The sequence below is a fragment of the Sapajus apella genome, unplaced genomic scaffold, assembly GCF_009761245.1.
Source record: "Sapajus apella isolate SASKATOON/1434 unplaced genomic scaffold, GSC_monkey_1.0 scaffold30, whole genome shotgun sequence".
NCBI lineage: Eukaryota > Metazoa > Chordata > Mammalia > Primates > Cebidae > Sapajus > Sapajus apella.
This window is the reverse complement of record NW_022436970.1, coordinates 9,551,297-9,623,385: the sequence shown is the minus strand read 5'-3', so window position 1 is coordinate 9,623,385 and position 72,089 is coordinate 9,551,297. Positions and strand designations below refer to the sequence as shown.

The window sequence follows — 72,089 nt, the reverse complement described above, 5'->3', positions numbered from 1 at the left end:
GAGAAAGCGGAACATATAAGAGGGAGTAGAAGAGAGGAGGTTAAAAGGGCCTGAATTTTGGAAAGTGTTTTGGAATGCTGACGTGGAGCAGGATGGCTTTTGGTAGCTAAGAATGTACAGGAGGGGATGAAGGTGGGGACTCCCAATTTTCCATGAGCCAGGTTGGCCTCAATGAGTGTGTCTCCTCCTTCCAGTCTCAGCTATCCCTTCTTCCACTGCTCCTCAGAAGAGAGCTATGGACACTCTTATCTTTTACACCCTTTTTGAAGAGGAAATTTTCTAGGAGACTTTAGGTGAGAGTGGACATTCCCTTGTGTCGACAGAGTCCAGCATCTATAAAACCTCCAAACCATGGCAATATTTGAAATTGTAACCTGATTGTCTTGTCTAGACAAGACTGAAGATGTGTTGTGACGCACCTTCTCCATGTGAGATGCACCGTTGCCTCTGGCTCCAAATAGCCCCACAGCCAGAAGAGACAGGAGAGTCAAGGGACAAAAGAAGAGATTCTCAGTTGTGTGGCCATAGCTCATTTCTTTAAAGGCATCAAAACGGAATTGTTCATTTGCTGCACAGAAAGAACCTCTTCCTCTACCTGCATCTGGAATACAAAGGCAAACATTAACAATACAACAAAAATATAAATTGAAACACCACTGTTTCACAGCTTATTTCAAATTAGGGCAAGAATTACTTTTATCTTGACAACATAAGTGCTCAAAGGGGGGCTTTTGGAAAGCAAGCCAAACAATGCAGAATTTATAACCAAATGCATTTCTAACTCTGCCATTTTCTAATTTTATAGCCACTTACCTAAGATCTCCTGGCCTCTATTTCTTTTTCTGGAAAAGTGCTTCAATAACAGCTTTCTTATAGGATTAGTGCAATGACTAAATCACGTGATGTTTACGGTGTTTTCAGGACGGTGCCTGCAAATGATGGTCAAGTATGGTCATTTTGTTATAATTGCTGTTGTTATTGTCAGCTTAGTTTAGTTCCCTTTGTCAGGGTAATAACAAAAAGGCAATGTTATGATCCCAACAGACACATGACCTCACTGCATCTTGCAGAAGTACTCAAAGGAGCTGAGGGAGAGAGTAAGCATGCACCAGCCAAAGCTCTGTTTCCCATTGGAAAAACATCTCAAAGTGCACATCCTTTCCCAGTGGGTTGACAGTGCCATCAACATAAATAAAGGATTATACTCTTTTATCCATATTTTTAAGGTGGGGAAAAGTATAACTAAGCATATTATCATCCTATAGAATAATCATTCTATTTTCCTCTTTGGAGTTATCTTCAAATGTTTACTGAGAGACAGAGCTTCCTGTTCCAAGATTTTCGGAACTGGCAGACCTCGCCTGGGCTTCACGCCTTTCTCAAGTGGTTGCTCATGGCCACACCAGGGTTTTGGAACTCAGTCTCTTTAAAGGAGCTAATACAAAGCCATGTAAGAGAATCCCAGAAAGAACATTCCTTCATTCCTGCCTTGCTTCCTCCAGTCACTAAATCCTCCCTTGCATTGGGCACTGTCTGGAGGAATAAGGCTAGAGAATAACTTGAGGTCAGCATTACTCCTGCTGCCTGGTGCTTGTACTGAAGTCAGTTGCTGTTGGAATTAGGTAATGGGAGCCCGTGTACTGTGTCTGCATCTCTGTTCCTTGCTTCTGTGTCAAAGAACCACGGTGGGGTCAATGGCCTCTTGGGATTAGTGTTGGGACTAAGATGAGGGGAGACCCTAGGGTGCACCTGCTCTACTGTGTGGACTCTGTCCTTGCAGGACCCTGAGACACTACAAGTGAGTGTCTTTTTAAGAAGGAGCCACATTTTGTATAACATTTAAGGAGGCACTAACACTCAAGGTCAAATGAGTACAGGGCTGGCACCTGAGAATCAGTGTCTCCTTAAGTTTTGCACCTTAGCAGCTACCTTTGCCTTACCCTATCCTGGCCCTGCTTGAGACACCTGGTCAGGGCTTTGGATACAGCAGATAGCACGTCTTTTGGTGGCTGTATTGTTGTCTCATATCATGCCACAGGTGCTTCAGAAGGCTCCTGAAGTATCAGAATTAAAGTGATTCTGCCCTCTGCTGTTGATGCAAATGGAGCACTTCAGTTAAGCAAAATAGTCTGAGGAAAATGTATTGTTTATCCTGCAGCTTTCATAATGAGAAGACACTCATTATGAAAATATTCCTTTAAAAAATGGGAAAAGGAAAACTTGTGGTTATTGGGTTTGGGTGAGAATATTAATGGGAAAGTCATAATCCTTCCTTCTGAAAGATTTAATGTATGTTGTGTCTTGGCCAGCATCCGGAGGCCCCACAGCAATTCTCTCAGCCTAGGGATGTGGTTCCAATAAAGCTGCCTTAAGAATTCCTACACAGACAAGAGTCAGCTTAAATAATTCGATTGGATGGCAGGTTGACATTTCACAGAGACCAGAAATTTAACCCTTGTTTGGAAAGCTCACAGTGTCCTCACATCAACACAGAAATAAAAGCCTCTAAGACACCATGAGTCTCTGTTGCCTAGTTGTCCCAGGACTAGAATGTCATACAACTGGGGAGAAATGGGAGGGGGAAAAAGTGGGGGCCAGATGTGGTTCAAGCCACAAGAAAATAGAAATAAAGGTAAAGGCATGGCCCTGTTTCTAAGAGCTTGTGAGATACTGACTTACTGGTTTTTCCCCCTCACACAACCGTTTGAGAAACCTGTCCCCTGGTAACTCATATGGATCATTCAAATCAGATCCACAGAATCCAAGGAGCATTTTTTCTCCTGCTGAAGGGACAATCAGTTGAAATGCCCAATCATGGGTCCTTATAATGGAAAGCTTAAATCAGACAAACTTGAGCTCTAATATAAAACTTGTCTTTTGCTATGCATGCAGTAACTTACTTAACTTTTGTGCCCCTGTATGCATAAACTAGGGATAACAGAAGATGGCTTCCATTTTTGCAGTGCTTATTAAATGTGACTATGAATAGAAAGTCTCTAAAGAGAAAAGTCACTCAATAAAGTAATCTTCTTTGCCCTTCTAAGAAATATAGACTTAATTCAAAGAGGATTCATGGATTTGAAAAGAAAAGTATCATCCCCAAAAGTCTACAAATGGATAAACTGAAGGAAGTTTAGGAGGGCTACCTGATTTACGCAAGTCCACACATCTAGAAAACATCAAATTCAGAATTAAGAGTCAATTTTCCTCTAATTTTCCAGCACCGTTTCCTCTAATTTGACAGATAGGGGCATAACCTAGGAAAAGAGAATCTAGGAGGGAGGGGAAAATGGCCAAGTAAACTCAGCCAGGAAGCATTGCTCCCACTAAGAGAGAACAAAATATTCAGTAAACCAACATACTTTGAGGAGATCTCTGAAGTGACAATATCAAAAGTTGATAGAGAAAAGATGCAGACACCAAGCCTGAAGAGGGAGGAAACCGGCAACCCTGTGTGACGTTGCTGAATTCTAGGGCTAATTTCTAGCCCTTAGCGGCTTCTCGGGAAAGGGTGAGTATAGGGATGGAGGGGCATCCCACTCTTGCCACGGACCTCGGGAAATTAGCTACAAGAGATCTCATGCTCCTCATAAATATTTGATCTAGCATAAGGATCTCCCTGGAGAGTAGGCAGAGACCCAGCTCCAGCCTGGGCAGAATCCAGGGACTTTTGCGCGTGTTGCATCTGTAGCAGCATGCTGTCAGAGGTGCCTATCCCCCAGGGCGCCCCATCTCCCTCTGAGTAGCTCTAGCCCCAGCTGACTGCAGGGCCAAGAAAGAGTGGGGCTGGTTTCTCAACAGGACTGGGGTACTTCTGTCCTGCAGGCTCTCATGACTGATAGGCTCTCCCAGGGACACTGCCTGGCCACTCCCACAGACGCATGTGTACAACACAGCCGCCATGCTCAGTATGAGTGCTTTACCAGCGGCTCCACCTGAGTGGAGAGCTGCCATGTGCAGTTCAGGAGTGCCAAACAGAGATCTATGACTAGCACTCAATTGGAGGAGGACACCTCCACTTTCAGAACACTGAGATGGGTGAGACTCAGGGGTTTGCAGGCTGGTGTGGGAACAAGTCCTTCACAACCTATGAAAAGATTTAGACAGCCACTGACTGGAAAATAATAATTCTGGGAAATTTCAACACACTGACTCTGTTAGACCAATGATTGACATAGAAAACTAACAAAGAAATTCTGGACTTGAACTCGATGCTCAATCAATTGGACCTGACAGACATGCACAGAATACTCCACCAATCAACCACAGACTACACATTCTTCTCATATGCACACAGAACATATCCTAAGATTCACAACATGTTTGGTCATAAAGCAAGTCTCAATAAATTTAAAAAACCTGAAATTATACCAAGCACGATCTCAGACCACAGTACATTAAAAACAGAAATCAACATCAAGAAGATCTTTCAAATGTACATATATACATGAAAATTAACTTGCTTCTGAATAACTCTTTTAAGACATAAATCAATCAAAAAATTGTTTGAAATTAATGAAAATAGAGACACAACTTACCAATACCTTTGGAATGCAGCTAAAGCAGGTTTAATAGGAAGGGTTATAGCGCTAAAATGCATACATCAAGAATTTAGAAAGATCTCAAATTAACAAACTAAATTTGCACCTATAGGACATAGAGAAAAAACAAAACAAAACCCAAAGCTAGCCAAAGAAATAACTAAAAATATAGAGAAACTGAATGAAATCTAGATGCAAAAATCCATACAGAAGACCAATAAAACCAATAATTGGTTTTTTGAAAGAATACATAAGATTGATAGACAATTAGCTAGATTAACACAATGAAGTTGAAAAAGTACAACCAGAAATGACAAAGATGACATTATAACTGATCTTACAGAAATACAAAAGATCCTCAGGGGCTATCGCAAATGACTCTATGCACACAAAATAGAAAATCTAGAGGCAATCAATAAATTCCTGGAAACACACAATTTCTCAAGATTGAGTTAAGAAGAAAGTGAAAACTTCAACAGACCAATAACAAATTCTGAAATTGAATCAGTAGTAAAAAACTACCAAATAAAAATCGCCCTGGAACAGATAGATTCACAACCAAATTCTATCATATGTACAAAGAAGAGCTGGTACCAATTTTACTGAAACTATTCCCCAAAATTAATGAGGAGGTGTTCCTCCATAATTCATTCTATGAAGAGAGCATCGCCATGATAGCAAAACCTGGCAGAGATACAATGAAAAAGAAAATATGCCATCATCTCTGATGAACATAGACATGAAAATCTTCAATGAAATATTAGCAACCCAAATCCAGCAACACATCAAGAAGTTAATACAACACAATCAAATAGACTTTATTCCTGGAATGCAACGCTGGTTGAGCATACACAAATCAATAAATATGATTCACTACATAATCAGAATTACAGCAAAAACAAATAAATCTATTAAAAATGGGCAAAAGACAGTTTGCAAAAGAAGACAGTTCACAAAAGAAGACAAATGGCCAACAAACATGAAAAAAATGTTAATCATCACAAATCATCAGAGAAATGTAAACCAAAACCACAATGAGATACCATCTCACACCAGTCAGACTGGCTACTAATAAAAAGTCAAAAAATAACAGATGCTGGTGAGGCTGCAGAGAAAAGGAAACTCTTATACACTGTTTGTGGGAATGTAAATTAGTCCAGCCACTGTAGAAAGCATGTTCAAGATTTTTCAAAGAGCTTAAAACAGAGCGACAATTACCCAGCCATCCCATGACTGGATATATAGTCAAAGGAAAAGAAATTATACTACCAAAAAGACACATGCACTCAAATATTTGTCGCAGTGTTATTCACAAAAGCAAAAACATGGAATCAACAAAGATGACCAGCAAGAGAGGGTTGGATAAAGAAAACATGGTACATACACACCATAGAATCCTACACAGCCATAGAAAAAAACAAAATCATGTCCTTTGCAGCAACACGGATTCAGTTGGAGGCCATTATTCTAAGTAAATTAACCCAGAAACAGAAAACCAAGTATCATATGTTCTAACTTATAAGTGGGCACTAAACATTGAGTACACATGGACATGAATGGGAACAACAGACATTGGGGATTTCTGGGGGTGGTGGGGAGAAGGGGGGAAGGAGTTGAAAAATGACCTGTTGAGTACTGTGCTCACCACCTAAGTGATGGGATCCATACCTCCAACCTCAGCATCATGCACTATATCCATGTGACATATCTGTACACGTACCCTCTAAATATAAAAGTTGAAGAGAAAAAAGAGAGAATCTAAATTTTGGTACTGCATGGTACAATTTCTCCTTTAGGTGTTTGTAAGCATTTACAAAATTACTCCTTCAGTCTTAGTTTTATCATTCTTTAAATCTTCACCTTAACCTGAAAATGAAGATTGGCAGCAGGAAGAGCTCTCTGCAATATTGGAAACCATGACATCAACAAGCTCATTCAGTAGCTGGAAAGGGAACAGTATTCTCATAAATTTGCCTCCTCTCCACACTTACAGCCCCCCACACCATGGTGCTTCCTATTGCCCTTTTCCTTTGGTTACAACTAAATATTTTATCCTATATGAAATCATCACCAGTTACAAAAATCACCTCAAAGAAAATACGGTTTAGTGTTCACATTTTTAACTCATCTTCAGCTTGGCCCGAGTTCTGCTTGGTGAGCTCAGAGTTCATCTGAAATACACAGTCACATCAGCACTCAACTGGCTCCTCCCTTGTCTTCTTAGAACTTGGTTCCCCAAGTCTTTTTTCCTTGCATTATGAAGTGATTGTAAGTATTTATACAGTAGGGTAAAGGACGAACCAGCTGATGCATACATTGTGAGACACACAGTTTCCCTGGATTAACACAGTGGCCCAAAAGATGTAGAAGAATATTAATGAAACATCTAATGTCATGCATTTTACACAATAAATCATATGTTATTTTATAATTATAAAATACATTAGGTGTTAAAAAGTTAAAAATTAAGTGTGATACGCACACACACAGTAGGTTATGTACACCTCTGACTATGACAATAAATTACTGGTGTTTAAAAACCAGAGAGGAAGCACTTTGTCTGCTCTGGCTGGTGATGTTACAGTTGTTTAAAGATTGCTAAGTTGAATCTTGACGACCCTTTTACTCCACATTCATTCAGTCATTCATAAAGTCCCGATCAGTCAGGCCGCCTCCCAAATCTGTCACCTTCATTCACTGTGTGCAAATCCCAAGACCCACCTTCTGGATTAGGCCACCATCACTTTGCACCTGGGCCACTGGCCAGTTCTCCCTGTCAAGTCTCATAACACTCTAGCCCCATGCCCACAAATCAGCAAACACAGCCCTTCAGAAACTCAAACCAGAGAGGGTCACTCTCCTCCTTAGAGCCCTTCAATGTCTTTGCAGTCATCTTAGAACCACAGCAAACTCTTCATCCTAGTGTCCAAGGCCCTCTGTGGTCTGCTTGCTGCCCCTCCCAGCCCACCTTTCACTGCTCTTCTGCCCTCTACAACCTGTACTTGCAGGAGTCTGAGGAGCCTGTGGTCTCTCACTATGGGTCCTGGATCACGCTGCTGCATCTACTGGAAACCTCCCTCCTTCTCCCATTCCTCCTATTCCTACTCATTGCTCCACATCTAAGCCACAGCATCCCTTCCTCCAGGAAGTCTTCCCAAACTTCAGGACTGGTGTAGAAGCCTCTGCTTCACACGTCCATAGCTCCTCTGTCCTCACTCACCACACTTATCTCGCTGCTATATCTGTGGAAATTATGACAGCTCTTCTAGCCTAAGACTAAGACTCTTAGTCACACTGAATGGTATTGTCTGAAGAGGCACAACTGTGGCGTGGGGGGTGTTATAATCTAAAATAGATTGTTTTAAAAAATATCTGGAAAGAATTTCTGTTCCCTCCACACTTCCCCTTCCATTCTGATCACTTTTTCTTTCTTTTCAATGAACTGATAACATTGCATTATGTTATTTTGCTTTGTTTAAATTATACATCATTCATTAAGAGTCAAACTATTTGTAAATGTTTAGTCACTTTAGTTTCACTAAAGCATTCTTATATTTCAAGGACAATAGTATTCTTGTTTGGGCTCACAATGCTATAGGCAAGAAACAAAGAGTATCAAGGAATATCCAGCCATGCAGTTAAGTTTTGTTAACTAGGCTGTTACCTATTTTATTAGGTGAGACGTCTGTGGCTTTCTCTTTTGAAGGTACTACTGATATCTAAGAGGAGGTATAGGTTTATGAATACTTTTCTAACCATGGGTCTTCACACATTCTAGGGTTGTCTGTGGGAATAGAAATAAAACATTAGTGTCAAGAAATGTTCGAATGATTAAAGATAACTTATACTGCCTCTCCCTGGATAGGTAGCATCAACCAGTCAGTGAAGTGGTCTATAACGTGCTACAGATTACAAAGGGAGCAGAAGCTGTCTCTTTTCTCAGTGAGTTTATGCTTAAGAGTTTATTATTTAGAAAGTTTACAATATTATTCTTGCTATATAAATGCTCAGAAAGATTATTATAAATAATATCAAACCAAGGGAAATTACCTCAATGTCTAAATGACCCAAACATGAGAACGCATAGCCATTATGGACTTGTCCAAGTTTGTAAGAGGTGTGGTGTTCCAGGAAAATCTGAGGTCATCAGCAATGCTTGATCAGTCAGTAGGAATGCCAGGGAAGAAGTGAGCCATCTGACATTCTAGGTCTTAAGATGAAAGGACTCTGAGCACAGCTGAGGTGCAAGTAAGATTTGTAATGAAGTCCACAACAGCATGTTAGAATGGAAAGAGCACACACGACCCTGGGAAATTGCCTCGCCTCTCTGAACACTATCTTTCTTATGAAATGGGAATAACAATAATAATCATAGTAACTCCCACCTCACAAATTGTACTGACAGTTGAGATGAAGCCTGGGAAAGTGTTTTATAAGTGATGAAGCAGGAATGGCAATGAAGAAAATGGTGGTAAAGATGACGACAGTAATGCTCCACCTGGGCATTGAGAGGTCAGTGAAACATACTTCTTCCAATCCTTATAGTAACAGAAGATCCAGTAGTGCTTCTTCCCCCACCTTAGAGACCAAGATTGTGCCTTCATATGGGCTTTGGCATGTAACTAGCAGAACATAGAAAGTTCCCAGGAGCCCCTCATGGAGGTGGGAATTTGGGCTGGACTGCACCTGTACTCTGACTTTGTTCCTTTCTTAGGACTCTAAGGGAAATTTTTTCATTCATAATGAGAAAAGGATATCTACTATATGCCATTTTCTGTCCTTAAAGAGTTTATAATCTAGCAAAACACAACACACACACACACACACATGCATATAGACATGCACACACACAAAAAACACATGGCAAGAAATCTGAACACAGATCTCATGCAAGGATTCACGGTGTGTTCTTGGAGTGCAGCTCAGTGGAAATCTATACAGAGAACACGAACATGGCCAGGTTTTAAATGAGTCTTATCAAACAAAGATAGAGACAGTTTCCCAGGCAGATGCGACAAGCTGAGCAACATGAAAATAGTGGATTTGGTTTCCAAATAGTACAGGGTACCTTCAGGTTTGAGTCTTTGGGAGGGGGTGTCAAAACAAATAGAAAAAGGAAGATAAGGTAACATTGTGGGAAGGCTTTGAATGTTGTACTAGAAAGTTTAGACTCTATCCTGAGGGGGTGAAGAGCTGTCAGAGTTTTATAAGAATATGAACTTGATCTGATCTGTGTTTTAGGTAGAAAACTGGCATTTATAGATGAAAACATAGAATATCTCCACAACTTTACGTTTAAAAGTGAGAAAGAAGAGTCACAAAAGACAGGTAGACCAGATACGAGACCAATCCAGAGAAGAAATGCAGCCTAAACAAGGTCACTGTCGATGAAAAAGAAGAAGAGAGGATATATTCAAGAGTCATTTTCATGGTAACACCAATAAACAATTCCAATCTGAAAAAGAAGAAAGATACAAGGATCGTCTTGATGTTTCATGCTTGAGTTTTAGACAATGGACCAAAATGAGCACCAAAGACTGTGTAAAAAACTCAAGGAAATGGGCATGTGTTTCCTCTTAGATGTGCTTAGTTTCAGTCTAGGACATTCAGGTGGATTTATCAGGAGGCAATTGTGAATCAAGATGAAGTTAAGCGTATAGATAGTTGTCACCAGCAAGTATTGAAGCCATGCGACTGGATGGAATTATATATAGAAGAAAGAATTTTTGAAAAGAGAAGAACCCTGCAAATACCTGTGGTTGATAAACAGACCCTGAAAGATGAAAAATCATCTTTGTATAAAAAGGAATCCATTATAAGATCAGCAACAGGGCCTTATACTAAAGTAGTCCCTATGCTCTTCTTTCCAACTCAAATCAAGTTCTTGAAACTAATGACTTTATTTAATCTAAAGATATACTGAGTGCCTACCATACATCAAGTATTGCTCTGGGATTGTGAGGATACAAAAAACAAATCAGACATGAATCCTGTCCTAGAAAGCATGAATTTTAATGGTAAGAGAGGAGCTGAACAGATGTTACCTTTGCTACTGTCGAACCTGATGTTTGACAACATTCAACAGAAAAGATCGACGATTCCACAAGTACCACAGTTGCAGAAGCTGTTTCAAGCTTGTGAAAATTCCCCTAAACTAAAGCCTAGATCATGACTACACAATATAGCCATTCCCTGAAGAAGCTGGGATCCTTAAACATGAGGTGGACATTTGGGCAGGACCAACCAACCAAACTTGCAGTGAAAGTTTGTATTTAGTTTTTCTATAATGCTATGGTGTGAATCTTTGTGGTCTTCCCAAGTCCATATGTCGATACCTAACCCCAACACAATATGGCCACCATCCAAATGCATGTTCCCTTCGCCTATCTCCTGAGGTCATGTTTTGAATGGTAGTAGACAGGAATGGTAATCAGAGAAATCAATTCCTCCCTTGAAACATTCCACTGCATACCAGTTAAATTCACTCTCCATAAATGTTCCTGAAAGGCATAATAGTTCAGTTGCTGCCGGTTAGTCATTAAATTATTTTGGTCAAGAGATTTTCCACATATTTCAAGTCATGTCGAATTTACTCATTGATATCATACCCTTAGATTCCACAATATTTGTTGAAAATGAGGTATCTACCAGGTCTGGTACTGAGCACTGCAGAACCATGCAATAGGCTGACATTGATTTATATAGTTCCTATTCAGGTAAAGTCTTTTGTGATGAAAATATGACTCAATGAACTCATTGTTTACAAACTCATAAGTAAGTTCAGCATGGTCTACGATCCTCAATTTATTTTTATTCTGTTTATAAAATTACAGATGGCTTATAAATATTCATATATGCAAAACATTTTCCTTCATGAATTTAATCCTAGTATTTAAAACTAGTCCTTCAGCCTACGTATCTGTATAAGCAATTTTATGTGTAATAAATGAGCCACATTGAATCAAATCAAACATATTAAAAAAGAATTTTTACTTGCATTCTTGCTTGTGCGCTTGCTTCTCCTAAAAAACAAAAATAGTCCTAGTTGTCCTATAATTGGTCAGAAGAAAACAATCACACTGTACGGGTATTTGTATTTTTTTATTCTGATAGAGAAAAAACTTATAAACTACACAGCGTATGAAATATGATACTGTAAATAACGGCCAACAGTTAAAAGATCTTTAATATTTGAAAAAAAAAACTATGTACATATTAAGTCTTAACAAAGAAAGGCCAAAATATATCAGTTGAAAGCATTAATGAAATATTTTAGTTGGTACACAATCTCAATTCCATATTTTTTACCGTCTAGATTATACATTGATTTAAAATCAAACGTATGAAGGTAAACTAATATCTTCATAGGTCAACAATGAAAATTTATCCTTCACACTTATTTCTAGGAAGCAGCTGGGCTTATTTCCTGGATTGTTTACAATGAAGCTAGAATATCTGCCATAACTGTAGAATTTCAAAAAGGATCCCTAGGCCTACTTGTACATTCTCCTTACTAGTTGGGCACTCTCCATAATTTCCAGATGGGCCATGGGGAAGAATGGTAGAAATGAGTGCGGGAAGAAAGACAATGAAATTAGAAATGAGTGAAGCACATGGTGGTAGAATGCTAAGAGCAGGGATCAGGATAGTCAACCAGGTATCTAGGAAGGGTCAAGTCAGCAGTGTCATCTGCTGACCAATGTTAGGAAGAAATCAGCTCAAAGGAAATACCACATTTTTCCAATTAAACTCAAATCTATTGACTTGTGGTGGTTCTTTGATGTTACGGGGACTGCTGTAATAGAAACCAAATGGATTTTCAAGGGCAAGAGACTTTGCCACTGAATAAGATGATGTCGTCCTTCCTGATGACAAATAGGAATGGGTGGTCAGCTCTAAACAGCGTGGACTCAGGGAGTTGTTTTTCTACAATGTTACTTCCTGTGGCAGCAGCAGCCTCAGTGCCCTCCTCAGTGACCTCTATGTAAGATTTGTGCATCATTCTCGATATATACAGACGACCCCCTGAAGCAATCCCAGATAAATCTGCTCTGGATTCATCAAAGATATCCTTCAGCCCTAGGGCCCTCAGATGCTGTTTGATTTCATAATTCTTCTCTATCTTGAACTGAGGAAAAAATACCTCAACATACTTAGAGGCCATTCTCCTTGGATTGGTCCATTCCATTAGACTCTGGAAGGTCAGTTTGTTTTCAATCTATAAAAATAATTCAAAGATAATTCAGAATCATATGGTTAAGTGACAGATGAAACAATAGCTACAAAGATACAGAGTTTTCTATAATTATTCCTTCCTGGATATTTGTGTTCAAGTACATGAATGGGTCTTGGGAAGTCTTGAAACAGAACATGATAAAAATGAATAGTTCAAGTACTCTTTAAAAAATCCCATATTTAATTTGCTCTGCCATGAGAAGGCATGATTTATTTGCACCTCAAGGCAATTCCACTCTCTGCTCACCCATGAGCAGATACAGCCAAAGTGTAGCAATAGACAAGTGAAAGAACCTGGGAATTTGAAACCATCAGAAGGAGAAAGAAGCCCAGTGGTCATTTAAATCAGTGTTTCCTAGCTGTCTCCTCATCAGGAAAGACAGATAAAATAATGTGTGCACAGCTTACTGAAGTAAACCAATGGAACCCCATGTGGCCTGAGACAAGAAGCCCAAAGCTCCAGCCTTGTAGATTTGGGTGATTAATATCTCCCAGTACAGTTACCCATACTGTCTGGGAAGCTTGTGTTAATATCAATTTCTTGCTCTCAACAGAGGAGACATCCAAAGCACAGGAGAATGTAGTTGGATATGCCCAGATGCGAAGCAAGCAACCCTAGTTACACAGCTACAAGTGTCCATATCTCTCTCTCCAGCAACATTGCTGCCCACAAACGATTCATAAAGCCAATTCACCAGCTCTTGAATACTGAGAATTGATCATAAATTCTAGATTTAGAATGAAAGTATTTTTTGTAAACATGGTTTAGAAATCTTATATAAAGACATTTCCTCTCAAATTCAGGCTCAAGTTCAATCCTAAATTTAAAATATTAAATTTAACTTGTATTCTTATCAAGGACCTATATTTATAAAATCAAATTTAGTCTAATTTGAATTTTCTGTGTTAATTATCCAGTTTTGTGTTTAATCTGTAATAAATTTTGACTCAGTTGGAAATATTTCTCATTTTGTGCACTAAGTTCCAACCATCTTATTATTATCTGGTTATGAAAGATTATGCAGGTATTTAAGATTGTATTGTGTGTTGGTTTATAATGGTCATCTTCAAACATTATTAGGTAAATCTATTACAGAAAAGGAAAATTCAGACAATAAGTACAAGAACAAAACTATATTGTTAGCTTGCTTTATCTGGGTTACTTTTTCTACTGCAGATTATTTCAAGTTAAAATAATTGCTGTATGCTAAAATCTGATTGTTATGAAGGTTATCAAGTGAATTATAGATTTAATATGAGTACCAATATTTTATATGATCATACTTTAGATTTAATAGTACAATTTTTGCTTCTCATGTCAAAAAATAGATGAAAACGTAATGAATGAAAGCTATTGCTAAAATTCAGTAGTCTTTGTCTATGTAGATAGTGCCATTCCAAAGCTTTAAAGTCATGTCTTTTAATCATAATAATGCCCCTGGGATGGTAGACATGTCTATTTCTTTATATTTGTTCTACTGTCGCATTATTCCACAGCAAACGTTTATTATTTTCCAAGTCAAAACAAAACAAATGCTTGTAAATGTAGTTGTAACTTTTCAGTGTAGCTGACATACATATATGTATGTGCACATAGATACACACTAATACACATATCTGTACATATGTATCTACCAGAAAAATTGACTAAATTCCAACAGCCTCCCTTCACCACCTCATGTGTTTGCTGTAAACATCAAACAAGGTAATATAAATGAAGCTCAGAGCACATGGCCTGGGATGTAGTAGGTGCTCAATAAATTGTGCCTATTTTTCCTTTTTATTGAGAGAACAGAGAAGGAAGATGAGTCCAGGACTCTCAGATTGCAGATCAAACTCAAAGAGCCAAGTTCAGGAGGAGAAAAAGCAGAAAAGGGCCTGAAAAAAGGTCAAGCTCTGAGATACAGTGGTGGTGTCTGGTTTGCATGGCCCCTGCCATCTTCCCATTGCACTGTGTTGGTCCATTTCTCCTGCCACATCCGTCACAAGGCAGTCCCTTAACACCGCTTTTCATGTAAGACACAACAGCACGGAGTGATGAAACTGCCTTTGCAAAATTGTAACAGTAAGAAATCTGACACAGTTGATTCCATCTTGCTGCTATCTTCCAAGCTGTCCTTTGCCATTCTTTGGCATAGGCCAAGCTAACTTTGGAAAAAATTTATAGTTTAAACTTAGAGCAAGGATCATGATAACCCTTCCCAAAACTAAACCACCTTTGTAAAACTAATGAAAGACCACATGGTCATGATTGTGAGAGAAGCCTGAATTCTGCCAAGATGTAGTTATAGTAAATGATAACTAATCATTGTCATGGAGGCCATAAAATTTGTAACTCCCTCAATGACTCTTGTAGATAATATCACTATTGTAGAACCTAAGACTAGCCTTTCGAGATGTCTTTTCAGACTTCTACATTTCTGAAACTAACTCCACTTGGAATCATGACTCGTGACTCAGCTGGTCCTGTGGCCCCCACAGAGTCCAGAGGTGGACTCAATGCATGAGGACAGTTTTACATATCCCTGTGATTGCATCCACATCCAATCAACAGCACTTATTTCCTGGACTCCTGCCCACCAAACTATCCTTGAAAACTCCTAACCTCTGAACCATCGAGGAGATTGATTTGAGTAGTAGTAACCTTGTCTCCCATGTGGTATGGTCAGCCTTGCATCAATTAAACTCTCTTCACTACAATGCTATGCCCTCAGTGAACTGATTTTGTCTGTGCAGCAGGCAGGGAGACCCTCTTGTGCAATTACAGAGAGAACATACATTTTAATTCTCAAAGGCTCAGGACTCTGTCATGTCACACCTTCCTAAAGATGTTCAGTCTAGCAAAATTTCAATAACACATTAAAGACTGTATTCATGGCCAAACACCAAAAAGACCTAAACTCATGTCTTTTTAATTCCATAGCTTACATTTGAGAGGGTTCCAACTTGACCACTATTCAACTAAAATTATGCTAAACTGTATTAAGTCAATCTCAGCAACTATAATGGTGTCTGGCTCATAGTAGGTATTCCTTAAATATTTGTCAAATAAATTAATAAGTAGGTAAGTCTCTAATATCTCAACACCCCAAAATCTTACAGTTTATCAATGAAAACTGAATCAACAGTATCCTAAAAGTCTTATTTCCCAGTAGTGAAAATGACAGTTGTGACTTACTTCAGAGAGGTCATTCTCAGGCAGCAGAACGTACATGTTTATGCCACCATTATATCTGAGCTCAAGAACCTTCATGGGTGGATCGTTAATAACAGACAAATTGAACTTCCGCTCCTGATGCATCATGGCCACTGACTTCCCAGAACACTGAAAATCAAGTCACAAAAAAAATTGTTTATAATCCCACCTCGTTTTACTCACTGACCAAAGCCATTTAAGAATATTGTACTTGTTCAATAAATTTTTGCTCAGTTGATCCTGCAGATTTTTTTCCTGACATGTTACCGATAGTGGTTACATTGGTGCAAATCTTAGTGGTAAAGCAAAGACTTCCAAGTTTGATTTTCTGAGTTTAAAATTTCCGGTGTGACCTTAGGTGAGTTACTTTGCCTGTCTTTGCCTCCATTTTCCCATGTACCAGGGATGACTGTAATCATGATTAGTACATGATTGTTCTGGGGATACTGTGAATTGATACGGCTAGCACTTGGAACATTGCCTTGTACTTAGTATTTTAACTGAAACCGTCTATATAATAAGTAATGAAAAATTACTAAATAACATTAAAATGAAAAATGAATACTTTTTCTCTTCTCAGATATAAAATATAGGCTAGTACTAAAAAAATCACGCAATTTAAGATCAGGTGCAGTGGCTCATGCCCGTAATCCCAGCACTTTGGGAGGTCCAGGCAAGAGAATTACCTGAGCCCAGGAGCTCAAGACCAGCCTGAGCAACACAGTGAGACCTCACCTCTACTAAAAATAAAAATAAATAGCTTGGTGTGGTGGAACATGCCTGTAGTCCCAGCCACATTGGAGGCTGAGGTGGGAGGATCACCTGAGCCCAAGAGGTCAAGGCTGCAGGGAGTAGTGATCCCACCACTGCACTCCAGCCTGGGCAACAGAGTGAGACCCTATCTCAAAAAAAAAAAAAATACACAATTTAAGAATGAGGTCTTGGAAAAATAAAAAGTCCTGCAAGATATTTGACAATGTCCCTCAAATTAACTAGGGCAAAAAAAAAAAGCAGCTTTTATCTTGAGAATATCATTTATAGATTTACAAACACTGCTGAGGTTCAATTAACTTTCTCAGTGATATTATGATCTGTAAACTCATCAACATTTCTATAATATCCGCTTTTAGGATAAAACATTCTACATGGGAAAGATAGATAATTCTCTGTCTTTGAACCAAAGGTCTTTCTCTCTCTGCAAAGGTTTCCCTTTTTGACTTAGAGTCCAGTCCTCACAAAGAACACACATGGAATCCACCTGCTTAGTGAGACAGATCCGCAAAAGTGAGCCTGATACACATGGAGACTAGGATGTAATAGACAGGATGTCTCGCTTCCATGTGGGGCAGGGAAAGAGTCACATATCTGGGTTATGTTGGAGAGGTAATGTCACCAATTCTTAATATGATAGAACGAACATTGCCACCAGCAATCTAGATTCCATAGCATATTACATTACAAGCTGTCTGTTATAGCTACATTATATTGGGTGTGTGGACCAGCAGGAAGAGTGTTTAAAACAATATTATATAGTAATGCTTTTTAAAATAAAAAGAAATTAGGAAAAAAGAATAACACAGGAAACAGGAATACAGCTTCTGTGAAGCAAGACAGGGGCCCCAACATAACATTCCTGACTCCAAGGGCTTTGTTGTTTCTGCTGTACTAAGATTACTGTGTACAAATAGATTTTAAAAACCCAAGAATATATGTTTTACGAAGGTTGGTAATAAGATGTTTTAGATCAAAAACAGAACTAAGTGAAGAAATACATATAGCTTATACTTGGAAATGCATAACTTTACAAAATACAGCATTTCCCCTCGTAAAAGAAAACACATTCCCTGCTGTGACTCAGGAAAATCATTAATGGTAAATGATTTTAAATGCAGACCTCACAGTTAAAATAATGAAAAATGAAAGATAAACTTTGGTCATTTTTTTCTTGAGGCCTCCAATTAAAATATCTTAAGATACATTCATACTTACCACTTCTTTCAATTTTGGATATATTTTAAAGAATACCAATTTACAAGATACCTTTGGTGGTGTTTCACAGTCTGCATGACAGGGAAAATAGAAAGTTTGCTTTATAAAGCAACTGACCATATTATATTAGTGATGCAAAAGAAGAAATGGGTTAAGAAACGGCGAACCCAGCATTTTCTATGTAAATATCACAGTCCTGTGAAATACTACTATTGGGGAAAAGTTCTAAGTGAAATAGGAGATTGACAACATACCTTGGGAGATTTGAAACGGCAATTTACGGTTTCACTCTTGGTGAAGGCTGATTGCCACTTGCCTTTGAAGTACACAGCATTCACCAGCACCATGACAGCAGATGAGCTTATGCCCTCTTCACCAATCATGTTCTTGATTTTGCCTTTTCAAAAAGAAATGGAGGGAAAAAAGGTTTATTTTAATATAATTGTAAATGATTTAAAAGACCATTAATTTGGTATGAAGTTTTTCTTCTAACCACATAACACCTGTAAGAATATTAAGAATAACCTATGAGCAATTAAAGTGCCCGGCACTTTCTAAGCCCTATAGGTGCAATCTTTGGTTTAATCCTCACAGAATCCCTGTGAAGTAGGCACTGTTATTGATTCCATTTCCTGTTGAGGAAGCTAAGGCACAAAGAGAATAAGACACACAACAAGAAAGTGATGGCAATAGGATTCCAACCCAGGAAGACAACCCCCAGAGTCGCTGCTCATAGGTGCCAAAGTGCCTCTACTCCATTGGCTAGACCATCTTTTGCTACTACAGTACTTCAATCCATTGAAAGGGTAATGCCCTCCTTCATTCCATGTTAATGAAATTTTTGCTGGATGCTATGCACTATTCTGCACCCTTGAATTACAAATGTGAAAAACATAGCCTGTGCCACCACTGAGCTCCCAGTGGTTTTTCACAGTCCAGCACATAAGACTCAACATCCAAAAAGCAGTTGTAACCCATGAGTAGCATAGAGGTCCGATCTCAGTGCACTGTGGTAGCACAAATTAAAGGCACCCAATTTTTGCTGTGGCTATCTGCTTTAGCTGAAGGACAGCTGGGGAGCAGGGAGAACTTCCATAAAGCACGGACTATTTATTCAAAGGCACAGAAGCCTGGAACAGTAAGGTGTATTTGGGGAAACCCTAAGTCATTACTATGTGTCAGGGAGAGTAAGGTCGTTAAGATTGGAAGCAAGGGCCTGATAATGAAGATGTCTGAATGTCTGGTAAGAATTTTAGATTATTTTGGAGGTGATGGAAAATAATTGCTCAGAATTTATTGAAAAGATAGGGAAGGTCATGGTCATAATGGATCTAATTTGCCTTTCAAAAGGGTGACTCTGGTATTGTGTAGAGGATGCAGGCTTTGAGACCTGGGTAGGGTTGTTTAGAACATGGGAACGTTCCGAAGTGTTTTCTCAAATAAATATTGAGTGCATATGCTTATGAAAAATTAGAGTAGTTAAACATAAATTTGCATGAGAAAGGAAGAAAGAGAAATAACTAATCTAAATAGAAAAAGTTATCCACAATCTGATACCCTAAATAGAATCCCATCTCGTTTTTAGAAAAGTAATAATTACGTAGTTTCTCTTGATTTATAAGGGCTATATTTGAAACATGTGATGGCTAAACATCAAAGTAACCCAATATGAATACAATGAGGAAAGAATGAATAAAAAGAAAATTTATACACTGTATTCTTAGTCCCAGGACTAAGTGTATGCTGCTGAAAGTTTGCATTTAAAAGTGCAAGTAATATGTCTCATATTTCTGAGGCAGGGCTAGGCTCAGTAAATACAGGTACAATGTTTAGAGTAAAAATCAAGGCCAACCCTTAGGTAATGGAAGAACTACTAACTTTGGAATTGGTTGACGAACAAAACAAGAATTAATAAATTTCTTTATTTGCTTTGCACTAAACCAGAACATTAGCTGAAATTCAGTTTTTAGTTGTGACAGAGACTTTCCAGTAAAGAGATGTACTTTTACTGGAAGGTACTGCCTTAGTTACATGAATTATTTCGGTAAATAAAGAACATTTTAAAATGAAAGAGATACTATACATCCTGGAAAAAGCAATGTAAATAATAACTCTTAGTTTTTGTTCACTAAGTAGGGTGAGATTTTGAGGTTAATTTACCATATTAACTCAGCTTGTTCATTTATGAAATAGTCACAATAATATATATGTCTTGCAGGGTTTTTGCCAATCAAATGAGATAATGTAAAAGACTGAACTTCTGAAAGGTACAAAACATTCAAGTTATTAAAATTATTCAAAACCACATTGCAAACTAATACTAAAGCAATTTTAAGTAGCTGCAAACATTACTTTGAATTAGGAGGAGCTATCTCTTCTTGACCTTTTGGCTAAGATCAAGTGAATTAGGAGGAGCTGTTCCTTGCACGTACAAAAGACGTTCAGCTTTTGTTCTCAGTATTCACCTATAGCTGACAAATCTTGTTGAAAAATAGAATATTTCAATACTCACCATGTGTTTCTTTTTCCACCCACTTATTAATCTCATGTCTAGTGTCTTCTAAATGATTTGTAAAGTCAACTCGCTCCACTTTGGCATTGTATAATTTTTCAGCACACTCAATGTAGTCCTACAAAGAAGAATACAGGTCTTGTATTTACAAATCACCACCAACTAAGTATATAGGACATGGATTTTTGAACTTTTTATTTCCACTGCTTTATCCAAAGGCTCAACTTTGCCTCAAAGACGAGTATGTAAATATAGGGCAATATGGAAATGGGGCTGGAAGGGGATCTAGTGAACTTGAAGTTGAATTTGTACAGTAAATATTCTGTTTACACTTAAGTTTATCTGAAATGGATTTGAGGAAGCTAATAGAGAATGGATAAAGCCCACCCTTTTCCACTGCTTTCTCATATCAAGTAAATCAATAGCCTCCTAACTAGTCTCCCTTTCTTGTGTCACCCCTTCCTGCTCCAAATCCTTCAAGGCTACATTATTGCACTCAAGACAATGACCAAGCCCTTACCTTACTCTACTCTCCCACCATACAACATTCCTGACAGTTTCTCAAAAATATCATGTGTCCTCTCCCACTAGAGGTGTTTGAACAGAATTCCTGCTGTCTGAAATGTCCCATATATCTCATGATTATGTCTTACGCATTTTCTAGCTCCAAGTATGGCTGTCTCTGCTTGACAGGTATCTCCCCTAGGTTCCACCTACATTTTCTAACAGTCTGTTTACCTTCATTTTTTTTCTTAACAGCTGTTATCATAATGCAACATGTTTATCTTTGAGATTGTCTGAGCCCTTCACAAAACAGCAAATTCTGAGAAGTCAAGACTACATATGCTTTGCTTATCGTTTTATTCTTGGAACGCAGCACATTGCCTTGCACATAATAGTTGCCTAAGAAATATTTGCTACTTTTAATAAAAAATAAGTCATAATGATCTAATTTATCAATACATTAATAATTCAATGAATACACATATACATCTCTTTGTGGAAAGATGTTCAGAATTAGAAGAGAAAGATGTATTACAAACCGTGTGTTTTTAGTGGATTTCCTGTTAAAATTTATAGAATTTTTATGCTAATAATGAAGATTGACTAGTTGTCCTTTGTCTATCTGCAGGATAAGATTAGCTCTCTAATGCAAGCTTTGTGTATGATTTACTTGGATGTGGCTATTTTCATCTACTGATTAATTCAACCTTCCATCCACACATCCATGCATCCATCTGCTATGACACTGATTACAAAGAGTAGTTTTGTGGTCCATGGCTCAGAAAGGTTGATACATGCAAAGTGTCAGCAAGGAATAAAGACAGCAGTGGGAAGGGACAGGAGAGTTACACAGATGTTGCTATTCTCTACCACTTCCAAGAAACTCGGGCCAGGCATGGTGGCTTATGCCTGTAATCCCAGCACTTTGGGCAGTCAAGGTGGATGGATCACCTGAGGTGAAGAGTTTGAGATCAGTCTGGCCAGCAGGGCGAAATTCCGTGTCTACAAAAAAATTAGCGTGGTGTGGTGGCACCTGCCTTAATCCCAGCTACTTGGGAGGCTGAGACAGAGGAATCGTTTGAAACCAGGAGGCAGAGGTTGCAGTGAGCCAAGACTGTGCCACTGCACTCCAACCTAGGCAACAGAGCCAGACCCTGTCAAGAAAGAGAGAGAGAGAGAGAGAGAGAGAGAAAGAGAGAGAGAGAGAGAGAGAAAGAGAAGGAAGGAAGGAAGGAAGGAAGGAAGGAAGGAAGGAAGGAAGGAAAAGGGGAAAGAAAGAGAGAGAAAGAAAGAAAGAAAGAGAGAGAGAGAGAAAGAAAGAAAGGCCAGAAGAGCTATAAGCCACTAAGTACTTTTACTTTTTTTAAAAGTCCAGCTAGTATGTCATGTTGATCTCCTTCAAAGACTCTTTTTTATGTCCTTAAAAAAATACATGAAACTTAAGTGACATAAAAAATAAAATTTGGCCAGGTAAGGGGGCTCATGCCTGTGGTTCCAGCAATTTGGGAGGCTGAGGCAAGAGGATCACAAGCCTAGGAGTTCAAGACCAACATGGGCAACATAGAGAGACTCCTTCTTAACAAAAAACTAAAAAATTAGCTGGGCATAGTGGCATGCACCTGTGGTCCTAGCTACTCAGGAGGCTGAGGTCAGGGGATTGCTTCAGCCTGGGAGGTCAAGGATGCAGTGAATTATGATTAATTGTGCCACTTCACTCCAGCCTGGGTAATGGAGCAAAACCATGTCTCAAAAATAAATAAATAAGTAATATTTACAGTAATTTGTAAGAACCCGACTCCTCGGACTCCTCCTAATAGATTTAGTGTTGTAAAGTGTGCACAGCAAGTGACTTCACAACTAATTCAAGCATTGTCTAATCTATGAGTCCACAAGGCTGCTCATCAATTTTTTCCTGCACCCCTCATGGACGCTCTCCTTCATTCTCTATACTGGATGTCCTAATAATTAACGGTTTTCTTCATACTCCCAAATTTTCTGCATCTGCCAGTATCCGCTAATGATGTTATACTCCACTTCTCTATAATCAAGATAATTCTACATTATTTCCCTCAATTCTCTATGTCTCAGAGTGAGAAGTATCCCTTTCCTCTCCAAAAACCTTTTGGTCTTAATACTGTCTGCAATGGTTAATGCATCAACTTGATGGGACCATGGAGTGCCCAGACATTTGGTCAAACATTAGTCTGGGTGTGTCTGTGACCTGTTTCTGGATGAGATTAACATTTAAATCAGTGGACTGAGTAAAGAAGAGTGCCCTCCCTAATGTGGGTGAGCCTCATTCAAACAATTGAAGACCTGAATAGGACAAAAAGGCTGAGTAAGAAGGAACTCCTTCTGCCTTTCTGCTTGAATTGGGACATTCGTCTTTTCTGGCTTTTTGATTCCAGTGAAAACACCAGCTCTTAATTAAGTCTCAAGCTTGCTGGCTTTCAGACTAGAACTGCACATTTGTTCTCTGAGGCCTCTCTAGCTTAGCAACTACAGATCTTGAGACTTCCCTGCCAATCACATAATAATCACATAAGCCAATTCCCTCCAATAAATCTCTTTGTAGGAATAAATCTACATCTTGTTGGTTCTGTTACTCTGCAGAATCCTAATGAAAACGATATTCTCTCTCACCTTTTCTGGCTTTTCTGGACTATTGTCCCATCATTTTTTTACCCTGGCATTTCCTGGTTTAATCTCAGCTTCTCCGGTTTATTTTCTTAGACCCACAAGCTTTTCGAATTCTTCCATATTCAAAAAAATTCTATCATAACATTCTTTTCCCTTCACTTTGCCATACCATCCTTTTTACTGCCAAATTTGACAAAAGAAACGTTTTATTCAATGTTTTCACCCCTTTAACGCCCATCCATTCCTAAACCTTTTGCCACTGTGACACTGAAACTACCCTATAAAATCCAATATTTCAACAAACATTTGTTGAGTCTCTAGTGTCTGCCATGCATGGTGCAGGTACTGCTCACCAAGAGTCTCCTACTTTTCAAATCTGGCAGCATCTTCGCTTCTCATTCCACCTGAATTACGTAAGTACAGTATTCTGAAGTTTTTAACACTTGTTTCACTTTCTTATCTCCTAACTTTTGCAGTGTCCCACTCTCCTGGTCATTTCCAGCCTCTCTGACAGCTCTTCTCAATCACACTCAATGACTGCTTATTCTCAGTTCACATCCATCTCTTTATTGCTGTTTTTTGTTGTTTGTTTGTTTTTTAAGATGGAGTTTTGCTCTTGTTGCCCAGGCTGGAGTGCAGTGGCGCTATCTCGGCTCACCTCAACCTCTGCCTCCCAAGTAGCTAGGATTACAGCCACCCGCCACCACATCCAGCTAATTTTGTATTTTTAATAGAGACGGAGTTTCTCCATATTGGTCAGGCTGGTCTAGAACTCATGACCTCAGGTGATCCGCCCGCCTAGGTCTCCCAAAGTGCTGGGATTACAGGCACGAGCCACCCCGCCTGGCCCTTATTGCTCTTTTTATCTCATTATCCTGTGTTTTGACCCTAGAAATTCTCACCTGTCGTCAGGGCTTCAGCTGACATATTAGAAAAAAAAATGAGTCTGACGTACTTCCTCTTTTTCTGTTAGGATGCATTTTATTTTTTTCTCTTGCCTGAGTGCTCTGGGTAACACTTTCAGCACTACATTAAATAGGAGTGGTGAGAGTGGGCATTCTTGACTTGTTCCCATTCTCAAGAGGAATGCTTCCAGCTTTTTCCCTTTCAGTATGATGTTTGTTGTGGGTTTGTCATAGACGGCTCTTATTATTTTGAGTTATGTTCCTTCAATACCTAATTTGTTGAAGACTTTTAACCTGAAAGGATATTGAATTTTATCAAAAGCCTTTTCTGCATCCATGAGATGTTCATATGATTTTCATTTTTAATTCTGTTTATGTAGTGAATCACGCTTATTGATTTGCATATGTTGAATCAACCTTTCATCCTAGGCATAAAGTCTACTTGACCACAGTGAATTAACTTTTTGATGTACTGGATTCAGTTCACTAGTATTTTGTTGAGGATTTTTATGTCTATGTTCATCAGGAATATTGGCCTACAGTTTCTTTTTTGTTGTTGTGTATCTCTGCCAGGTTTTGGTAACTAAATGATGGTTGCTTCATAGAATGAATTAGGGAGGAGTCCCTCCTTCTCGATTTTTTGGAATAATTTTAATAGGATTGGTACCAGCTCTTCTTTGTGCAGCTGTGAATCTGTCAATCCAGGGCTTCTCTGATTCTGGATATTTCTTTTCTCCTGCTAACTTTGGGGTTGGTTTGCTCTTGTTTTCAATTTCCTGTAGGTGTGAGGTTAGACTGTTACTTTGAGATCTTTCTATCTTTTTGATATAGATGATTAGCGCTATGACCTTTCATTTTAACATGATTTAGATGTGTCCCAAAGGTTCTGGTATGTTGTGTCTCTGTTTTCATCAATTTCAAAGAATTTTTTGATTTCCACCTTAACTTTATTCTTTACCTAAAAGTCATTTAGGAGCAGGCTGTTTAATTTCCATATAATTGTACAGTTTTGAGAAATCTTCTCGATGTCTATCTTTCCATGCCTGGTTTGCCACAATATGCTCCAGGTCACTCATGTTATTACAAATGACAGGATTTCCCTATTTTTAATGCTGAATGGTATTAAGATATTGTGTATGGAGTTAGACCCCTAGATCTGTGGGTTGCACAACCAACTACAAATCAAAATATTTGAAAAAAACACTGTGTCTGTACTGAACACATATAGACATTTTTATATCATTATTTCCTAAACAATATAACAACCATTTACATAACATTTACATTGTATTAGGTATTCCAAGTAATCTAAAGATGATTTAATGTATATGAGAGGATGTACATATATTATACAGAAATACCATTCCATTTTATGTCAGGGACTTGAGTATTTAGTATCAAGGGATAATATTATCCATTGGTGGACACAGGTTGATTCCCTATCTTGGCCATTGTGAATAATGCTGCAACGAATGTGGGAATGCAGATATCCCTTTGACACACTGATTTCAATTCCTGTGGTTGTATATCCAGTAATGGAATGGATCGATTATATAGAAGATCTATTTTTTGTTAGAACTATCCCTATTGTTTTCCATAATGATTGCACCAGCTTGCATTTCCTCCAACAGTGTACAAGTATTCCTTTTTTTTTCTTTTTCACATCTTTACCAACACTTATCTTTTGACTTTTTGAGGATAGCCATTCTAACACACAGAAGATGATAGCTCATTGTGGTTTTAATTTACATTACTCTAATGATTAGTGATGTTGAACATATTTTCATATGCCTGTAAGCCATTTGTATGCTTTCTTTTGAGAAATGTCTATTCAGGTCTTTTGCCCATTTTTTAATTGAGTTACTCATTTTCCTGCTATTGAGTTCCTTATATATTTTGACTATTAACCACTTATCAGATGTATAGTTTGCAAATATTTTCTCCCATTATGTAGGCTGTCTCCTCACTCTGTTGGTTATTTGCTTAGTTGTGCCAAAGCTTTTTTGTTTGGTGTGGTTCCATCTGTCTATTTATTTTCATTTTATTGCCTATGCTTTTGGATTCATATCTAAAAAAATCATTGCCTGAAGCAATGTATGGGAACTTCTCCCTTTATTTATTTTAGTAGGTTTATAGTCTCTGGCTTTATGTTTAACTCTTCAATAATTTTGGGTTGGTTTTTATATATAGTGTGAGACAAGAGTCTAATTTCTTTCTTTTTCATCTGAATATCGAATTTCCCAATACCTTTTATTGAAGACACTGCCCTTTCCTCATTATATGCTCTTAGTAACTCTTTTGAAGATCAGTAGACTGTAAATCTGTGGATTTATTTTTTTGGCTCCCTATTTTGTTCCATTCATCTTTTATGCCAGCCAGTAACCTGCCATTTTGATTACTATAGCCTTGTAGTAGATTTTGAAGCCAGGTAGTGAAATGACTCTGTCTATATTCTTTTTGCTCAAGATTGCTTTGGCTATTCAGGGATTTTTATGGCTTCACATAAATTTTAGAATTGTTTTTTTCTATTTCTGTGAAAAATGATGTTGGAATTTTGATAGAAATGGCATTGAAACTCTATGCTTTGAGTAGTATAGATATTTTAATAGTAATAATCCTTCCAACTCATGAACATGTGATATCTTTCCATTTATTATTTATCTACTGCAGTATCTTTCATTAATGTTTGATAATTTTCAGAGTACAGATCTTTAATCTTCTTGTTTAAATTTATTCCTAAGCATTGTGGTAGATATTGTAGATTCATTGTATTGTTTAATTTCTTTCAGATAGTTCATTGGTAGTGTATGGAAACCCTACTATTTTTTTGTATATTGATTTTGTATCCTGCAACTTTATTGAATGCACTTATCAGTTCTAACTTTTTTTGGTGGAATCTTTAAGGTTTTCTATATAAAAGATTATGTCATCTGTGAACAGAGACAATTTAACTTCTTCCTTTCCAATTCAAGTGTCTTTTATTTATTTATTTTTGTCTAATAGCTCTGTCTAGGACTTACAGTAGTATGTTGAATAGAAGTGGTGATAGTGGGCATATGTGTCTTGTTCCTGAATATAGAGGGAAAGCTTTCAACTTGCATGGTTGAGTATGTTGTTAGTTGTGGGTCTGTCACATACGACCTTTATTATATTGAGGTATATTCCTGTTTATGTTAATTAGTTTGGAATTTTATCGTGATAGTGCATTGAATTGTATCAAATACGTTTTTTGTCCTTTATTCTGTTAGTGTGGTATATCAGATTTATTAATTTGTGTGTATTGAACCATTCTTGCCTCTTTGGAAGAGAAGTCCCTCTTGATCATGGTGAATGATCCTTTTGCTCATACTTTGCTGAAGATTATTGTACCTACACTCATCAAGGCTATTAACCTGTAAGTTTATTTTCTTATAGTGTCTTTGTGTGGCTTATTTATCACAGTAATACTGATCTTATAAAATGAGTTTGGAAATATTCCCTCCTATTTAATTTTTTGGAAGCGTTTCAGAAGGTTGGTATTAGTTCTTTAAATGTTCTGTAGAATTCATCAGTGAAGCCATCAGGTCCTGGGCTTTCTTTCATGAGAGACTTTTTAAATATACAATTCAATCTCCTTACTCACTATTGATCTGTTTAGATTTTCTGTTTCTTCATGATTCAGTTTCGGTAGATTGGATGTCTCTAGGAATGTTTCCATTTTTTCCAAGTTATTCAAATTTGTAGACGTATAATTTTTCATAGTATTCTTTCAGGATTCTTCATATTTCTGTGATATCAGTTATAATGTCTCCTTTCTCATTTCTGAATTTTTTAGTCTCCCTTTTTTTAGTTAGTCTAGTTAAAGTTTTGTTGACTTTGTTTATCTTTTCAAAAAACCATCTGTGAGTTTTGTTAATCTTTTCTATTGTTTTTCTAGTCTCCACTTTATTTCTCCTTTAATCTTTATTATTTATAATTTGGAATTAGTTTGTTCTTTTTCTATTTCCTTGATACATAAAGTTAGATTATGTTTGAGATCTTTCTTCTTTTTCGATGTAGGGATTTGCTGCTATGAACTTCTTTTTTAGAACTCATTTTGCTGCATCCCGTAAGTTTTGTTATGTTGTATGTCTGTTTTTATTTATCTCAAGTTGTTTTTAATTTTTTTTCTTTCTTTTTTCTTTTTTGGAGACAAAATCTCACTTTGTCGTCTAGGCTGGAGTGCAGTGGTACAATCTTGGCTCACTGCAACCTCTGCCTCCCAGGTTCAAGCAATTCTCCTGCCTCAGCCTCCTGAGTTGCTGGGACTAAAGGCGCACACTGCCACACCCAGTCAAATTTTTGTATTTTAGTAGAGATGGGGTTTCACCATATTTCCCAGGGTGGTCTCGAACTCCTGAGCTCAGGCAATCCACTTGCCTCAGCCTCCCAATAATTTTTTGTTTAATTTATTTATTGACCCATTGGTTTTTCGGGGGTAAAATTTCTTTCAACAATACTTGCAACTTTTCTGTGTCTTTACAAGTATTTCAAAATAACTTTTTTTTAAGTAGAAGAAATACCTAATAAGTCTTCTCCATTGACTATGAAGGTTGGGAAAAAGAGACTTCAAAGATTACCTGATACCTAGTGTGTCATTCACTGAACAAGAACAAAAGGGCAGAGGAGATCTGGGTGCAGGAGAGATGATGTTGAGATACATGTAGATACCCACTTGAGGACTTACAATAGGCAGGTATAGAATTGAGCCTGGCACTGAGCGGTGAGGGAAGACTCATCACACAGCTATAGAGAGCTACCGAGATATGGAGGACAACATCAGGGAACTGTAAATTGGTTAAGTAAATGACCTCTCTCTGGCTAAGAAGCTAGATTGAAAATAAAAGATGACTCTGTAGTTCAAGCTACTCAAGAGGCTGAAGTGGGAGGACTGTTTGAGCCCAGGAATTTGAGCCCAGCCCAGGCAACATAGCAAAACCTCACCTCTAAAATAAATAAATAAATGAAAGGAAAAATAAAAGAAAAAATTACTGAGTCAAAACCCTAATGAGCATGAGAATTTTAATGATGATTGGAGAAATAAACAAAGGAGACAGAGGTGGAACAGCCAGAGGAGAAGGTTAAAACCCAGTAGAAATCAGTGGCATAGAAACCACAAAGGAAAAACTTTTAAGGAGCACTAACAGCATTGAAAAACTCTAAAAAGGCAGATAAAACTACAAAGTGTTAACATGTGGTCATTAGTCACTTTGGTAGGAACATTTTCAAGAGAACATTTAAGGCAGAAGCCAGATTGCAATGGATTGAGGAGTAAAAGAGGGTAAAAGAATGGATTCCACATAAATATACCATTCTTTGAAGAAGCTTGATTTTTCAAGATTAGATTGTCAGAGCAAGAAATAGAAAAATCATGGGTGAGCTTTAAACAAAAGCTTTAGGAAATGTGCACATTAAACTCATTTATATGCTATGAGGAAGAAGATAGTAGTGTGATTGAAATGAGGAAAAATACTGATGGAAACACATCACCGGCGTACTGGGAGATGACAGGAGGCAAAAATAAACAAGCGAAATTAACCATTAAGAAAAATTGCTGCCTCTGAAACTAAAAGAAAGAGGGAAAAGGATCAGGACACATATGGATTGTGACATGGATCCTCCTTGAACCTCTGTATTTTTGTCAAGTAGAAGTCCTTTAGTTAAAACTGATGATGACAATAAGGGGTTGTTGGGAAATTGAGAGAATTAGGGAAGCTTTTACTACTTGTTGTGAGAAATAAGAGGGAGAAATTGCTAGGTATAGAAACATGACTCTTGGGCACCACTGAGAGTCCAGCTGGGATGGGAGAACATGACTTTGCAGTGGTAACTGTATACTTTTGGATTTACCGTAAGTATCATTTAGTAGCCTAGCAACAACTGTTGAGGAAAGTCATAGCACTGATCCAGATTTGGAGCTTGCTCTTGGAAAGAGGGAATTGGTAAAAGAGTGATAAAGGAATGGATCCAAGGTTAGTTTGCTATGACAGTGAAACTTGGAGAGCGCTGATACAATGTGAGAAAACGGAGTGGTGAAGAGATTAAATAACTCACACATTTGAAGAGCAGGTAGAGTAGGAGTAAAACAATGAGAAGCACAGGATGTGGCCACAAAATGGAAGCCTGCAGTTGTAGATTGCGATGTGAAGTAGTTCTAGATGTTGATGAGTTTCAGGGTGTGGACTGGGCGTCAGTCAGTCAAACGGTGTGGAGAGAGGGTGGGGAAACTATAAGGAGGCAAGTTGGGTGTGTCATCCACAAGAGCGTTGAACTTACCCAAACAGTGGCAGAATGGGGGGATTACAGAATGACATTTACAAAGGTCTGACATGGCATATTTAGCAGATATGGAAAGACAAGAGAGAACAAAATATCAGAAATAGTGATTGATTCTTCTATGATACCAATCTATTATTATTACTACGATCATCAATCCTAATAGACTCATCCATAGTCAAGAGTGAGTGAAAAGAACATCATAAAACAAAATGCAAAGAGCTTAGAGGTTATCTAGCTTTGTGCTCATCTGAGCAATTGAAAATTTACAATTCACTTCATTTATAATCAAAAGTAGTTTCTAGAACATCTAACTGCTTCACAATGGACAGGCTACCAAACAAAGGATTTGGGTGTGCTGAGAAGCAGCAAAGAATTTGAGTGGCTGACAGACAGAAGGAACAATAATGGCTGGGTGGAAGACAGAGAGCTGGCGAAGATGCAGATGGAAACTAGCCCAGAGATGTTACTGAGTAGAATGTTATAGTTGTCTGAGGAGCAGAGGATTAAAAACAGAGAGAAAACCTGGCCAGAGAACCATGGCCATCATCTGTTTGAATAATATTTAACCAGGAAAGCAGTTTCTGATTGTCATAGAATGATGGTTTCAAAGTATGAGTTGAGCATAGCAGCATATAGCCTGTATTCTGGTCCTAATTGCTATTTAAGTAGGCAGGATTCTATGATGACTGTATCAACAACATACACACCATTCAGAAATATTTTTTAAAACTCGTCTGCTGAACTCAAATGAACCTATTTCCCACCTCTGAGTCTGAGCTTCTCCTCTGCCAATGGCTGTTCTTGTCTGGCCAAGTCTCCTACCAAGAACTTTTTAATAAGTATTCTCACTGAAAAAATAAGCAAGTAACTGCTGGAAGGAGAGATAAAAAGTATAGCTGAAATAGAAAGTAGAGAAGACGGAGAACTCACACTGGAGATTCAAAACTGTCTCAGCAGACCTAAATTTCAGAAGAAGCACTGATAAACATTTTCCTCTCCTGCCATGGGCTGACTGTTCCTCTATTCCATTTAAAGCACGACAATGCCAATGGACAAATTCTCTTCTGTTTTGAAGCCCATCAGTCTAGTGAACCTGAATACATGGAGTAATTGGGTAAAAAGTTGAACTTTGGAGATGGTGATGATATTTTCAAGACATCTGGGAACATAATAAGTGGCAATGAGAAACAAAATCACCTTTGTATAGCACAGTAGAAAGACAGAGGCCTGTGTTCAGAAAACGGATTTAGCAAACTTCAGGTCCAGAGTGGAAATAACCTCCTAACACAGGCAGTTTCACTTACCTTATGAAAGCCATACACTTTTTCCACAAAAAGACCATTGGCAATGCTGACATCATAATCATTGCGGGATGCGCTTATATCAGAAAGAACTCTTTTCAGTTGAGACTGGAGCCCTGGCTGTTATTTTAAAAATGCATAAAAATTTATTTTTGGACTGCAAAGGTATGCATAATCTCATTTATACGTAAAATATAACATGCATATTATACCATAAAAGAATTTTTTAAGACTATAAAAACATCAAACAAGGCCATATACATCTATGTCTTACACTTTCTCAAAATAGTGTCTGTGATCAAATGAAAGAATTTACTAAACACTTAGCTTTAAAATAAAATTGTTAACAGAAGGTAATGATTTTGCATAATATATATATTAAATAATTTTACCAATGTAAGTTGTCTATAAATATTCAAATAAAAAGGCAAAACATTTAGTTTCATGCTATCTTGCCCAAATATGGCCAATAGGCAAATAAAATATTAGTAAATTAATAAATAGCAAGCAAATTATCAAAAATTCTACTTGAAAAATCTACAATCTGGAAATCGGAATAAAGCATGTTTCTTTGCTTTGAAAGGACAGCTCCACATTCTTCAGCCTTCATCTCTTGGGCTCAAGCAAACCTCCCACCTCAGCCCCCCAAATAGCTGGAACTACAAGCTAATTTTGGTATATTTTGCAGAGATGGGGTTTTGCCATGTTACCTAGGCTGGTCTCGAACTCCTGGGCTCAAGCGATCCAACCGCCTCAACCTCCCAAAGTTCTAGGATTACAGGCATGAGCCCCTGCACCTGGTTCACATTCCCTTTTTCTAAAAGAACATATTGTCTTTACCTGACTATTAGAAGAGTTTCCATGTCCTGAGGCAGTGTTAAAGCGAAGCACCTGTAAACAGGGCACAAGGAAAGCAATTATTAGAATCAGAGGTTACCAGAACAGTTTGCAAGATGTTTTAAGAATAAAAATATTCTTTCCCAACAAATGTGTCTAATTGCCATTCCAAGCTCATTAGTGTCTTAGAGCTCATTCTCCTCAATTCTCCCCATGACTCTGAATGCACATCAACAGGCATATTTGGTTTTAATTTTTGTTTTGTTTTTTTGTTTGTGGTTTTTGTTTTGTTTGTTTTGTTTCTTTGAGACAGAGTCTGGCCCTGTCACTAGGCTGCAGTGCACTGGTGTGATCTCGGCTCACTGCAACCTCTGCCTCCTAGGTTCAAATGATTCTCCTGCCTCAGCCTCCCGAGCAGCTGGGACTACAGGGGCGTGCTACCACCACACCCAACTAATTTTTTGTAGTTTTATTAGAGACGCGGTTTCACCATGTTAGCCAAAACGGTCTCGATTTCCTGACCTCGTGGTCCGCCTGCCTTGGCCTCCCAAAGGGCTGAGATTACAGGCATGAGCTACCACGCCCAGCTGGTTTTAATTTTTATTGCATTTTCTTTCTTTACCACAACCTGATTTTCACTTAGGTTTACTAGAATTTTGGAATTTATGTCAATTTACATAAATGCTATAGTGGCATTGCTTCCAACTAAATCATGCCTGTCTGGTAGTCAGTCCACACACAGATGTTAATGCCTCAGTGCACACAGCTCTCCCAGTTTGACAATGAATGAAAAGCATACTTCAGCAGCGGAACTCTACAATTTTCAATACAGTCAATGAAACGTGAGCACCATCTTCATGATTACAATGGTGTAGCTCAGAATCTACCTGTGGACTATTTTGTGATTTATGGAATGAATAAGCCTCTTTTTGAAGTGACGTGGCAGCTATAATTTTAATATTTGGGCCAATACAAATTAGGTCATCAATTCATGTGTTCATTTAATATTTATTAAATTTTATGTACCAGATTTTCCTTTTTTTTTTTTTGTAATTTTGGAATCATGGAACCTATCAACATTTCCTACCAATGATTATTCCTAAATTTTTTGAAATGTCATTTTATGTAGAAAGCACTGTTTTACTTAAATAGGCCCAAAAGCTCTATATCACCACCATTTTTGAACAGTTTTATATATTTATTTTTTAATTATATTTTAAGTTCTGGAATACATGTGCAGAACTTTGAGGTTTGTTACATAGGTATACACATGCCATGGTAGTTTGCTGCATCCATCAACCCATCATCTACATTAGGTATTTCTCCTAATGCTAACCCTCCCTTACTCCCCAACCCCTTGACAGGCCCCAGTATGTGATGTTCCCCTTCCTGTGTCCATGTGTTCTCATTGCTCCACACCCACTTATGAGTGAGAACATGCGGTGTTTTGTTTTTTGTTCCCGTGTTACTTTGCTGAGAATGATGGTTTCCAGCTTCATCCATGTCCCTGCAAAGGACATGAACTCATTCATTTTTATGGCTGCGTAGTATCCCGTGTTATATATGTGCCACATTTTCTTTATCCAGTCTGTCATTGATGGGCATTTGGGTTGGTTCCAAGTCTTTATTATTGTGAACAGTGCTGCAATAAACATATGTGTGTATGTGTCTTTATAGTAGAATGATTTATAATCCTTTGGGTATATACCCAGTAATGGGATTGCTGGGTCAAATCCATTTGAACACTTAAAAGTCTTTCTCCCCTTTCCTCCCTACACCATGTCTTACAGAGTTTTCAACATGTAGAGCTTCCCCTAACTTTCAGCTTATTGAGAATACAAACTCAGAATTTGTACTATCTCTGCAATGTGAGACAACTACACATTGTCTCATACAAAGGAGGCACTACACAAATTTAGTTAAGGTAGTCATTTGTACTAACCAAATTTTAAAACTGTATTTTGTGTATCAGGCATAATTTTGACTTTATTAGTCTGATAGAGGATTTTCTCACAGCAATGTATATACAGAATAACAGTTATCAGATACTTCCTCCCCAAAGCTGACTATTTTTAACTAATCCCATCATCATTGCTGTCATCAGCCTCACCATGGTGGCTTCTGACTAAAGAAGAGAACTTTTCAGCACTTGCCCCCTATGCTCCTTTAATTCAAAATTATTTTACTGAGGTTTATAAAATTTTAAATGTGTTGAATTTAGAGACTTTTATATTATGTGGGTTTAATTTAAAGAAAAACTTGTTGAATTTATAATATAATAGAACTGGAATGCTTAATATTTTCAGTTTAGAAACTTCCATACTTACAATAAAGTTCAAAAATTTGTTGCTGTCATCAAGTTGTAGTTTTGATCACCCTAATTATTTATGAGTGAATTTTATGACTATGTATGGCATGTTTTCACCTATGGAAAAATTCAAAATTCAAACTTTTGAACTAGGACCTCCAGTGACACTGTATGACAGGAAGCCTTGAACAATTCTGGTTCAACAGCCCATAGGAACATCAGCATTTGCTTTATGGAGGAGTTTACTTAGTCTTTAGATCTGTAGATTTGATCAACTGTCCCTGTGAGCATATAGTACTGAAGGACCTGTCATATCAGTTTACAAGAACATTTATGCATGTTATGATAAAGAAAAGATGATGAAAACATAAGACGTCTTTTAATCTTCAACCTTTCTCTATATTATGAGAATCTTGCATCTTGGCAACATCTCTACTTGAAAACATAATAAGCTCTTGGCCAAATGTGGATTTTCAATGCCTTTAAAAATATGGTAGTTATCTCTTCCCAAATGAGAGAAAGAATTCATAAGGAGAATATGCTCGGTACTCTATCCTTAAATGATCCTGCCTCTGTTTTTAGTCAATTTTACTGTGGCCACGATTTCACTGGTGAAATTTGGGGTTGGTCACTTGTCATCAGGAGAGGAAAGTTCAACAGGGAACTTCCACTTCTTGGAATTATTTATTTTTGCTCTGACAAGAAAAGAAATAAAGGCATGTATATATATATAATATTACATATATATATAATATTACATATATATATATATATACACATATGATGCATTTCAATGGAAATGTCTTATGAGAGAGAAGAGAGGAGCAGGTAGCTTATGAATAGGAAAATCACTTTTTAAAACATTATATTCAGACACTGTAAGAAAGAACAGTAATATTAGAGCTAAATGAAAAAAAAATCTGAAGCCATGACTTTATAAAAAAATATATACTTTTCCAGCTCTTTCACTCAAATGGTGAGCAGCCTTCATGGCACTTCAACTGCATTGAACCTCAAGCACATGGTTCTTGACTTTAATTGAGTAAATACATATTTTTACTCTACAATATATATTTAATAGAGTAAATGAGCCAGAGCTTCATGAGGAATAGTTGAGCTCTTTTTAGGGCCAATATAACTCAAGACAAGCCCAAAACATCTTGTCAGAAAGCAAAAATATTTTAAAGTTATTGGGAAGGATTGTTTAAAAGGATTGAGTTAAATAGATTTCTACTGGCCCAGCTATGACAATTTAAGCATCAAAAAGAAAAAGAAACATAGATCTATGGGAATGCTTTAAAAAGACACACAGATGGAAGCCATAAATTGATTGAGCCTGGATTCATCTAAAATAGAAATGTGTGCTTCATGGTGACAAGGGTTGAGGGTTGTAATGAGACACCAGCTGAGGCAGGGGAGAAGCTGAAAATTAATTTCCTAGAAGACATTTACAGAGGACTAAAAATGTGTACAGATAAATTATGTGAATGCTTTTGTGTCTCTATTACCTTTTCTCTTCTTACATATTTTTCATGCAAGATTATAATAGCAAGAGTTATAAAAAGTCACACATGAGAGTAATTGATGAGAAGTAAAGGGTACAGAGCAAACCCCAGCAGGACAGCAGCTCTCTCAGTTCTCCATGACTCATGAGCCGTTGACCCTGGTCCACTAGGCATGAGATGCAGGGCAAGGAGACCTCAGAAGTTGTACCAGACAGGAGCCAAAGGATTGCCCCGACATGAAAGCATGCAGTACGTAAGAGCTGTGTCTTCCATTGCATTAAAATCAAGCTTTAGTCATAGGCATGGAGCCTGCACATCATTGTCTAACACACTGAACAGTGACAATTGCAAGGTTTTTTCTTTTTTTTTGTTGGAGGTCATCAAATCAATATCCTCTGTGCACAGGTGAGGACACTAATGCCCACAGAGATTAAATGATTTTCCCAAGGTCAGAACTTGGACCCAAACTTCTAACTCCCAAGCCAAGATTGTGTGTCTCCATGATACCAAATCATCTCACCTGGTTCTGAAACATAATGTATTTTTATGAATGAATACATTTTAATTTGTTGAATGGTTTTCAAAGGCTTTATATTTATTAAAATGCTGACTTTAAAATACTGACGCTTTGCAATGAGGTTACTTTGACCTATATTTCAGTTTGGTGGCTTCAAAGCAGTTCTCAACTGGAGACTGATTTTGCCATTGAGGGTTTTCTTTAGAAATACCTGGAAATCTTTGTTATGACTGGGGAGGGGTGTGCTGCTGGTATATACTGATGAGAGGCCAGGGATGCTGCTAAACGATGCATAGGCCAGTTCCTCACAACAAAGATTGAGCCAGCCCAAAATGTCAGTAGTGCCAAAGTTGACAAGACCTGCTGTAGTAGTTCGTCCTGAGTTTGAAACTCAGGTCATCTGCCAGCACACAATATGTCACTTCTCCATAAAATCAGGGTAATATTACCACTTCAGTGTGACAACGTGAATATCAAATAAGATCATATTTTTAGGGCTCATCCCTGATCCCGAACACTGATAAAGTTCTCAGCAGATAGTTGTTACTATCATCTCATCAAAGTGAGGTATCCTATGTACTAGGCTGTAAACCTCTCTAGTGCTTGAAAAAATAGGAGTCTAAGACTCTGTCATTGTTCTCTAGCAAGGAATATTTACTGAGCTACCCAGAAAAAGGAAGGAATTATTCTAGCTTAAATTATCTACACAAGTGATTTTCCATATGAACTGAGATATGACAGGTTTCGACAGGCAAGAGATTCCTCTGGCAAGCCCTTCTGAACTAAAATAATGGGAGAAATAGTGGGGCGAGGGGTGGGCACAGGGAGGTGGGGGCAGAAAGTGGTGATATCAAGGCCTCTGCATTCAGCCTGGACCTGGCGTCTCACCTGCTGTTGAGCTACAGAGTTTCAATGGCAATTTTCTGAGAAGGAAGAAAAACCTAGACAATTCCACTTCCCTATAAAGTGCAGCACAAAGCTATGTACAAGGGTGTGTTAATAAGCACTCCCTGAAGGTGGTGGTGAAGGTGATGGTGGTGACAATGTGAGGACTATTCAGGTAGGCTGCTATTATCTGGAATGTACTATGATGTTATTTGTGCACAGGTAACCAGTGCTTAAACTAAGCCGTCATTGGAATCTCTTAACTCTCCTGTCTTAACCACATCTACTCAGGCAGTGGTTCTCAATCTTTCACGTGTACCTGGAGAGCTCATTAGAACCCAGAGTCCTGGGCCCCACACCCATAGTTTCTGATTCAGTAATTCTGGGGTGGGTCCCAAGCATTTGCATTTCTAACAGGTTCTCCAGGTGGTACTGATGCTCCTGGTCTGGGAAACACACTTTGAGAACCACTGCACTAAGGGAAAACATCAAAGCCGCAGTGCTTGGAATATTTCTGCTGTCTTCTGGCTCAAAAACAAGTGGTGCAAGCTGTGTGCTTCCTTCACACCCAAAGAGGGGCCCATGGAAATGTGTGAAGATGTGACACCTGCGCCCTTATGATGACCTCCATTAACATGGGAACCACTGCAATGAAATGTTCTCATGGGTAAAACAATTTGTCCCAATGATTAACTGCAAAAGCCGAGACTGACCTTATCAATCTGAGAGACAGAGTCACCTCGAGCGCCCAAGCGGACCAGGGCCAGGGCAGTGAAGAGGCTCAGAGAGGAAAAGAACACATTTCCATTTCCTTGACTGTTATCTATCTCTCTGAACAGGTTGAAGCAAAACTCGGCATTTGCTGCCGCAAGGGAGGCCATTGTGAAAAGGAGTGCAGCCTAGAGGACAATGAGAAAATGAAATTAGTTCCTGGCACATTTTCTAGGAATATTATAATTTTAGATTATTTATTTTTTAATAATTTAAAGCTTCATTTCTTCAGCCTTGGATGTAATCATCAAATAACTATAACAAAAAGGGAAAAGTTCCCTTGGCCCAGTATCCTGTCACTCATACCCTAAAACTATCTCTTCTCATTAGTGGACATTTCTATCCTCTGTGGCCTGTTTCCAACACTCAAGCAGACACAGTCATGAGGCTCACTCTTTCTCAAAGCATTCCAGATTTCTGAATTGAAATAGAGAAAAAGTAAATATTATAATATTAGTTAGTCTATTTGAGGCAATATAGCCTTTGCTTTCTAAACCATCTGTAATTCAATGCCATGTTAAATTTTTGAGGTTGAACACACGATTTTTAACCCATTCTCCCCATTATGGACTCTATAACATTCTTAGAACAATCACACATTCTATCTTTTTTCATAACTGTCCTAATTTTAAGTATATGCATCTTTTGTCCTTTAAGTGTATTAATTTGTTTAAAACCATTTTCTGATTTTTTTTGGAATGCAAAATGTGATTATCAGAGTATGTATCATGAACACGTATAAGACTTTTTAACATACAGGCCTGCTTCTTCCTGGAGAACCCAGGGTGCAGTAACACAGTGGAGATTATCTTCAAATTCATGATATTGTTTCTGAAATACAGAGGGCTGCCACCACCATGGAATTCTTCAGGGGTGCACTTGGGTAATTTTTTGTTGTTGTTGCAGAATTTCTCCACATCTCCAATTGATCTCAAAACCACAGTTAGGGTTGTCTCAGACTAAATGAACTTACCCAAATCCTCCAAATTATTCCTCATGAATATTCAATGACTTTACATCTCATAGTGTGGCAGGTGCCAGGTGTTGCAGGCATCAGGAGTCACAAACCCTTAGGAGGCTTCATTCAAGTCTCAACTCTGTTGCTAATAGTTGTATGACCTGGGTCAAGTCTTTAATTTCTCTGAATTTCTAAGTTTCATTTTTTTCAAGTGAGATGATCTATGTATAGGATCTAGCATAGTAATTCTCAACAGAAAATCATGCTTCCTTGTACCTTTCACCTCATAAGAAGAGCACACATAGGCATCTGGGGGCTCTTCTGGCATGTTGTGGGTGGGAAAGGGGGTCACAAGGAGGGAGATCCATGCCGTCTGAAACAAGAGCATTCTAAAATTGCCATTGTATTGGCTTTGTCACAGTTGCAAATACTTACTGCCTTTCAAAATTGCAAATGAAATTAAAATGGTTTTAAATTTTTATTTTGTCAAATGGGAGTTTGAGTTAAAAACATTAAAGAAAAAAAACTTTTCTAGTACAATGCATGATCTAGAGTAGACATTCAAACATTCAATAAATTGAAGCTGCTACATTTACTATTCTCTGTAAAATGCTAATAGCCTGTTCTATCCTAAAAGACAGCAAACATTTCCAGTAAGAATGTCCCTGAGGGACCCATACTCTGCACTTTGGAATTTCAAGCACAAAGAACACCATTGAGGCATGACACCCTACATGATGCTGTTTTTCAGGGTCAAATTTAGCTATCAGCGATTTATTATAAGTCACGTTTCTCAGTTACACCCCAGGAACATGAGGTGAGAAAATCATTCATGCCCCACATATCTTTAAGAAAGAACACCTTTGTTATTTCGAAAGTTACCCAGAAAAAAAGTATGTTGATTTTATGTCTAATCCAAGTAATCCAGGGTAAAGAGCAGTAGTAATTGTGATTAAAGCTTCAGGAGAAACCCATTGCAGCCACAAAGACAAGAAACAATGAAAGTCAGGGCCGGGTACACAGGGCGGGAGTTGGCAGGAAAAGGGCAACTTTACGCAATGAGTGATATTGGCAGTGCCAAATGCCCTCAAACTTTTAAGGGATTCAAATCATATTTTAAACCTAAAAATAATTATTGCTTCTAAAGTATGAAAAAAATAAGATCAATATTAACAACTTTACAATTAAATAGAAAGCAAAATCTATGTTGATTTTTCTATTTAATTTAGTATTCATAAGAATTTCATTAATTTTAGAAAGAAATTGTGTACTAGATTCTCTCCATCCTAAAGAATTTCCAAGACTTCATGCTGATTGCTGAAAACCAGACAGCAGTAAATGAATTGCTCTTAGGAAAGAAACTTCAAAAGCAAAGCCATATTAATTCTTTCAAAGTATTTATAATAAAGCTTTTATTTAATAGACGATTGGGTGCATTTTAGTGTTTTGATAAAATGTAAGCTAGAGCTTTTAAAATAAGACCTGAAAGATTTTTAAATGATCCTGTTTAGAAACCTTTTTTCACTGTCTAATGGGGGTTGGAAGCTATAATTTCCCAAAGTGCAAAAATATACTTTAAGAACATTTCTCTTTGTTCAAGTTCCCATTCTTCCTCTTGTGTTACAAATTATATCTTACTATTTTATCCATTACGGCAAAAAAAAATATTTTTGAATAGTATCCTTTAATTAGTTTCTAAGGACCAATCACAAATTTTCATTTTCTAAACTTTCAGACATCCTATTTCTATGGCAAACTATTGATAAAACTATCATCTTACTGAAGAAAAGGAAAGCTACACAAGAATGTATTCATTCAGGATACAGAGTACATAAATGTTTAGCTTAGGTAAACTTTATGGCAGAGAAACCATACTAGAAAAAAAATCACTTAGAGATGCATGAGCCAAGACATTCCTAGATAATTATAAATTCTCAAGTCATAACTCTTAAAATGATAGGTGATGCTAAACAGTATATACTTAAACATTCCTGTATAGATATGTTCATGTATGTTTAAAATAAATATCAAAAAGTATGTTCCATTTCACATAATTATTTGTATTATCTTTCTCTACGCAGGTGCACTCTAAGTTCCAGGAATGAAAGTAAGATTTGTTTCTCCTCATCTGGTATAAAATCTGATCCTCATTGGCAAGTAAACAATTATATTTAAGGCTGAACTGATTGTTTTGCACCCCAAAGTTTTCATCAGGTAACACGTAAATAAAAATTAGCATGAGACCAAAGCTGTGATTTTTCCTCTCACCTATAAATACTTTCACAGCAACTTAAATAAATAAAACATCAACAAAAATAAACTAAGTTCAGACAAGCCACCAACAGCTACCAATTGACTTGAGTCTCAGTTAAACAACTAAGGAAGTTGACAAGGAAAACAAATTACTTTAAAGCAACCCAAAGAAGAAGTCAGTGTGACATCACCTATTTCTCATTGGACATGAAAATGCACGAAAATTCTTTTCAAATCATAAAAGAGCTTGGCATTTTATAGTCTAATTTTTCATTTTGCTAAAAATATACCATATTCTTACGTTTCTTGCATAAATATTTTAGCTTAACATACAAGCATGCAATTATAATTTATAATTTTAAAGTTAACACAAATTAGCAAGTGCTCATGGATGGTTTCACATCCCAAACTTCAGACTTGAGGGCCTAAAAGTCCATGGCAGCCTGAAACCTATTTGATTTCTTATAGTCTATTTTAATCTGAGAACTTTTTTATCCCTTCCATCCTTTAGCCAGTATATTATTTGCGTCAAACCACAATAAAAATAGATATTTTCTCACTAAAGCTTCTTTTTAAAGTCTAATACAAAGCAAAAGTAATTTTTAAATGAAGCATGAGAAAATTCAGGCACAAAACACATTCAATAAAACATAAAATTTTGATATTAATTTATGGACCTAAATTTATTACATCTAACTGATAAATTACGTACCTTAAATGCTTGATAAAAATATTACCTAGTCTTAGGATACTTTTGCCTGTACATAGAAAATTAATTATAGTTCATGGTACATTATTTAAAAAAAACTTTTATATTTACTGAACTAACATATACATATAGGAAAGAAATGAACAATCATTTGAATGTGATTAATTTTTATTCTTACCAATAAGTCAAATACAATGCTATACAAATACTATTCTGGAGAAATATTTTAAAATCCTTTCATTTCTTTTAACACATGGTTTCCAACTTTGATAAACCTCTAAACAAATTAGTATATTATGCACTTAAAAGAGTTCAATTCTAATCTCAAAATTTAGTATATTTCAAACTATAATGCCTTAAATAAGAACACAGGAAATGTAGAATCTAGATTTGCACATAATCCCTACTTATCTGTTCAAAGATGGAACATAAAGTTTTCAACTGGTATCCGATTCCCATGCCATTCTCCCATGACACCACCTAAATCAGTCACAGGTAGGCTATAAGGTGGAGAAGCAGACACGAGGAAAAATATCCAATCTGGATATTGTTTGATGAGTTTAATGTCTCAGACACAAAGTAACCCAGATTTCTGTGTGTGTGTGGGTGTGTGTGTGCATGCGTGCGTGCATGTGTATGTGTGTGTCTTTTTTCAAAGTATCTGGCCAGACTTTAAATTATGGACCTTAGAAATATTTACCTTACTGTCTTCATAGATGAAGTTGGCTGCCGGTTGGGTGAGTCTGAAAGAGTTCCTTGCATTACTCTGAAATATAAAGCCTCTGACTCAGACACTCCCTACTTTTTTTTTGATGGCCATGATAGTTTTAAATAATGTCATTAAAATGAAATATGTTCAGGTGCTTTATAAAGCAAATTAAAAGAAGTCTGTAGAGTATTAGCTACAGCTCTAATTCAAAAAAGTCAAATACATATTTTTTAATGAATCAAATTTTAGCATGAAATGTTATTTCATTTGATATTAATATCACACAGTATTTTTATGTAGTAAATGTAGATATCCCTAAATTAAGGCACAACTAACACTTCTTACATATGGAAATTCAATTACTGATTTTTTTGTTGTTTATTTGATTCCTCCCCTCTCGGATTTTGGTATTTGATGAACATGACCAAGCCTCACCTGGAAGAACTCATATTTTGGCATCTATAAATTCAACTGTCATAGAGGAGTAGCACTGCGGTCCCAGAGAGGTGAAGAAAGCAAAGTGGCTATAGAATAGAGTGGGCCTTTTCTCATCCATAAAATAAAAATTCACATCACTTACATTTTCATTAATACACACACACATACACACACATTTTTATTCTTATCAATAAGTAAACTACATATATATATATACACACACACATATGTGTGTGTGTGTGTGTGTGTGTGTGTGTGTGTGTATGTGTGTAATCACCACTATGACATTTATGCTATATTTGGGGAGCACTGTATTTAAGGGAAGTAGGTGAGCTGACCCTCCCACGAGTGTTTACCCATACTGCGTTTATTTTCATTGAATGATTAATGCTAAAACTGAATATGCTGACTGTTTGAAGCTTTCTAAGTTGAACATACTATCAGAGAGAGAGAGATGCATTAGAATATATTGAACACATGGGAAATATATTGAACCCCATCAGAAAAGAAATACATAAGTGATAGGAACTTAGAAACCAAACGAATATCCAAAAAAATGAGCAAATTTGATAATTCTTAACTCCAGACGAAACAAAGTGAACATTATATCATAGTACACTTTATAGATCAACTGTGGATAAAATTGTCATCATTGTGATGATTTAAACCCTGCATTCCCGGTTAGACGTCCACTGGGACTCATTTCTTCCCTTTGTCTACCAGAGCTTCTCACAAGACCTTGGTTTATCTAGCATATCCAAAAACAAGCTGTGCTTCACACCGGGACATGGTCGTTCAATTCTCACTATCTTAAGGCACACCAGAAGGTTTCTGACCACAACACTATGCCCTCATCTTCTTAAGACTGTCTGAAATCCCCGTGGCAGTAACAGTCATCTCCCACACCACTGATAGAAGTAAGGTTTAGAGGGCAAATAAATCAGACATGAAAGAATACACAGAGTAATATGCCCTTCATGGAAAGATCAAACCAGACAAAACTGTATTTTTAAGGATGCTTACATGGGTGGATAGGTGAAGCCAAGGATATAACTGCTTTAGTTACCTCTAGTGGGAGGGGAGGTTTTGTTGGTAAAAGAATGAGGAGGGAGGTTTTAGAGGCTCTTTCGATGTTCTGTTATTAACTTGCATGCATCTATTGAATGCACCTTTATGTAGCCACATCATATTTCATTATTTTTAAACTCAACAACAACAAAGAAAAAAACATAAAGAAACCAAATGACCAAGTGCCTCTGAGATAGGGTCATGGCACGGTTGTGTATAACCGATAATTGATCTATTCCTGATAGCAGGTTTTGATGGACAATGGGCTGGGACCACCAAGCCAATGATACACAGGTGTCAGTGAGGTAAAGAATGGGATGTAAAATAAGACCAAGGCTGACTGACATGGCCCAAGGAAGAGACCAAGGGTCACAGTGCTCTCTCCAGCAGAATCCAAGCCCAAGCACATTTGTGTGTGGTGATACAAGCTGCCTCACCAGAAAAGCATCCCTCCAAGTGTGCGGCCTGGAGAGATTTCAGGCCTCTGAGCATGGTCATTGGCCATTTACATTTTCATTGAGATTTATTAGTGAACTTACCTCTCACCTACAACAGAAGAGCAATAATGCAGGTCGATAATTGGATATGCAAATCAACAATGTACTCAAGCTAGCACCTGATACCCAGAAGCAGTGATGGGATTCTGATCTTTCTCTAGTTGATCGGTTCTCACTCACAAAGAAAATGTTTCCACACTTCTCAAGACTGTTCAGCCCTAGCTGTTTTCCCCCACGCACTCAGGAAGGTGATGGACAGCTTTGAAGGGAGCCTGTTTACCACTACCTAATGAACCAAAGTCAGCGTTTCTGGACAAAAACCTGTTCTAAAATGCTCATAATTCAGTTGTAAAGGCTGTCCATAGGTGCAGCCTGCACCCTGCACGGGCAGCTGCTTATTGGTGTGTAGACCTGGCTTCTGGGATGGCTTCCCTGTGACTCAGAGCACAGCACTGTCTTTCAAGAATCTTGTAAGCATTTAGCTTTTGAACCAGATTTCAAAATAGTATCTGACTAAGGTGGTTGTTATGTGGTTCATTCAGTTTGTATGTGAATCAGATTTAGGGAGGCAATATTTCCATCTCTGTTTTTTATAATGACAATGGTTTTAATGTAACCATAAAAACAAATTTCGGAATCAATAGTATTTGTCAGCCTGGGTCAAAACATACCCTTCTGTGAGAAATGGACCAGTAGACTAAATAGACATCAAATCAGCTAAGGCAAGAAGACAGTGACAACAGCGACTTGGTGAGTTTAGTGTGCAATTTTATTGCAATTTGCCACTCATCTTTTTTTTTTTTTTTTTTTTTTTTTTTTTTTTTTTTTTTTGAGACGGAGTCTCGCTCTGTCACCCCAGGCTGGAGTGCAGTGACTCAATCTTGGCTCACTGCAATCTCCACCTCCTGGGTTCAAGCAATTCTCCCGCCTCAGCCTCTTGAGTAGCTGGGACTATAGATGCATGCCACCGTGCCTGGCTAATTTTTTTGTATTTTTGTTAAAGATGGGGTTTCACCATGTTAGCCAGGATGGTCTTGATCTCCTGACCTTGTGATCCGCCCACCTTGGCCTCCAAAGTGCTAGGATTACAGGGCTACTCATCTTATAGCCTGATTTCTTTCAACCCTATCCTGTGTAAATGTGCCTGGCATAATGACCTAAAATAGAATCTCACACAATGTTTTTCATCTTCTCCAATCTCAGATGTTCATCTGGACCTCTTAACTTTTTTGGCTGGCTCTCTTTGTACTGCTTTCCATCCTTTCCCTCTTTTTCCCAGTTTTCTCTGGCTTGGAATTTTCCAGAAATACACTTGCTCTGTTAGTTATTGCACCTGGATTCTCTAAATGCTTACCTGAACTGAGCAGCTTCAGATAGGAGCTGAAACTTGGTGTGTTCACTCATTCTTGTCATCCTGCCAGCCTCTCCTCCACCCTTCTGATCTGGCAATGGAAAGGCACGTCTGCACCACCCAGATCCTTCCTCCTAGAATACAGGCTAGAGTTTGTTGAAGTGGGTTTGCACCTTGAAAAGTGGTCAGGTATAGGGAAAGGTAGATTGGGCCCAGTTGGTTGCTTTCACCTTTGCCATCAGAACATGCCACACAGGGGCAAAAACACATTTCAGTTTCTGGCTCTAGCATCACAAGTTTGAGCTATATGTATACCTACCTTCACCTGCTATCCATGGAAGTGACTGCAAGCCTGGTCCTTCTGCCTGAGTGTTTTTGAAACTACAGCCAACATTTATCCAAGCGACTGGGTCCTCTATTGTAAAAAGCTATTGGAATTAGAAGGTATCGTCATCTTATAGTTGCTTGCCTCTCAATTTTGTGCAGTTTTGCCTCTTTCCCAGGAAGAAGGGAGTCTTGTTAACTTATCCAAAATTAAATAGTTACTGCTCACCTCCATGATTGTTTATGAGTAGTATAATCATAGAGAAAATAACCCTTCCTCACTCTTACTATACTCTGCCACAAGGCACCTAGCAGGATGCTAATTGTCCCTGCATCTTCTAGAGTTTGACACCTAATCAGTTCATGTAGCAGATGCTTATTCTTGGGACCAGTTGAATAACAGAGACTCTTGTGTTTTCTTATTCAACTGGTCCCAAGAATAAGCATCTGCCACATGAACTGATTAGGTGATTCTTTTTAAGTAATTAGAGGATAACTGACCTGAGCAACATAGCCAGACCCATCTCTCTAAAAACAAACATAATAATAATAATTAGGGGAAAGGATGCCTTTCCACAAGTCATCCTCATGCTAAATTGAAAAGTGATTTTTTTCCACATAGATTTGATGTCACAACTGCCAATCTTAAAAAGGTTTTATTCGTGGTAGTCCTCCAGCTACCTAAACAACTTTTACTATTTTTTCAAGATTTTTTAAAAAGCTAACTCAAATTCAATACATGAGTACCCAAAATTATAAGGCTATATTCTCGATACTAGGAGATATAAACTCCTTCAGGCCAAAAGCCAAGACTTCTTCCTATTTCTTTCACCTTGCCTATTATAGTGTCTGTTAAGATACTTGGGTCTTAATAAATTATTGTTGAATTAATGAAATGACCTAGTGTAAAGTCAAACAAATGATAAGAGAGAAAGGCAAGCAAAAGGAAATTTTCAGGAAGAAATAATTGGAAGTGGTGGTGTTAAGAGGGCCTCACAAATAAGCTAGCATTTGATCTGGTTTGGGAAAATGAAGACGAGAAGCATCCCAGGAAAGAGAGAAGGGTATGAAGAAAAACCCATGGATTTAGTGTCCAGGATATATTCTGAGAATAGCAAATATCTAATAACCTCGCATGAAGTGGTGGGAGCACTTTAGGCTCTGCTCTCTGATGATGATGTCATTAAGAGACAGACAATTCAGCAGGAGGAGTACAAATGAAGGGGAAAGAGGAAATAATAAGTTTGGGTTTGAATACACAGAAATTGAAATGCCCATTGAACATTCATTTGGAAAATGTAGTTGAATATTTAAGTCTGTATATAAAAGAAGTAGCTGATGATATAGATGCTTATTTGGGGGTCTCTGACATCTATATGGCAGCTAAAATCTTTGATGTAACTTCCGGACAAAAAGTCCAAAGAAAAAGAAGGAAAAACATTGGGAAGATCCCTTGGGAAATTCCTACACCTAAAGGATAGGCATAACAATAATCCAGGTTTCTAAAGAGACTTAGAAAGGCCAGACAACCAGCTGTGGCCAGAAATTCAATATTTGTAGGGGAGCTAGTAGCAAGGTTATGTGATTTTTCTATAGTCATAATTGGAAGTCCAAGAGCAAGGTAGAGAAAATCAATGGTTAGTTTGTGAATTACAAATGCAGATGTGATGGGTTGGAATTAGTGTTAATGAGAATGCAGTTGAAATAGTAGACCATGAAGACTCTCCTGGACACTGCATAGTAAAGAGGTGGCACGACCCTCTTCACAATCTTTCAGAGATTGTTTCAGGACCATGGACATCAACACATCGGTTCTCACCCCCAAACTCTTATAACTGGAGAATATGGTGAGCTTTTACAGGCTGAATACAAGAACAACTAAGAAGGCTTGATGAATGATAAGATTACAGACATCATTACACTGGAAGACAAGGTGTTTTTAAGCATGTTTAATGGGAGTGTGGAGTACACAAAGGCTGTGGTTGAAGGTAAAGAACTGAGAATTTTCAGAAGGTAACAATGTCCAGGGGTGTCCAAGAAAATGGAGTGCTGAGCTGGTTAAAAGGTTAGATAGTAGATGGTATCCAGTGTGTTCATTCAGTCCAGGGACAAGCTGGAAGAAAAAACTAAGGCATAGATGTCAAAATCCTCAAGGGTTCTGTAGGAAGTACTTGGAGCTTGGCAGATGGTCATGACCAAGCTTGGAAAGAAGGAATAGATGTAGATGTATAGGGCTTCAAAGGAGGAAGAGTAGTAAAAGAAAACTATAGAAAAATGCCTTGAAAATGATGGCAAAGAGCCAGAAGACAGCTCTTTTTCTCTTCCTGGACTAAATTAAGGTGCACATGGGAAATGAACAACTTCCACTTGAGAGGGGTTTAAGGAAACTATGAGGGATTAATTCAGGATTACATGAGGTGTCAGTAGAGGAGACTGTCAGCTCTGGTTAGATAGAGCTCTGTAGTTAGGCTGAGGATTTAAGAATTATTTGGTGACCAAATACTGATGGCAAGGGCATGGTAAGGGGTGCTAGACTTAGAGTAGTTCCCAGAAAATGGAAATGACTTGGGTATACTAAAAGTTCCAAATTAAGTGATATTCTTTGCACATCCTAAAATATATAAGCCTATTCCCTGGAAGCTGATGTCATTTGTGTTTTATTTGTTTGCTTGATATTTCGTTTGTTGGTTCCAAATTCCAGACATTAAAATTTTTATATAAACTGTGTTTACCAAATCTAATCTTTCTAATCTATCTATTTATTTGAATTAAATTTTGTAATAGCAAGTTCCATGGCTTAATTGCACATTCTACCATGTTAATTCATTCTAAGTGATTGCTCGTTAGGTCTATTTTTACTTGTTGATGTATTCTTTGTTGTTTTACTGTGGGCAGGGCATAAAAAAATCAACTACTATACATCTCTTGTTTACATGTAAATATTTTCTTCTTTTTTTTTGGTGGGGGGGGGTGCTTTATTTCCTCCACCTTCTTCTGTTTCTCTTTTACTTTTGAAATGAATAATCTCAGCTTTCACTTAACAATAAATAACATGCTATTCTCCTCATGCATTTAAATGAATGCAATCGTTGGAACTTCCTATAATCTCTCTGATCAGAATACCAACTTCTGGAGGCCTTGTTGGTTTCCACTTTGTGCTACATCATTTCATCACATTGTCCCAGTCCCAGCCAACAGAATAACAAACTGCAAATTCTTGAAGAATCAAGTCGTCACTATTGTTATTAGTGCTACCTTTTCTATTCGAACTCTTTAGTTCTATGAGATTCATGAGCAAACACAGGGAGGTTTCCTAAACAAAATCCAATTCTAATTTCAGAAGCAAATTAAAGTTCACTTTCTACCTCAGGATTTCAACTTCACAAAGAAATGCAACAATTGGTCTCATTTCACCTCCTGAATTATTTTATCACCACATGTTGAATGCCATTATTTGTCATGAAAAAGTAAATATTCTAAATATCCAGATTCATTCAGCTTTACCTTGACCAGTTTCAGGGGCAACGTTAAATATAAACCATGTATTTAATTTTTCTACAAGCTACTATTTTCTTATCCTTTAAAATTATTTTTCTGTTTATAAATGAAAGCTTTAAAACCACGACCTATATTTTTCCATTTGCAGAGTGAGGCTTAAATCCCTACTTTAACTTTAATTTAATATGCAAATTCAATGGTCTTGAAAGTAAATATAAATCCAATTTTTCCTTTATTAATAGATAGTAAGCTAAAGGAAATTTTAGATATCATTTAAGTCAAAGTCTCCCATTTTACAACATGAGAAAAGTAGCGCTCAATAAGCTTGTGTCTTTCTAAAACAAGAAGCAGTTGATCCTCTCCCTTCTCCAGCTCTCCGCCTTCAATATACGCTTATTACCTGAGAGAGGAAATAATCTCTATACAAACCTCCCCGAGACATGCAGTTGACCTATATAACAAACCTGCACAAGTACTCCTAAAATAAGAGTTTTAAAAAGAGAAGCAGTTGAAATAGATCCCAGGGTGCCTATGATTTTTCTTTCTTTTTGAACCATGAAGCCTTCCTCATCATTTCCTAGCTTGTCTCCCACTATGTCCTCTTAAACTTATCCTTAGAAGTCAGAAGACAACATGGCTACTATCTTGACTTATTCATAAATATCCCCAGAAAATCTGCTTTAAAAATCACAGTCCATCTGATCTCATAAGGGTCTATGAGAAATAGAGAATCCCATATATAACCTTATCAAAAACAAAAATGAACCCTTTCAACTCACATTAGTTTCCTTACTATTTTTGGAAGAATAAATTTCCAACTCATGTGAACCCTTAGAAGGATGCCTTTAATGTATGGGCAAGGTTGCAATAGCATGTAGCAATTCTATCTTTAAGAAAAAATAATATGTTCAGTGTATGTGAAACACGTAAGAACACACGAAATAAGCAAAAACGAATGGGAAGTCTAATATGATTAGGAAACTATTAAGAGCTTATCTTACTGCGGTCATTTCATTTCCAATTCTATCAATTTCATTATAAATGAGATATAAAATAAAAGTAAAACTGAGAATAAAAACTGGGAACCACCAGGATCCAGTCTGTGCAGGAAATAATATTCAAAGAAAACACAAATTCCATTTCATTCACTTAGGCTTCTTAAACAGACCACCTTAAGGATTTGACAAAGTATACCAACATCAAAAATACTTCCTACATTCTTTTAAAATATTTCTTCCCCCCAAACTTTCACTCATACCAGCAACTAAATACTATTTCATCTCTCTTCAAATGCACTGTTCCCTCACTGCAATTATGCCTCCCTTTCTCTTTTGTCTCTTCCTTTCTCATACATGTTCACACTGTCGCCATTCCTAGAGCACCAGTGACATGTGACACACTCACCCCACCCCACCATGCAAAATGCATGCACATCTTTTGGAAGTTCCGTTCTTCTCCCACTCTGGCAACATCTTCCCAGACTATCAGCCCCCTTTCTTCTGATAAAGGTGAATAAAATTCTATGGAATCTCTGTGTGTGAGAGTGTGTGTGTGTGTGTGAGAGAGAGAGAGAGAGAGAGAGAGAGAGTGTGTGTGTGTGTGTGTGTGTGATGTGCAGAATGGAAATAAAATAAGATAAGGCTGTAAAAGATTTAAACAACATAGTCATTATGTTAAATATGAATGTATTGAACTCCATACCCCAATAGTAGAGAACACATTCATCTCAAACGCCCATGGTTCATGCATAGAAGTTGATCATTTGTAAATCACAAAGAAAATACCAATAACTTTAATAAAGGAAGACTATTACAACAATACTCTCTGATTGCATTCAATAAAACTAGAGTTTACTATCAACAACAGAAAAACTCACAACATGATCCTTCACGTGGATAGTATAAATCCTCCCATTAACTCTTGAGTAAAAATAATTTAATAATAATTACAGTAGCTTCCAGTTCTGGTCAAGATGTAAAAAACACACTCTACCATATTCTTTCCTGCTAATTACAACTTAAACTTCTGGACAAAAGCCATAAAGTAACTATGAGAAAACACTAAAGAGGAAGAAAAGAAGGAAGAGTGGCTAGGAATCTCAGGACTTGAGAGGCCACCTAGTGTTACATTTGTTGTTTTTTTTTTTTTTCTTCCTTTACATTCCAGCCTAGGTGCTATTGCTAACCATGCCCTGAAGCTATCATACTAATAGAGGCAGGGATAAAAATCTCTCTAACCAGAGGTCCAGGAAGAGAAAGAATCCTTTGGATGATAATCACCCCACTACAAGCAGATGCCACAAGAGAAGCAACACCCTCTATCCTCCCTGCTGGACTGATTGCTGTAAAAACTGTAGGGTAGAACCATAATGACAATCCCCACTCCACACTAAGTAAACACAAGCAGAAGCAGCAGTGTCCTGCCTTCATCCTTTGATGGTGGCTGCAGACACAGATAACAGAGCCCTTCCCCTCCCACTCACACTTGTGCACAAAGTTGTGAGGTGGGATCCTGTCAACTACCACCCTGCAGAAAATGGACACCAGCAAAAGTGTAGCACCCCTTCCCCTCCCAGGTAGAGGGCTTGAGGACAATCACAAAGAAGTGGGAAATGGAGAAAAGAATGCTTTAAATTCATATATGAAGTCCTGGGTTCACCACTGTTCCATTAATCTGTGAAAATGAATAGAATCAATAGACCAAAAGCTTTATTGACCGAATTATGAGATCGTTTCAGGTTGACTGCTGGGTACTGTAAAAACAGGGCAGGTGAGAATAGTACTACAAAGATTTGACAATCAAATTGCCATTTAAACCAGACGCCACCAATTGCCATTAAAACCATTGCTGTCTACTTAGAAAGTAGATGTGAACAGGAGTCAGAGTCTCATTATATAATATTCAAAATGTCCAGTGGATGAAAGATGGTGCAAGTCAGGTTTTCTCACCGTTGGAGTAGATATAGACAAGCAAGAAAAGAAGGTTGGAATGATCTACGTACTAAAAACAAAGAAACGAAGAAGAATCTCAAACCAATAATCTGTACTTTCACATCAAGAAACTAGAACAAGAGCAAAACAAACAGAAACAAGAAAATCATAAAGTAGTTGTAATCAATAAAAACAATATAGAAACCAAATTAATCCAAAAGGTGATTTTCTAAATTAATCAATAAGATTTAATCCCTAAAAAGACTGTCAAACACGTGTACACGAATGTTCATTGCAGCACTGTTTACAATAGCAAAGACCTGGAACCAACCCAAATGCCCATCGACGATAGACTGGATGGGGAAAATGTGGCACATATACACCATGGAATATTATGCAGACATAAAAAACGATGAGTTTGGGTCCTTTGTAGGGACATGGATGAACCTGGAAACCATCATTCTCAGCAAACTGACAGAAGACCAGAAGATCAAACACCGCATGTTCTCACTCATAGGCGGGTGTTAAACAATGAGAACACATGGACACAGGGAGGGGAGCACTACACACTGGGGTCAGTTGGGGGGAAATAGGGGAGGGACGGTGGGGGGTGGGAAGCTGGGGAGAGATAGCAAGGGGAGAAATGCCAGATGTAGGTGATGGGGAGGAAGGCAGCAAATCACACTGCCACGTGTGTTCCTATGCAACAATTTTGCATGTTCTTCACATGTACCCCAAAACCTAAAATGCAATAAAATAAATAAATGGGAAAAAAAAAAAGACTGTCAAAAAAAAAAAAAAAAGAACATACAAAGTCTGAATATCAGGAATGAAAGAGACCCACAGACTTCACAGACCCCACAGATAATAAAAGAATTTTTTAAAAAACACTAAGAATAACTTTATGCACATACATTTAACAGCTTAGAAGAGCTAGACCAATGCTGTGAAAAACCTCAAACTACCCAAACTCACTCAATAACCTGAATAGGTCTATACCTATAAAGAATTAAACGTGTAGTTTTAAACCTTCCAACAATAGAAATCTCAATTTCCAGATGTTTTCTTGGACAATTCTACCAAATACATAGAGAACAGATAACACCAATATTACACATTCTCTTCCAGAAAATAGGAGATAAGACTTTCCAACTCATTTCATAAGGCCAGCATCACCCTAACACTAGAATCAGACAGAATACAAAAAAAAATATATAGAAAAAAATATCCCTGATGAATATAAAGGAAAAATCCTCCATAAAATATTTGTAAATCAAACCCAAAAATATATGAAAATTATAATACATCACAATCAAGAAGAATTTATGTTAATAATGCAAGGCTGGTTCAATATTAGAAAGCCTATTAGTGTAATCCATTAACACTCCAAGGAATTGGCAAGAGAGGAAACACGGTCTTTCTTTTATTTCCCACAGACTCCACTATAATACCTGGACAGAATGTGTAGATAGACACTTGAAAACGCTAAAAAGTAAATATCAACAGATTGATCTAGGAAGAACAGAATTTAAGTACAAAGAAGACAGTGGTAAGTTTAACTTTTTCCCCTCTATTATTCCTTTCCTGAATAAATACATTCATTTATTTAACTCAGCCCAGCCCCAAATTCTGAATTGAGTATTGTGGAGCAGACAGAGTGAAATCCAGGAGAAATTCCCTAGCTCTGGCTTGAGTACCAGATAAGAGAGCTCTAAAAAGTTCGGTGAACGTGAGGAAAATTCCTGCATATTTTTTTCTCTCTATTGCCTCTATTCTCTCACATCACAGTCCCCAACTGTACCTGTATAGGTCCGTGTTTATCCAGCAAGTGTGGCCAAGAACCAGAGCCTCTGCTCTTACTCAGCATAGGACAGGAGAAGGCTGTGAACAGAAATGTAACAATAGAGATGGAGAAAAGTTATGGATTTATGCAAAGTTGGAAGTAATTTAGCAGAGCTTGATGACTGGATGTGGAAGGTAATGAAAGGAGTAGAAGAAAGAATCACTTCAAGGTTCCTTGGTTTATATAACTAGGTAGATGTCTTGCTTTTGAAAGGCCACTCTTTCCTGGCCACTCTGGCTGGATAAACATGGACCTATACAGGTCCAGCTGGGGACTGATGTGAGAGAATAGAGGCAATAGAGAGAAAAAAGTATGCAGGAATTTCCCTCACATTCGCCGAACTTTTTCGAGCTCTCTTTTTTGCTACTCAAGCCAGAATTAGGGAATTTCTCCTGGATCTTACTCTGTCTGCCCCACAATACTCAATTGAAAGTTGTTTTGATAATGTTACATTTGAGCAGCCTCTAGATAGTAATGACAGACATATAGTTTTACCCAGTTCAAGAAAGAGGTCAGAGCGGGGGTTGGGAAGGTAGCAGTCAGCATGTAGTTATCTTTTTAAGTTGGGAGATAATAAGGCTTCATGTCTGCTTTGGGAATCATCGAGCAGAAGAATAATAGATGGTGAAGGAGAAACAGGAAGATAATTTCAGAAGAAAATTCCTCCAAAAGGTGGGCTATAGTGTGATCCCCTAGGGCATGAGCAAAGATTTAGCCTTCAGCGCAAACAGAACCACCTCAACATAACATCCCTGACCTGGAAATTTCAGGAAGTGCTATGCCATGATTCTCAGTAAGTTTCATTTGTTCAACAATTTATTGAATGCTTACCCAAATGTAGGTCATGGGTACACATGTTTTGAAAAACAAAACATGACTCCTACTTTTAAAAGTTGGGAAAAACAGGCATTTAGTAAACATACACACTGTAGCCAAGAATGTTAAGACCCAAGATTCATTCTCTCTCTTTTTCTTTTAAAAGAAACTAAATTTTGTTTAGTTGAAAGAAAACTAATGGAAAATGGGAGAAGCCATGTTGCCCAGTTAAAAAAAAATTTCCCTTTTCCCTTGCAGATGGGAACATGTGTCTAGATTCTGGCCAATAGTCATGCAAGCAGAAGCTGCTGTCTATGGCTTCTAGGAAACTTTTCCAAGAGAGGAGTTACTCAGTTGTTAGGTGACAATTTTATCCTATGCTCTTCACTGCTCTTCCCTGGAATGTAGGATACAGGAAATAGAGAGAGGTGTCTCCTTGTGACTGGGGAGTCAACACTGAAGGAAAGAACAAAGGAATTACAGAGACATCTGTCCTGATAGCCTTGAGCCACTAACAGCAAGACCAGCAACCATTTATCTAACTCTAAACTTCTAATTACATGAGAAAATGCTGTTTTTCAGCTGATTGAAACCTGTCAAATTAATTTTAATATATTACACACACTGTAAATATTAAGTGCTATGAAGGAAAAAAATGGGTTTCTAGAAAGAGAAATCGGATGGGAATCACTTATTTAGATTGTAATGTCAGTGGAGGCATTTTTAAGGAAATAAATGTAAGTCGGAATCTAAAATATAAGAACAGAGCTGGACTGTATGAGCAGAAGGGGAAAGGAACAGAGTATTATAGAAAGAAAGAACAGCAAGAAGAGTCGCATGGGATGAGGAAAACCAGGGACTGTGTAGAGACTCATAGGCTGCCAGAAGGAATTTGAATTTTATCCTAAATGGGAAGGGAAGCTAGTGAGAAATTTTAAGAAAGAGATGGCTTGTTCTTATTTTACTTTTTAAAAAAAATAACACTCTAGCTGCTCTACAAAACAAATCAGAGAGGGTCAAGAGCAGAAACAAAATAATCAAAAAAGAGATTATTTGAAAAGACCAGGCCAGAAATAATAGTGATGTGGACCAAGGAGTGCCATCAAGGGATGGAGAAAATGTACTCCAGATAAATTTAGGAGGTAGAATTTTCAGGCTACACTGACGGATTTTATATGGAAAGGGAAGAAAATGAAAAAAAATATATATATATATGTATAAAACATTTGGACTTATGGCTTTGGTAATTGAACAAGAGTTTGTAACATTTTCTGAGACGTGAAACATTGTAGAGAATGAGATTTGGGGACTTAAGTTTTGAGGTGCTCATCAGCTATTGACATATAGTTGAATCTACGGTTGTGGGAGGCAACTATGAAGGAAAGAACAAGGGAAACACAGAGAGCTCAGATTTTACTTGTCATAAATAAATTCTGCAATTCGTTGATGGTCATTTAAATTTCTGGTGATAATTTTTACCTAGGTATAATTTATATGTTTACATAGTGAAAAATGATATCATTTCCTCTGTGATATATGTTTCCAGACTCTTTCCCTACTCTGTGATCCAATGCTTAATTACCCCTTCTGGTAGTTTTTTGTTTTATTTTTCCTTCTGCAATTTTTAGGTATGAGGTAATGATACACATATGTAATAATAATAATAGTGGTTAAACAAATATACCACTATTATTTCTGTAAGCTCTCGTTTCCCAAAAGATGTGTGATACCAATTCATCATAAGCTGTTTTAACTACAGGTCTATTTCTGAGCTTTACACTCTGCTCCATTCATCTGTCCATTTATTTGTTTTGCCAATAAAATTATTTGATAAGAATATATTTCAGTGTTTAGTAGGACAAGTCCTCATCAATTTCAAAATATTTTGACCATTTTTAGTCATTTAATTTTTCCAAAGAAATTTTAGATTTATTTTTCAAGAGAAATATCTGACTAGAGAGTATAGTGAAATTATTAATTTCTATGATTTTTAAAAGCACATAGAATCACAAGCTACTTAAGAATAGCTTGGGAATAGCCCCCCCTGGGAGACCAGTGAGAAGTTTCCTCTTGACACTCCACTCAGCAGCCACATGGATGAGGACAGCCAGAGCTTAAATAAGCAGAAAACGGAATTTGTTTAAGAAAAGGCCAAACCACTTTGCCACTCAATGTTTATTTGAATATGAATTAGTCAGAAAACAATTTGTTTTTGAAATTCCCAGACATTGTAACTGGGCTAAGGCCCACAGAACAGTAGAGTGGTAACACCTTCTTTGTTTAGCAAACCAAATCCCAGGGCCCTCACGTTATTCCACCCCAGATATTGGGAACCAAGCTTGTTAGTGACTGAGAAAAATTCATCCAAGCCTATCTGGTTAATCATCATTTATAAGAATTCAACTCCTGGGAAAATTGTTTCTTTTCCCTTAAGGTTGAGTAAGCTTCACTCTAGGGCCTGCCTCTAATTTAGTTCGTACAATAGAAATGGCATGCAGTTTCTGTTTTCATAACTTGGGAAATACTACACGATTGTATTGTAATGCAATTCTTTACAGTGACCCATTTAGTAACACAGGTCAAACTTGTTCTTTTCTGGGTTCCTTGGCCTGAAATGCATTCCCAAGTCATGGAATTCTCAAAGAACAGCATGGTGAAGTGTTAGGATTTAAGATATCAGAAATTTCCTTGATTTATAAAGTAATTAGTGTGTGTTCACAGGATATGATCTTTAATAAAGAAAAGTAGCTACGATATATTTTACCCAATGGCCAATAATTTCTGTCTCATTAAACCCAAGTCAAAAGCATCAATGAAAGCTGCAACTCATTCTTTAACCTTTAACTTCCTTCTCTGACTTTTTATTATTTAAGGTACTCTTCATAACTGTGTCATATTTCCATAACACCTTAACATCAGATACTTAAATTTTGGATTAGTATCATCCTTTGGGCAGCATGTGATGAATTTGACCACTGCCAATATAGTTTCTGGCTATAAGTTCATCACAATTATTTTAAAAGAAGATAAACTTATTTTTAGATCCTATCATAAATGAAAAGTGGATTACTTATCAATATTTTTAAAATATTACAATATTTAGACCAGCTCCAACATAAAACCATCTTAGATTGAAAATTATCAAATACTTACATAATAACAGCAGAAATTTAAGAATAGTTTATTCTAGTAATTAAATTACTTTCTGGAGGATGTATGAGTTGTTTCCATTTATTATCATACTATTTCTGCTTGTTTAAAAAAATGGTAGCAGGAAAGTTGAAGCACAAAACTGCACAGCAGAGATATAGAATTTTCAATAATTCCCTATAACAACTCAGAAAAGTTATGTCAGCATTTTGATTATGAAAAGCAGGGGCTCATATGATATTATGATGGTGCCCAGTCTCAGTCCAGAGCAAGATTTTCATCTACATTGTAGTCTAACCCCAATTCACTCAAATTCCACAGTAAAGGAATATGTTTTACACTAGACTACTGTAACGGAAACCCCCCTTTTTCTGATGTAATCTAAAAATAGGAATATGACCTAACCTCAAGGCAAATGTCATCTACGCCTTAATCCACAATTATCTGCTAGAATTATAATCTTGAAGGTAACTAAATTTAATATTTACTTTAAAATATTATCTTGTTCTATTTATATAACTCCTGTTTTATGATCAAATAGTGGTGATTGAGAAATAGAAATGAATCCAGAAGGCATTGCTGATCTCATGGAGATGCCATCACATTAAATAACTCTTTTTATAAACATTTGTATATGAAAAGTCAAAGATTAAAAAACTGCTCAAAACCACGGAACAAATGAATATCAAATGTGTTGACAAAGATCAGGCCTTCTAACTCTTATTAGTTTTCTGCTGTCATCACTGCCCCAGAGATGTCATCGGGGGAAAAAAAGGCTATTCTCACTGATAACTGATCTAGCAGAGAATCAAGGCTAATTGCTTGTTTGTACGCATCAACTGTCACATGGACTGGCTGAGCCATCCAAGACACGTAATTCAAAACCATGCCAGGAAAAATAAGGCAAATCAGATCCCTGGCACATGCAGTTCTCCTGACTGTGCCCGCAGCTAGAATCCTCAACATATAAAATCCCTTCCCATTTCCTTTCATCCCATAAGAATATCCAGGAGGACTTGGTGTCTCCAAGCACCCGATATGCATACCAATGCACATACTCTGTAAATCAGACTCAACAATAGTGGAATGTTCTGGGCAAGTGAGTTCTGAATCAGCCTACAAAGACTATCTTTCCAGAGACAAGAAAAATTACTACTATCTTATTTTAGAGACCAGCCTGCTCATGAAGCCAAAGGAGCTAACTATAGCAGAATTAATTTTAACAAATTTGCCCATTCAAATCCTTCATCTAGTGGCCTTTTCTCCCTCCAATCAGTAGATTCATTCATCCACTCGCTAACTGAACAAATTTTTATCACAGGCCTGGTGGGTGCTGGGCCTGGCATCACAGTGTGGGGATACTGTGGAGCAGAAGACCCAGTTCTTGCCCCCCATGGGCCCACAGTCCACTAAAGGAGACAACTCACAAACAATTATGAGGTGGCATGAAAAGTACCATAAGTGATGCTATTTGGACAACCTGGAAATAGACGTCACTGAGTACTAGAGGGATTAGGAACTTTTCCCCACAGAAATGTAGGCCTGAAAGATAAGAGAGATTGGGTCAAGACCAGGAGATGGAGAGGTGGCCACAGCAGGACATGCCAGGTGTGTTAGTCTGTTTTCATGCTGCTGATAAAGACATACATACCCAAGACTTGGAAGAAAAAGAAAAAAGGATTTAATTGGACTTACAGTTCCACATGGCTGGGGAGGCCTCAGAATCATGGTGGGAGGTGAAAAGCACTTCTTACATGGCGGCAGCAAGAGAAAATGGGGAAGAAGCAAAAGCAGAAACTCCTGATAAACCCATCAGATCGCGTGAGACTTATTCACTATCAAGAGAATAGCACAGTAAAGATTGAACTTCAGGGTTCAATTACCTCTTCCTGGGTCCCTCCCACAACATGTGGGAATTCTGGGAGATAAAATTCGAGTTGAGATTTGGATGGAGACACAGCCAAACCATATCATTCTGCCCTTGGCCTCTCCAAGTCTCATGTCCTCACATTTCAAAACCAATCATGCTTTCCCAACAGTCCCCGAAAGTCTTAACTCATTTCAGCATTAACCCAAAAGTTCATGGTCCAAAGTCTCATCTGACACAAGGCAAGTCCCTCTGTCTATGAGCCTGCTAAATCAAAAGCAAGATAGTTATTTCCTAGATACAATGGGGGTACAGGAATTGGGTAAATACAGCCACTCCAAAGGGGAAAAATTGGCCAAAACAAAGGGGTTACAGGGACCATACAAATCTGAAATCCAGCAGGCAGTCAAAATTTAAAGCTTCAAAATAATCTTTTTTGACTCCAGGTCTCACATCAAGGTCATACCGATGCAAGAATTGGGTTCCCATGGTTTTGTGCAGCTCTGCTTCTGTAGCTTTGCAGGGTACAGCCTCCCTCCCAGCTGCTTTCATGGGCTGGTCCTGAGTGTCTGTGGCTTTTCCAGGTGCACAGTGCAAGCTGTCAGTGGATCTACCACTCTGGAGTCTGGAGGATGATGGCCCTCTTCTCACAGCCCCATTAGGCAGTGCCCCAGTAGAGACTCTGTGTGGGGCCTCTGACCCCACATTTCCCTTCTGCACTGCCCTAGCAAAAGTTCTCCACGAGACCACTCCTGCAGCAAACTTTTGCCTGGGCATCCAGGCATTTCTACACATTTTCCAAAGTCTAGGCGGAGGTTCCCAAACCTCAATTCTTGACTTCTGTGCACCTGCAGGCTCAACATCACATGGTAACTACCAAGGCTTGGTGCTTCCACCCCCTGAAGCCACAGCCTGAGCTGTATGTTGGCCCCTTTCAGCCACTGCCGGAGCAGCTGGAACACAGGGCACCAAGTCCCTAGTCTGCACACAGCACAGGGACTCTGGGTCCAGCCCACAAAACCACTTTTTCCTCCTGGGCCTCCAGGCCTTGGATGACAGGGGCTGCCATGAAGGTCTCTGACATGACCTGGAAATATTTTCCCTATGGTCTTGGGGATTAGAAATCTGCAGCCAGCTTGAGTTTCTTCCCAGAAAATGGGTTTTTCTTTTCTACTGCATAGTCAGGTTGCAAATTTTCCAAACTTTTATGCTCCACTTCCCTTATAAAACTGAATGCCTTTAACAATACCCAAGTCACCTTTTGAATGCTTTGCTGTTTAGAAATTTCTTCCATTAGAAATTTATTTCACTGTTTAGAAATGATCCTTTCACTAGGATCATTGAGAATGATCCTAAATCATTATTCTCAAGTTCAGAGTTTCACAAATATCTAGGGCACCTTTGCTCCAATTCCCAAAAAGTTCCTCATCTTCACCTAAGATCACCTCAGCCTGGACCTTATTGTCCATATCACTATCAGCATTTTGGGCAAAGCCATTCATCCAGTCTCTAGGAAGTTCCAAACTTTCCCACAGTTTCCTGTCTTCTGAGCCCTCCAAACTGTTCCAACCTCTGCCTGTTACCCAGTTCCAAAGTCGCTTCCACATTTTTGGGTATGTTTTCAGCAATACCTCATCTCTGGTACCAATTTACTGGATTAGCCTATTTTCACACTGCTGATAAAGACATACCTGAGACTAGGAAGAAAAAGAGGCTTAATTGGACTTACATTTCCACATGGCTGTGGAGGTCTCAGAATCATGGTGAGAGGTGAAAGGCACTTCTTACTTGGTGGTAGCAAGAGAAAATGAGGAAGAAGCAAAAGTGAAAATGCCTGATAAACTCATCAGGTGAGACTTATTCCCTATCACAAGAATAGCATGGGAAAGACCAGCCACCTTGATTCAATTACCTTCCCCTGGGTCCTCCCACAACGCATGGGAATTCTGGAAGATACAATTCAAGGTGAGATTTGGGTGGGGACACAGCTGAACGATATCACTAGTTCAGGAGCAGGAGAGAGCATGGCAGCCCTTCAGTTACCAGAGTAGCTCCTGGTAAAAGACAGAGAAGGGAAAAACAAATAGAAAGACAAAAGTAACAAAGGAAGAGGAAAGCCTGATACTACAATAAAAAAGAAAAGAAGGATTCTTAAAAATTAGTTTTGGAAGGGAAAAAAAACCTACGTATGCCCAGAGAGGTCTGTGTGCTCTCAGTTAAGCTTCTTTGTCATGTTTTTCTGTGAACAAAAATAGATATTGTTTCCCAATTTCAATTTTAATTGGAAATTTTTAAAACATTGGATACCAGCTTTAAAAAACAAAAATGAGATGCATTAAAATATAAGATAAGATAGGATAGATCAGAAGAGTAGAATAGGATAGATCATGAAGCCTACTCATAGTAGAGGCAAAAATTGTTTTGTGTCTATGCATCCATGCATATGATCAAGTAGAAAGTTATTAGGGGGTCATTATCAAAATTACTTGACAGCCACTCCACCAAGAAGTGGGTCCACCTTTAGTGATGATTCTACTCAAGGCACGACATCCTTTTAAAATTCTTCTTAAATATGTATGGCTTAATATGACAACTCTTGGACCCCACCACACAGCTCAGCTCTTGCTCTTTATGCTTTAGTACACTTGAACTCTGTGAGGGTGCCTGCAGTGAGCTGGGCTTTCTGCTGAAGCAGAGAGTATAAGCCTCATAGTGTTCACTTTTCTTGGTGAGAGGGTGGAGAGCTAGAAGGAGGCGGGCCCATCACATCCTGTCACCAAGACTGTTATAAGGATTTCCTTTTTAAGCTTTATAGCAGAGACCCAGATGATATGACCTCCTGTCATTGGAAAGATCTGGCCCTAAAGAATTCTTTTCTTATAATTTTCCCTGAAACATCTTTTTACAGTCAATTGCTACCTCTCCAGGGGCCAGATATAGAGGATTTGAGAACGGCTGATAATAGACACATTATTCTTACTTAGAACCAGTTTCTACACATGGGTAGATTTCCCAGTGCTTCAGTGAATCAGGGAGCATCTTTAAGAAAAGAGTTCATGAATTTTTGCTTCGCTTTATATTATCTGATCTATTCTAGACAGTAAAAAATTTAGTCACTATAAAATTGAAGTCCTATCAGGCAAGAACTGAACAAGCATCTGAGGAAAAAGATATTTGTTCCATTGCTGTTGGTGGTGTCTCCTTCTGAATGTAGTTGGTTATTGAGATAAATCATGGTAACAATGCCACTAAAAATTTCTGGGGCTTTATATCTTTGAACACTTTAAAATCACATTGATCATGCCTTTTTTATCTGCCATACAAGCCAAAGTTGGCAACGTCAATGATACAGTATGTGTGTTTGTGCATGAATGCATGTACTTTAGAGAGAGAAAGAGGGGGAGAGGAAGAGAGAGACAGAGACACAGAGAGTCAGAGAAGCTAGGCTCCATGAGAATGTGGCAATGTGACAGTAACACCAAGTATGAAGAAATGCTTAAAACGGAAGGACAACACACCTTTCTGATCCTCCTGATGAAGCTACTTGTACTTGAGGGAGCAGATCAGGGATTCACAAGCAATCAGGAAAGGAACCCTTGGCAAAACTTAAGAAGATAAACTAGATTTGGGACTTGAAAGGGTACTCTGCTATTATTTTGTTTAGCATAGTGCCCAGGGCTCACAGTTAAATGAAAGATTAGGCAATGCATTGTCGAAGCTTACAGAATATGTTTCATTAGGAACTCCCAAGAGTAGAGATTAGCCAACATTTTCTGCAAGGAGCCAGATAGTAAATATTTTTAACTTTGTGGGCCATACAGTCATCTGTCACAACTCAATTTTTCAGTAGTGGCATTAAAGCAGACATAGGAAATAGGTAAACAAATAGACAAGGCTGTGTTTTGATAAAATTTTATTTACAAAATCAGGTGTTCAGACAATTTTGGACCAAAGTCCAGAGTTTGCCAACTCTGATACTAAAGTCTTTGGCAAACAACACAGTTAAATCTTCACAGATCTGTAACTGACTTTACAACTTTATTGCACCAGCTAAATCCAGCAACAGATAATAGCAAATTAGCATCTCTCTTGACTTTCACAAGCAATGATGTTATTAGTACTATTTAGTTTTTGATTCCCATTTTGCAGCTGAGAATTTCAAGCTATTCAACTGCTTTTCCAAGACTACACATGTTGTAATGAATGAGAGAGAATTTACACACCATTTTTGGCTTTATAAGAATCAGAAAACCCAGAAGCTATATTTTCACTTTGTTGTAGGTTGAATTTCCTAGACAAAGAAGGTGAAACTCAGAGTGGGAGGAAATTTTTGCGATCTATCCATCTGGCAAAGGTCTAATATCCAGATTTCACAAGGAACTTTAACAAATTTACAAGAAAAAACAAACAATCAACCCTATTAAAAAGTGGGCAAAGCACATGAACAGACACTTCTCAAAAGAAGACATTCATGTATTGCTAACTTTTAACATGGAATAGAAACTTTCACAAATGGTGATAGCAGTTGATACAGGAAAATGTATAGAATTTGAGTGAAGGAAGGCTTTTAATTCATTTTATTGCCAACTACAAATAAATTAGAGTCTTTATAACTTTTTCCATTTCTAGTCACAAAACAGACACACACACACACACGCTACATCAGGACCCTGGAAACAGTTGGCAAAACCTAAAATATAGAACAGAAATCTGGAAGGCAAACAAAGTGGCAGGCCTTTCATCCTAAATGATCCTAGATGCTTTTTAATGCCTTCTAATCTCACAGAATATTATTCTCAAGCTCCTCAAAAAATGACGAGCATGAAGATGGAACCTCCATTTATCCCCTACCCTGATCTATACCAGGATGGAGTGGAGACCTGGACACACTCTGTTGGCTATTGGGTAGGAGTGAATGGTTGTGTGGCTTTAAAAGACCTTTAATAAGAGACTGAGTTGGGCTTGTTACTGCATTGCTGTGTCCTCACTGGATCCTCCTGCTGAGTCCTGCATGTGAGTCTGGAACTAAACCACTCACAAACTCGTGCTCTGTGTTTACAGACAGAAAGACAAGTTACTCTATAATGTGCAGGAAAATCCATTCCAAACCAGTTTGCCCAAACATTTTACACATCCACACAGTCTAATGATTTTCTGGTATCTGGTACATAGTAGAGTTTGCAATTTGTGATTGAAACAGGTAAAAACATGTGGAAGAAAACATTTCTGGTCTTAGATTTGTATATGCTAAGGCATGTTCTTGTTAGGTAACACCTGTGTACACTGAGGAAAAGCACCTACTTTTAAACCTCAAAAAGTTCATGTGTAAAGACCAAATATATTAAAAATTTGAGTGTGTGTGTAAACCCTATATATATAATATGTATATTAGTAAATGATGTATATATATCTACATATCAATGAACATTGTTACTATTTGTTTCCTCCTTTCTTGACTCACTATAATGACTTTATATAAGAATTTTATACCTTTTATTCATGGAATTATTCAATTAATGTAAATAGTTGAATAGAAGTTTTTGTTTTAGAGACAGGGTCTCTTTCTGTCACCTAGGCTGAGGTGCAGTGGCATCACCATAGCTCACTGCTGCCTCAAAACTCCTGGGTTCAAGCAATCCTCACACCTAAGCCTCCCAAGTAGCTGGGACTACAAGTATACACCATCACATCTAGCTTTTTTTTTTTTTAATTCTTCGTAGAGACAGGGTCTTGCTATGTTGCCCAGGCTGGTGTCCAATTCCTGGGTTCAAGCAATCCTCCCACCTCAACCTCCCAAAGTGTTGTGGTTACAGGCATGAGCCACTAAAGCTGGCCTAAATAGGGACTTAAACATTCTTCAAATTGCATATCTGTTAAGCATAGCTTGCCTCACTAATTCATCTTTTAAAATAATACTGTTTCAAGAGAACTTTGCTCAGCTAAACCTCAAACTTCAGTATCTGCTGCTGAAACAAGCTAGTTATGAAACAAAAAAGGTCAGTAGAAAGAAACTAAACTCATTCTCCTTTTTGTCTTTAATTTTTGTCCCTGTTCATACCTCCTGCAATCCAAAACTTGCTCTTAACTTCTCGTTAAAAAAATTGAAAAGGAGGACATGAAATGAAAAGAAGCAGCAAAAAGGATTTTTCATCCATGTTAGAAACAAGGCTTGGAGTTGTACGGAAAAACGAGCACTTAGCCACAGAAATTTCAGCAAAGCAAATTTACTCCTACGCAGAAGGGTGCCTCCCATATGACTGGTTGCTACGAGAGCATACAGAACAAAGGAGAGTAGAAGTTTTTATTTCTAATGCGACTCCCCTCTGTGTCCTTCCTTCATTGGCTGGGATCGGACTGCACCATTTAAACTAGACTTGATTGGCTAAACATTTAAACTTTCTTACATAAGGTGGACGTGTGATGGAGGGGAGGAGGAAGGGATCTTCTGCAGTGAAATAGAGAGTCTTTCTTTAAATAAGGAAAGGAATGTCAGCTGGTGCTGATAGTGCCACTGGTGCTGTGGCATGCCTAGGCATGTAGTGAAGTCAGAAAGAAGAAAAAGATAAAAGTACTAAAAATTAAAGAATAAAAGATTAAGCAAATTATCTAAAGAAAAGCTTCACCATATCTCACAATCCATTTCAGAAGAAATAGAAGAAAGAAAAGTAAAGGCCTCTAACTACAGTGTAAAACACCACCTCAACTTAAGACTGCAGTTTAAACATTGCTGGGCACTAGAAAATTATTAGGATTTTCTCCCTGCCTGTCCCTCCAAATTTCACGCTCTAGAAATAAATTCGAAAATTAGACTACAATGCGAAAGCAGTGATGGTGGAATTATTTGTAAAGTGCTTTGAGGAGGTGAAGGAGTTACAGAAGGCTTTGGAATGGAAATGATGCTGAAACTCAATCTGGCAGAAGGGAGGGGAGAGGCTAGTGAGGTCAGATGGGTGGAGGGCGGGGCTCCAGGGGAGAGACTGACACCTGTGTGTTCTGCCACCCTCCTAACTTGAGTCTCTCTCAGGACCACCCTAATGACCAGTGTCACCCCTGACCAGCATCTTTGCTTCTATAGGGAACATTCTCACACTACAGGGCTCATACCTACTAAATGCCTCCTATGATTATCTCTTTATCAATGTTCTCCTCAGCATTACCTATGGCAATGAGACCAAGTTCAGGCAGGAAAACATAATCTGATCGGTTCTCCAAGAACAAAGAAGACAATCTCTTTTTATCTTGTAACAAACCCAAACCCAGCCGTCATTCATTCAACATAAATGAAACTACGTATTCCCTTGGCGTGAAATGTATTCCTTCCTAATTCTATCCTCTATCAATCTCTAAACCACATTTCAGATAAATGGTAGATTTTATAATTCTTTAAAAGTTTTTTCCAGAATAGATTTATTTAAACCCTGTCAAGAAATCAATGTTATTTTATTTATTAACATAAGTAAATAAATAATGTAAGTAAACTTCTATGCTTATATATTAGCATTAAAAACCCTGCCAAAGACTTTGGATCAAAATCTTCTAGATACAACTATGATTAAATGCAAGATGGCCTCCTGTTACCATTTCTGTTCCAACAGTCACAGATGTTAGTATCCTTTCCCTTCCCATGAGCAACCCACATTTTAGTTTGTTTTTATTGAGGGCAAAAACATTAGCAGAGATGCCAAGGTTGTAAATCATTGTAGAAGACGATTAATAAGCTTGAGATACACTAAACATCAGCAATATATAGTTTGGGATTCGTTGGAGAACCTCTGATTCTGAATCATTCTATCAAGTACTTGAAAGTGCCTCATATTACTAAAAAAATTACTGAAACCTCAAACCTCTCAAAATTGTTGCTAAAGTTGTCAAATATTGTTGATAAAATTTAAAATATAATCAATAAGTAATGTTCAATACATAGCAGACCTTTTAGGGAATTATCATCATGGTTGTATTGTGATCGACCTGGGAGTTGGCATGTAACTTGTCACCTGGGTTTTGGACCATTTGCTTAAAAAAAAAAAAAAGTAAAACTAGCCTGTAAATATCAATTCATTCACTCACATGTACTTAATCAGTAGTTCTGTAACACCAGAGATAGAAAGGCCAGGCACAGGTAGGAGATATAGTCGGTGTGTGATAAGTTTAAGGGTCTATTCAGCAGTTGTTAGGCACTTTTTTCATAAGATAAGGAATAAAGCTGAATTTTCTCAGTTAGATATGTTGGCCAACGTTACAGATGCTGCCATCAATTGTCATTCTAATCCCCAAAATTAATCCACAACAATCATGTGGAGAACAGAGATTAGCTATGGTTATCCTGGAAGGGGATGTGTGTCTGCCAGAATCCCACATGCTAGAGGTAAAGCTGTTACTTTGATACCAGGTGAATGTTCAGGGCATGCAGCACCTCAGGAACTAGGGGCTGTCCATCCATCTTAGGGAATCTAAGCACACTAGGAAGCCTAGAATAACCCAGCATGAGTAAGAATGCCACTCACCTCCTCTCACTGCAGTTCTGCGACCTTCACAGCTGGGCTTCAGTTTCTCTTGCCTCCTCCCTCCTAAGACTTCTCACTCCTCCCAGTGCATCTCTACCAAGATTCAGGGAAAATTGCCCAGACTTCCCATTGGCTGAACTCCCAAGGGAGAGGTTGATGACAGCAGCAGCAGTGGTGACAGCAATGAATGAAAAGTCCCTCCCTCATCCCAGACTGCACAAAGAGGAAAATCATAGAGGGAACATCAGGAAGGGACTCCACAGGGGCTTTTCTGTCCAGCTCAGAAATGCACTTGGCATCTCCTGACTCTGCAGGAAGCACAGAGGAGTGTCCCATGGTGTCGTGTTTCTCATCTTACCATTGATCAACAAACCAGGAAAGCAAACATTCTAAAGACTGTCCTTTCACATTCCCATTCCAACTATGTGTGCCTGGACATAGGGCAAGTCGTAGGCTGAGAGTCAGGAATCAGAGACAGCAGATTAGAACCAAAGAAGGACACAGGAGGGAGCCAGAACCTGGAGGATAGACTTTGGGCAGTCCAATCCTCCACTCAGGACCAAGGTTAGGTGCCTGGGTTTTATCTATTTCCAGGACAGTCATTAACTAGGGTTCAAATGGTCTCCCTGAAAGATGAAGTTACTCAAGTCACAGATCTCACGATAAGCTTGCAACATACAGATGGTTTTTATCATTAAGAAGTGGCAATATACGGCTCTGGAGAAACACCGACAGCCCACATACCCAGCAGAGACCAGATATTTTGAGCCAGACATCAAGATATGTCTTCCAGAAAGTATGCCCTTGGATGCAAAATACATGAGGTAGGGTGTCACAGCTAGGGCTTTAGAGCCAAGCAAACCTGGGTTCCAATTCCAGCTCCCCAGCTTGGACCCGTGTGACCTTCAAGAGACTGTTCAACCTGTTTGTGTCTTGCTTCACTTATTTGAAAAATGGGGAAATTTTTTATAACTTCATGGTTAAGAGGATTACAAGTCACATGTAAAGTAATTAGTGCTCAGTAAATACTCGATAAATGTAGCTATTATTATAATAATGGGTTGAGTCAGGAAAGTCCAGGGTGTATGAGTACTCCACCTATCTACATATTGCCTATTACTCAAGAGCCACCCAAAGTTCCACCATTTCCATCATCTTCCATATTACTCTGAGACTATATTGAGTTCTTTATTTCTTGATAATATGCTTTTATTGTATGTAAATATTTCCACTGCTGTATAATTTTAGATTGTCACTCATAAGTCACTAGTTATGTCACTTATAAGTCACTAAGTACAAAATATTTTCCTGAGCACAGAAACCAAGCCATACTGTTTTAAAGTGTGCATTGTGTTGAAAATACTACTAGAAACCTGGTAAGCACTTGATAAGTAGCTACTTAATGATTGTATTAAAGGTACTATTTTGAATTGGCATGATGATAAATATCCATGGTAAACACTTTAACAGGTCCTGCATTAGCTTTCAGAAAAAGGCCTTTCATTTTTTGTACTGCTCCACCACCTGTATGGAAAATACAAATATTATCTGTCTCATTAAAATATTGCCACTTTAACTTTGGTATTGAATACAGTCATGGCCCTGTGAGTGTGGAGACATACATATGAATCACTATACTCTCATATATTCACTAGCAAAACTGTTTCAAACCTGTAGGGGAAGATGAGGTTTGGAAACATACATGTAATTCTCACCCACCTCATCCTATTCCCAAGATAATGTTATTAGAAATGACATAAAATTTGTGATAAGGGAAACCTCCATCACTGTTGATAAGGGAGTTATGTAAGTACCAGAAATTTCATAGAAAGATAACCAGGGTTCACTTGCAAATCACCATCACAAGGAGCAACGACCTTGAGGGAGCAGGTGATGGAAGCCCTGCCCTCCACACCTGAACATGAAAACAGAAGGATGGATGTCTGGGGAAGATGGTGCAGGCAGCAAGACCAACCGAGAATGGCTTCATATGGAGTTTCTTTTGCTTAATAAGTGATGGGATTTGAGAGCAGAGTGACAATGTATCCTAGAAATTCAGATATATATATATATATGGGCAAAAAGCCTCTGAAGAGGGATTTCTTGAGATGACATGTCTTTATAGTGGGTAGTTGACTGACAAAAAGCGACCTTGAAAACTAGAGGTGCAAAGAAATTCATCATTGGCAAGGTTTCGGAAGAATGAATTCCCAACGTGGTTTGTTATAAAT

At 37.9% G+C, this 72,089-nt stretch overlaps 1 protein-coding gene across 2 annotated transcripts; it reads right to left on the bottom strand.

Annotated features, from left to right (window-relative positions):
* Window positions 1–11,632: 11,632 nt before the first annotated feature.
* On the bottom strand, window positions 11,633–69,935 carry SERPINB7 (serpin family B member 7). 2 transcript variants are annotated; one of them, XM_032293691.1, is made up of 8 exons: window positions 69,859–69,935; window positions 38,886–39,071; window positions 32,961–33,011; window positions 32,124–32,240; window positions 20,474–20,591; window positions 18,216–18,358; window positions 15,955–16,101; window positions 11,633–12,759 (listed from the first exon to the last, which is right to left on the bottom strand). In XM_032293691.1, the coding sequence occupies exons 2-8, from the start codon at window positions 39,051–39,053 to the stop codon at window positions 12,361–12,363; spliced, it is 1,143 nt and encodes a 380-aa protein (XP_032149582.1). In that variant the 5' UTR covers window positions 39,054–39,071; window positions 69,859–69,935; the 3' UTR covers window positions 11,633–12,360. The 2 variants fall into 2 exon arrangements, with proteins under 2 accessions (XP_032149582.1, XP_032149581.1); XM_032293690.1 differs by lacking the exon at window positions 69,859–69,935 and adding an exon at window positions 43,564–43,613.
* Between the last annotated feature and the right edge of the window lie 2,154 nt (window positions 69,936–72,089).

What these genes read in the sequence shown, in the direction of transcription:
- SERPINB7 (XM_032293691.1), bottom strand. Translation starts at nt 39,053, where the DNA reads ATGGCCTCCCTTGCGGCAGCAAATGCCGAGTTTTGCTTCAACCTGTTC. An exon ending in AAGTGTATGGCTTTCATAAG is followed by an intron (nt 20,592 to 32,123) that starts GTAAGTGAAACT and finishes TCTTCTTTGTAG; the next exon opens with GACTACATTGAGTGTGCTGA. An exon ending in GCCGTTTCAAATCTCCCAAG is followed by an intron (nt 16,102 to 18,215) that starts GTATGTTGTCAA and finishes CTTGATTTTCAG; the next exon opens with TGTTCTGGGAAGTCAGTGGC.